This window comes from Papaver somniferum, chromosome 5 (assembly GCF_003573695.1).
Source record: "Papaver somniferum cultivar HN1 chromosome 5, ASM357369v1, whole genome shotgun sequence".
Lineage (NCBI taxonomy): Eukaryota > Viridiplantae > Streptophyta > Magnoliopsida > Ranunculales > Papaveraceae > Papaver > Papaver somniferum.
The window spans coordinates 115,355,117-115,427,205 of NC_039362.1; the positions used below are offsets into that span (position 1 = coordinate 115,355,117).

The following is a 72,089-nucleotide window of genomic DNA, read 5'->3' on the forward strand; positions in this document are numbered from 1 at the left end:
GTCAACTTCGAAACTTTTTTCTGAAGAAGTTACAGAATGATCATCGCTCACCGCTTCCATGACAAGCTACAAAGAAGAAGAAGTTGTGAGCACACAAAAAAAAACGTGTATATCATCATCAGATCAGATAAGTGCGGAGCAGTACCTGGGATATACGACTAAGAGATGAGAGGAACCCTTGGAATTTATATCTCGCAAGTCAGCAGAATCCCATGAGAAAAGGGGTCTTTACTTGCCACCTATAAAGGCTACTGATTCGGGATAGTGATCAACGATGCTTATCGGATATATCTGGGAAAAGCTACCGTGCAACAGAGGGGAGTACACCCAGCTCAATAAGCAGGCCAAGCTCCGTCAGGACTTCCCGGGGAGCACGATATCCATCTACGCGGTAAATATGTACTCACTCGGTCATTTCTGTATACCAATTTATCACCATCTCATGCCTACCCCACAATAGTATAACCATTATGTGCTAGGAAAGGGACTTAAGTTGATGGTGGATTTTCATTTTAAGGCTAAAACTATGAAAGCCCAAATTATGCGCTAACATCCTGCAAAGGATAAAGCCACTGATAAAATGGTGAATACTTCCTCACTGTAAACTTATAGCATTATCAATTAATGCATGACCAGCCTTGTATTTCCTGTACTGCTCCACTCTCATTATTGGTGCGGAATGACGACTGAGTGTTGCTCTCAGCAGAGCAACACGAATATCCAAGCGTTAATAATGAAGCACATACAAAATACCCGTACAGGCTGCAATTCTCGGAGTGTTATACTAACCCGATCGAGCATCTGGACTGTCTACGACAGTCTTGGAAATAATCACGACCACGCAAGTCGGCCACAAAGGTGCAAAGTCACGCCTGACAAAATAATCACCAAACGCCAGCCCAGAATGGATATCCAGACTGGTGTGGAGCATCTTGGAAAATCTTGTGTGCACATCTCAAATTCACCACGACCATCCAACTTCACCAGCATGGTTGGACGGCGTAGATTATTCCATAACCGGTTAGGCAAAGCTTGTCCTGTACGCCGGCGGACCTTCTTTCTACCTGCATGACCGACTCTTCCCTAATCTGACCAGATTGTAATATACGATTGTCCGAAGTTGGGTCAGCATGGAGAATTGGGGGTCGCAGAAAAGTCCACTAAAAACCTAAATTGATCACGACCATCCAACTTTACCAGCATGGTTGGATGGCTTAGATTAACCCTGAGGTGGTCGGACACATATCACCGCACTCAGCACCGGCCTAGTAAGTGCCCAACACAATCGGCCTCTCCAGATGAGGTATATAACACGTATTTTCGGTTAGCCAAACTAGCTAACACGCGGCTGGCCAAAAACTCTAATTAGGGTTTGTGTCGCAAATCGATCACGAGCGTCCATTTTCTCCTGCTCGAATGAAGGGTCCAGGAATAGACTAAGCAAATCCGGTGAGTATCAACACGATCACTGTGGGCCCACCTATCTCCACACCCGATCGTCCAAGGCATACCATGACCGGTTGCCTCAATTCGCACTCCCAAACTAGGCGTGGTCACATTTCCCAATTGCAAACCAATCTCGACCACTCAACTTCGTCGGACAAATTGAGTGGCTTATATCACGTTTTTATGGGACAATAAGGTGCAGACGTGTACACCAGCCCGCCGTTTGCACGCCTGACTGATCGTCCAAGACCGACCAGGCTTGGTCGTCTCGAAACACGCGCCCGAAGTAGGTATGACGCGCGGCCTTTGCGGCATGAGATTTCTGTCGCAAATCAATCTCAGCCATTCCTCTTTGCCTGACAAATTCAGTGGTTTAGATTGCACCTTCATGAGACAGTGAGGTATAGGCGCCGACTCCAGCATGTCGTCTACACACATGCCCAATCGGCGCTGCCAAATATGTCTCCCACGCTTGGATTCGACCAAGCTAAAGGTTGGTGTTTGAGCACCTCCTAAACCCTAATCCAACAGTCGCAGATGTGGGTCGCAATCCATCTTGTCCATACAACTTCACCAGCTTGGACGGACAACCTAAGACTGGATCTAGGTGACCAGTGAGGCATCACCACAATCACCGTCCACCACTCTTCCACACAAAGTGATCGGCCAAGTCAGGACTTACCTGTACAGCCTCCAAACGATCACTCGAATCTGGCTAGAATACAACGATGCTTACTCCGTTAATCGTGACTTACTCCGTTAAACCTTAAAACAGCGATGCTTCACACATGATGATTACATTCGATGCATTACCTGCATAGAATACACACGATATTTCACAAATATTGACTTCCAAAATAACTTAGTTATTTAATCGAGCATCACATGCTACCTTTTGTGGGTCCCACGATCCACACACTCGAGACATTAATCATGTCACAAACTGGGGGATACATACTGGGGTATTTGTCTGGCGATTTACAGCGTGCAGCGTACAACGCGCCATCACAAGAATGTGTCAGGAAGACATGGACGGTTAGTGATGATGGGAGAAGTGGGCAAGACTTATCGTGTGACACTAACACGCGCAACTCCACTACTCCATCACTCCACTTTCTCCACTTCCCATGAGAGACGTGGGTAAGGCTCAATGACTTGTATAAATAGGTTCTCCTCCCTATTTCAAAACAACACAAGACAGAAACCAAGTGTTGATACAACCGTATCCAAACACCAGAACTGATAGCTTACATTCAGCAAGCCAGTTCAGCTTTCTGATACAAGTCATACATAGCCAACACCTTCACAATCTCAACACCTTCTTCGCTTCCCTCCCTAAGATCAACCCCATCTCCTTAACTTTGTGACCGAAGCAAGTCTGGAACGACCATTTCTTGGTTTAGGCCAGAGTTGTACAGATTGATTTCTCGAATCATAAGCACTCCCGTGCAGTGCATTTGTTTAGGGTTTAGATTCATTTCTCATCCACACACCCCAAATTACAAAAACCGGCAGAAATAGTTTTCACACATAAACACCCGTGACGAAAGTCATGATGACGTTTCAATTTCGAAAATAGCTTTGATGACGATAGTCGATTCTTTATGTCTAATGATTATTATAACATTATAGAAGAATGTTTCAATGATTGAAATGTAGAGTTGAGATTACGTAACCAACTATGGATATAAGCATATATAGTGTGTTCGCACGTTAGTGTATAAATCCATGTGTCGGAAACCAAGTGTGTGCATATGTGTGCATGCGGTATTGTTGAAGGAGACAGGTTAGGTACGCGTACCCGTACACGTACTGGCAAAAGTTTTCATACCGAAAATTTCTGTTGTAGTTTGTAAAGTTTGCAAACTGAAAACCAGTCACCCAGGTATGCGTACCCGTACGCGTACCCACGGATGTTTTCAAACCGAAAATTTCTGCTGAGATGGTTATATTTCTCAAAGATGGTTATATTTCTCAAATTGGTAGTTTCATGAACTTAAATAATAAATCACTAAGGAATGCAATCTTTGCAAACCGTGGCTATATTGTTCGTGAACTAATTCAAGTGATTCAAACCGATTTTGTTTCAATTGTGTCTATGTATAAAGATCTAAGCAATTGAACAACTCTTGAACTAGTTCTTATGAGTCATTTGAACTAGTTATGAGAAAGATGAATACGGTTAATATGAAAGTGCTCATATGGCTAACAGTTGGTTAACTATTTGTGAACCAACTAAGTGTACATGTTTAGGTACGATCACTCAAACCTAAATGAATACATTTCATTTGTGTGTATGACAAGCTAAGTTTCGATCTAACGGTTGAAAGATATTAGCTTGGATAAATCAGGTTTTCATCTAACGGTGAATATTGAATGCTTTGTTACCAAGGTAACTTGGATTGCAAACCCTGATTTGAAAACTATATAAGGGAGACGTCTAGGAACTGGAAAAACTAATCCCCACACCTCTTGTGTGATACTAGTTGGTTTTACTAGAGTCGATTCTCCTTTAACCATAGGTTTCTTCTCGAGACCTTGTCGGTTAACGACTTAAAGACTCTATTGGGATTGTGAAGCCAGACGAAACTACTTTTATTGTAGTTGAGCGATATGATCTTTCCATTTTCTATCGTACGAGTTCAATTGTAAGATTGGCTTGAGATTATATCTCCGATAGGGCAAGATAAAAAATAATCACAAACATCTTCGTCTCATCGTTTGTGATTCCGCGATATCTAGTTTCGCTACCATACGATTTAGATTATTGTGAGGTGATTGATAATTCTAGGATGTTCTTCGGGAATATAAGTTCGGGTTATCGATTGGTTCCTGTTCACCTTGATTTTATCAAAAGACGGAACAAAACTTGTAGGTTTATCTGTGGGAGACAGATTTATCTATTAACGTAGACTTTTATGTGTGGTACAGATTTGTTTATTAAAGTCTTCGACTTTGGGTCGTAGAAACTCTTGGTTGTGGGTGAGATCAGCTAAGGGAATCAAGTGCGTAGTATCCTGCTGGGATCGGAGACGTAAGGAGCGCAACTGTACCTTGAATCAGTGTAATATTGATTAGGGTTCAACTACAGTCCAGACCGAAGTTAGTTTGTAGTAGGCTAGTGTATGTAGCGGCTTAATACAGTGTGGTGTTCAATATGGACTAGGCCCTGGGGTTTTTCTGCATTTTCGGTTTCCTCGTTAACAAAATTTCTGGTGTCTGTGTTATTTCTATTCCGCATTATATTTTGTTATATAATTGAAATATCACAGGTTCTGCATTTGTATCGATCAATTGTGAAATCCAACCTTTGGTTGTTGTTTGGAAACTGATTGATCCTTGGATATTGGTCTTTGGTACCATCCAAGTTTATTATCCTTGTATTTGATAAAGACTCGCAGATTTCTATTTGCTTGAGTAAAAATCAAATCAAGAGAGAGATATTAAATCCTCGATATACTTTTCTCTAGATTGAGTCTGACTGTCTAGTTGATTCTCTAGAAAGTATATTGGAGTTAGTCCATACAGATTGCTAATCGAAAATATTGGGTGTGGTTGTTAGACCCCCGTTTTTTCACCTATCATCTTAGGTCGTCATTTCCTTGCAACTGCGAATGCTTTGATTAATTGTCGAAACCGTATAATGAACCTTTCGTTTGGTAATATGACTGTTGAATTAAACATCTTTGATGCATGTAAATACCCAAGTGGTGATGATGATATTAATGAGGTTAGCATGATTGAAACAATTGTGCAGGAAAAGTTATCTCATCTAGAAGCTAGGGATACATTAGAAGCCAGTCTTCTTAACCTTTAGGATTTCAATGAGGATGGATCCATTGAAGAAGTCAATTCCTTACCGGATTCATCCCCATTACTGGATACAGATAAGTGGCGGTCTAGATTTGAATCACTTCCAATCAGTGAGACCAAGCCACTACCCTCATCCATAGAACTCCCAAAGCTTGACCTTAAGCCACTTCCTAGTGACCAGAAATATGCTTTTTTAGGTCAAAATGAAACATTTCCGGTAATTATATCCGCTGAACTTAGTGAAGAGCAGGAAGTGATGTTTTTGGATGTTCTTAGGAAGAACAAAAATGCCTTAGGATGGACTATTGCGGACCTAAAAGGAATTGACCCCAGTATTTGTACACATAAGATCAATTTGGAAGAGAATGCAAGACCTTGTCGACAAGGTCAGCGTAGGTTGAATCCTCACATGAAAGATGTTGTTAAAGTTGAAATTATTAAGCTACTGGATGTAGGCATGATTTATCCTATTTCTGATAGTGAATGGGTCAGTCCAACCCAAGTAGTTCCTAAGAAATCTGGTATTAAAGTTGTTGAGAATGAAAATAATGAACTGATTTCAACTAGGAAGGTCACTGGTTGGCGTGTTTGCATTGATTATTGAAACTTTTATTTTGTTGGTAGGAAAGATCATTTTCCTTTGTCGTTTATTGATTAAATTCTTGAGTGACTTGCAGGTCATAAGTTCTATTGCTTTCTCGACGGATACTCAGGCCATAATCAAGTGGAGATTGTTTGAGAAGATCAGCAAAAACCGTTCAAGCGGTTTCTTTACCGTTAGATCATGCTAAAACCCAAATCTAACAGCCTTGAACCCTTTAGGGGAAATGTTGGGTCGTATCCTGAAAGTGGTGGGTCCTTTCCTGAAAGTGATGGGTCCTTTCCTGAATGTGAATCATCGAGCTATCAAGATAAACGATGATTGGACCTGGCTTCACGAATCCCTATGAAGTCTTTTTAGTCGTTAAACCCTAAAAGTGTTTTAGGAAAAGGACTCTATTTTACAACTAGGACACAAAAAAGTAGTGTCGGTATTTTGGAGGAAAAAAAGAGTCAAGCGCTGAATGGTGCAGTGTCCCCTGTAACGCTGAATGGAACAGCGTCGAGAGGAGCGCTGAATTGTTCAGCGTTGATACCCTGGAATATTCGCATAATGCTGAACCGTTCAGCGTTTGGAGATCGAAGTTTCGACGGGGATCTTTAGAACTTTTTTAGATCTAAAGACGTCTTGTGATAATCCATTGTTAACAGACTCCGTTATGTGTGTGATTGATCACAAGAGATTCAAGTTGATTGTGTGCAGGTGTTTGATCTAAGAAGATTTGAAGACGAAGAAGATTTCTGATTTGGGTTCATAATGTTTTTGCAACTTTTGTATAAATTAGTGCATGAAAAACTCCAACTTGTGGTTAGATTAGAGTCACATAGTATACATGTCGCTAAGATTACATCGAAATTCTCACAAGAGTGACTGAACTTAAAGATGGCAGAGAACGTGACAAGTGGCGACGATTTGGTGTGACTGGGTAAACGGGGAGACTTACGGCTTGGAAACCCCACCGTATGTAACCCGAGGGAGGCTTACGGTTTGGAGTTCCCCACCGTTGCCTTTTTACAGTTTTTTTTTCTACATCATAGTTGTTTTTTTCACACATCCCCAGCTCAAACAAGTGCTTGAAACAGCTTGGGAATAACAACAAGATATTGAACCTACCCTTGATCTTCAACTGAAACTCATAACAACCGGACAAAATCTCTTGGAATAGAACAAATAAACTTTTGGCCACAAGTTTTTGTATATCAAGATTGTTTTCAAACTTAGTAGATCAAAACTATATCTTGATTTATAGTCTTCTAGAGTCAGTCTCGGACTTGGAATAAAGCATGGTAGTCGAGTGTCAATAAGAGGATGGTTCAAAAGAATACACAGGAGTATAGGTGACAGCTTAGTTTCATAGTAGGCTTTTTATCATTAACTCATAGTCCTCTAAAATTAAAGAATTAATAGATGTCACCTGGAACGCTAAAACTGTTTACGCTTTCCTGCTACATAAACTTATGTTGCACAATGTGGGTTTGAAACGAAAAATCACAATTTGAATTAAGAAATAATCTGTGCACAAGCTGGCTTCCACAAAACTTTCCTTGCCATATGATAACTTTCATATCAACCATATTCTTCTTCACCATAACTAGTTCAAGTGACTCAAATGAACTAGTTAGAGAGTTGTTCAATTGCAAGGAAATCTTTAATTCATGATCTAAATCTGGATGTAATCGTTTTGGTTTTCTAAGAATTTTGAGATTACCTAATCCATCTTACAAATTTTTTTGGGAGAGTCAGTGGCTGACCATGAATGTACGAGAAATGTCTTGAACAAAAGACATCAACAATTTGTCTTATGCAGATCAAGATCACACGGGTTCAAGTTCAAGGAACATGCCATCCTGGGCACAAGATGTAATCAAGGACCTAGGTTAAAGGAGAATCGACTCTAGTTTAAACTCCTCGAAAGTTTCGTTATCATCCATATTGAGATGTTCCCATTCAGATGATGCTTGAGAGTTCGACCGAGCAATTCTCTAACAATCTCCCCCTTTGTCATTATTTGTTCTGCTACAGTTGTTTGTCTCACCATCTTGTCCGAGCAGTGATTTTCTTAAAATTCCTACATCAACTAAACCTCATGGTAAGAGTTACGACTTTTACATGCCCGTATGGAACCTTTGCCTACAGACGTATGCCATTTGGCTTATGCAATGCACCAGCGACGTTCCAACATCTCATGCTAAGTATTTTTTTCTGATATGGTCGTAAGAATTTGGAAGTGTTCATGGATGATTTTTCAATCTTTGGTGATAGTTTTACTGATTGTTTGCATCACTTAGAATTAGCTCTAATTCGTTGCACTGAAACAAATTTTGTTCTCAATTGGGAAAAGTGTAACTTTATGGTTTCTAGAGGAAATGTCTTAGGTCATGTTGTTTCATCTCAGGGAATTGAGGTAGATAAAGCTAAAACTAATTTGATTTCACATTTGGCAGACCCAAAGAATGTTAAGGAAATAAGGTATTTTCTTGGACATGCGGGATTTTTCCGAATGTTTGTTAAGGACTTTAGTAAAATCTCCGGGCCCCTGTGCAATCTTTTATCAAAGGACAAAGACTTTGTGTTTGATGAAGAGTGCAAAATAGCTTTTGAAAAGCTAAAGACCTTATTGACTACAGCTCCGATCATTCAACCCCCTAATTGTTTGTTACCATTTGATATAATGTGTGATGCTAGCGACTTTGCGATTGGAGCTGTTTTAGGACAGAGAGTTCAAAAGTTACTATGTGTTATTTATTATGCAAGCCGCACTTTAAATGATGCACAATGTAACTATTCCACTACGGAAAAAGAGTTTTTGTCTGTTGTGTTTCCTTTGGATAAATTCAGGTCATATCTAGTCGGATCTAAAGTTATTGTATACACCGACCATGCTTTCCTTAAGCATCTTTTGTCAAAGAAAAATGCAAAACCTAGACTGATTAGGTGGGTTCTTCTTTTGCAAGAGTTCAACCTATAAATCATAGATAAGAAAGGATTTGAGAATATGGTGGTTGATCATCTAATTAGGATAGTACTTGATTCGTCTTTTCAAAGTGATGTGGTTGAAACCTTCCCTGATGAACAATTTCTTAGTGTATCACTAACACCTTGTGTTAAGATTGTTGATATACTTCTTTGATTCATTGTGATTTCCGGATACATTGAATGCTTAGGAATCCCTGTAACACATCTTAATTGGTTTTGTATGTTCTTAGAATCAGGCTAGGAAATAATGTCAGTTTAGTTACTACAGGTACATTATTTATATTTTCCGGGTAGAGCAGATTATTATCTGTCTCTATTTGAGTTATCTTTGATCATAACGGTATTTGAACCCATTAGGTGGAACCTTAAGGTCTTGGTAGATACAACAGTTATTCATTTCTTTACAAATATTATTCTCTATTTTCTCAATTACAAATCAACTTTACATTATTGCTTGGCTTAATAATTCACTTGAACACCTGCAATCTCTGTGGTTCGAACTCGTTCCGACTATATTACACTTCTTTTACTTTGATACTCTGAATAGAGTGATCAAGATATCCTTGCGTCTTATTTTAAGAGCAAATAAAGGAATGAACATGTGAAACGGATGGTTGATTTTGACCTTAGAGTGATCGTAGCCGTCAGTTAGACTGGCGAGCAAAATTTGGTCACCCAATAGTTCTCAAAAAACATTCCCAATAAATTTCTATGTGAACAACAACGAACCCTGGCCGCTGGAAATTAGCAACATCTGTAAAATTTGTTAATTTATGGTGACTTTAGTGAAAAAGCGGGTGTCTAACAACCACACCCAATATTTTGTTCGGCAATCTGAATAGACAAACTCCAATACACTTTCAAGAGAATCAACAAGACAGTCAGACTCAATCTATAGAAAAGTATATCAAAGAGTTTATATCTCAATTTCTCAATTCAATCTGCAATCAGCTAATAGGAATTTGCGATCCCGATTGAATGAGAGAAATAACTTGAACGGTACCAAAGACCAATTTTCAAGTGTCAATCAATTTATATCAACAACCAAAGGTTGGATTATCTAATTGATTGATCTTAACGCACAACCTGTGATATTTCTATTATATAACAATATATAATGCGGAAAAGAAATAACACAGACACCAGAATTTTGTTAACGAGGAAAACCGCAAATGTAGAAGAACCCCGGGACCTAGTCCAGCTTTGAACACCACACTGTATTAAGCCGCTACAGACACTATCCTACTACCAATGAACTTCAGACTAGAATGTAGTTGAGCCCTAATCAATCTCACACTGATCAAGGTATAGTTGCGCTCCTTACGTCTATGAACCCCAGCAGGATTTTACGCACTTGATTCCCTTAGATGATCTCACCCACAACCAAGAGTTGCTACGACCCAAAGACCAAGACTTGATGAACAAATATGTCTCACACAGAAAAGTCTATTGGAATAGATAAATCTGTCTCCCACGGAAATACCTACGAGTTTTGTTTTGTCTTTTGATAAATCAAGGTGCACAGGAACCAATTGATAAACCGGACTTATATTCCCGAAGAACATCCTAGTATTATAAATCACCTCACGATAATCATAATCGTATAGAAGTGAAACAAGATATTGTGGAATCATAAACGATGAGATGAAGATGTTTGTGACTACTTTTAATCATACCTATCAGAGATAAACCTCAAGCAAATCTTAGCAAAAATAATACTCAATCGCGTTAGTATAAGTAAGATCAGAACACGCAACTACGGAGAAAATAATTGGTCTGGCTTCACAATCCCAATGAAGTCTTTAAGTCTTTAACCTACAGGTTTTCGTGAAAAACTTAAGGTTAAAGGAGAATCGACTCTAGTCGCAACTAATATCACACAGGGGGTGTGGGGATTAGGTTTCCCAGTTGGTAGAGTTCTCCCTTATATAGTTTTCAAATCAGGGTTTGCAATCTTAGTTACCTTGGTAACAAAGCATTCAATATTCACTGTTAGATGAAAACCTGATTAGATTCAAGTTAATATCTTCCAACCATTAAATCAAACTTAGCTTGTTATATACAAATGAAATGTACCTTTATTTAGGTTTGAGTAACCGTACCTAAACGTGTACACTACGTTGGCTCAACAGTAGTTAACCAAAGTTAGCTATATGAACACTCGCATATTAACCTGTTGATGGTGGTTTTTCGAATAGGGCTAAAATTGTAAAACCCTGTATTTAATTTCTAAGATTCTAGTATCGCATACAAAGATTCACGGTGAATCTCTAAATAGACATATACATATACGGGTTACATATTAACAAATTTAGATATATGTTATTAGTATTATAGATAAATATGAATACTGAAGAATACATAACATAATTAGCGTTCAGATCAGTGATTGGGCACTTTATTAGGTGGACATGGATCTTGAATTCACATCTCGTTCTCTCGCTCAGGTCATAATGTCTCCAAAAAAATTATTTTTAACAAAAATTACTTGAAAAGTACAAACTTAGACTTGTTTAAGGTATGAATTAGTGTGAATCTCACGAGTCAAAATATGAATCGTAAAATTCATATTCGCGGTTGTTGATACATGAAAATAACCAATCCTAAAATAGATATCCCCTTAACCTATTAAGGGTCCCTTTTAGGATAGAGAGACTAGGGAACTAGGCCTCACCCACATGGTTGGGATAGTCCTAGCCCCTGAAAGAGGATATTAAACTAGTTGGGCTTTAGCCCAAGAAAGAAAGAGAAACCTTTTAGGGTTTGTTAATAACTTGCAGAAGAGGGGAAATAGTAGTTTAGTAATATATTAACCTTATGGGCACTTATCCATAAGAGGGGAGAATAGAATTATTATAAATGGGGAAAGAAAGTATGCTTAGAGGACACAATTAATACAACATTATTTCTCATAAACCTCTCTACACCTTGGGAGTACTTTCTGTGATTAGGGCTAGTTCCACCTTCCCACGTTTTACCCTATCAACATTGCGACCGCAGTGGGAGGTTCTTAGCCTCTTTTCCATCATGATACTCCCAACTGCGAGCCAGGAAGTACCAGTGGGTGGAGCACCCCGAGCTTGGATAATGTTTCTATAGAAGACGTGCATGGAGAAAGTGATGAGGAGATACAGTTCCGAGCAGTGCTTACCACACCTATTGTGCAAGGAGCAGGAGCATCTCAGGACGCGGGAACATCCCAAAAGAAAGGAGAAACTCTCAAAGGAAAGACTACAGCCGAGACAAGCGAGCAAGAGATGTCCAAGATGCAAGAGAAGTTAGACGCGTCTATCAAGAGGCAGCAGGAACTACGTGGGCTTCTGAAGCGAGCAAGGGAGAAAAACATGACAACTTCCAGAGTGGTCAGTGCAAAGAAAATTGTTCAGGGAATGACAGAAGACGCGGTCGCAAAGTATATGGAGACTAATTACCGAGTGACAAAGCACGACGCCTATGAATCGCTAGAACCACCATACTCCGTGGAAGTTTCCGACTACTTATACCCTGAGGATTATACATGTCCAAAATTTAAAACATACGGAGGAAAGGGGAATGCACGAGAGCATGTGAGCCGCTTTATATCAGCAATGAATGCATATGCTCAGGATGAAAGCCTTTGTATGCGAGAATTCGCAAAATCACTGACGGACAATGCATTTACCTGGTATAACAACTTAAAACCCGGAAGTATCAGCTCATGGCCCGCCATGGTGCAACTGTTCTTGAAGAAATTCTATTCTTCTCAAAGAAGGGTTTCAGCGATAGATTTGGAAAGGTGTACCCATAGGGTAGGAGAAGAGATTGGGAAATATATTACTCGTTTCCGAGATTTCATATTATAATTCCATGATGATATCCCGGAGGAAATCCTAGTAGAAATTTGCATTAGAGGAATGGACGTTGTTTTCCGGTTATATTTGACAAAATTCAAGTTTCAAACCTTTATGGAAGTAGAAGAAGTTGCAGCCCAGATATCAGATTGTGCAGACACTATGCACTCAGGAGGAGGCGGTCATATATGGTAGCAACACTCTGTCAACACTGCATCCGCACCTGCTTTTAATGATCAAACAAATTAAAGAGGAAAGAGCGGGGATGCTTTTGGTTCTTACCTTGGGCAGTCTGGAAGAAGAGGAGGAAGAACGGACGGAGGAAGGTTTAATCCGCCACCACCTTTACCATGCAATAAAGAACAGATAGTAGGAATTCTGGAACAATGGGTAGCGAACAAAGAAGGGATTTTACCGCCGGTATCTGCATGACCCACTACAGCGGACAAGATGCATGAACGATATTTTCATTACCATAGAAGAGTACATCATCCAACTGTGGAGTGTTATTCCCTTCGTTATATCGTGCAAAGAAAGCGAGTTAGAGGCGAATTGGAGATAGGGGACCAGAGCATTAACAACGATTCACTTCCTCAGCACCAAGTCATGATGATTTCACACGACCCTACCAATGAAGAAACTTGGAGGCCTTGGGAAGATGCATAAAAAGAAGAAGCGTGTGAGGCTTCCGAGACAAGGTCTTCCCGGATACAAACGGAGTCGCCAGTAAGTTTGCTCAAACTATTTTGGCTCAACAATTCTTCGACTCTCTAGGTTTTAGTGAAAACCAAATTCGTGCAGCATCCAAAGCTATAACCGCAATTGCATCTGGGAAAGCATACGATCCGATGCCTAAAGAAGCCATCACTTTTACGGACGAAGATATATGCTACCTGGGAGAGCACCTTCTCCCCTTGTACCTGAAAACCCTCATTAATAAACAACACCTCAAGCGAGCTTTCATAGACGGTGGAACTTCACTTAATCTAATTTCATTACATACGCTGGAGTCTCTGGGAGTCTCGCGAACAACAATTAAGATGCGTGCAAAGAATGTGAGAGGATTTGGAGGATAAAGTCAGGCAGCAATTGGGATAGTACACTTGATGATGAAGATCGTACCTATCAGAGCGCTCACCTCCTTTTATGCTCTTGAGGACGACACCACATTCCACGTGCTGCTCGGAAGAGGATGGCTCCTGGACCACAAAGTAGTAGCATCAACATATCATCCGTATGTCAAAACTAATATTGGAGGAAAGCAGTTACGGATCCCAGCCACGACCAATCCATTCGGAGCAGAAGAGGCTTACATGGCCGATGCGGTTTTCTACACACAGCCTGTCCTAAACCAAGAAGAACAGCTGTAGCATCTAATACCACTCCCCAAATGGGAAGAATTCCAACCATGAGAACAAGTGAAAGGAAAAGCTAAGTCAGTATTCAACCCGTCACGTATGGGACCTGCTATTGGAAGGAAAAGAGCAATAATTGAGACTAAAAATATTCGGTTCAAATGCTTCTCGCGGCCGTAAGGAGGACAAGTTTATCGCTTATATCAATCAGCCAGGGAAATCTCTTAGCACCAACATCGTTGTGTTATATCATCAGTAGATGAAGAAATAGCGGAGACGACCCCAATAGCGGAGGAATCACAAGAAGAAGTAGAAATCCCAATTTCAAAAGAAGAAGTAATGAAAAATTAACCGAGGATACGGTAAAAGTCGACCCAACACTTGATGGGTTAGAAGAAATAAACCTTGGCTCAGAGAACAACCCCCGTTGTGTACGCATCAGTAAACACTTGCAAGAAGAAGAAACAGAGCATATGATTAAGTTGCTCCGTGAATACCATGATGTGTTCGCATTTACGTATGGTGAAATGCCTGGCTTGGATAGTAGTTTAATCGCACATAACCTCAGTATCTCGCCCGAGTACGAGCCAGTCAAACAACGGGGTTGCAATTTCCCGGAAAACTCTCCATCAAGGAAGAAGTGGAGAAGCTACTTAAAGACAAATTTATCAAGCCAATCCAACACCTCGTGTGGTTAGCTAATATCGTACCAGTAGCTAAGAAGAATGGAAAGGTCTGGTGCTGCGTTGATTACCGAGATTTAAATCGAGCATTGCCCCAAAGATGATTTCCCGGTACCAAACATAAATGTAATGGTAAATAATACATGCGGGAATGATATGTTTTCCTTTATGGATGGGTTCAGCAGATATAACCAAGTGAGGATGGCAGCGGAGGATGCTCATAAAACAGCCTTCCAGATGCCATACGAAAATTTTTACTATGTTGTGATGCCTTTCAGGCTGAAGAATGCAGGCGCGACTAATCACCGGGAAATGGTGGCTATTTTTCACGATATGATGCATCAGATAATGGAGGTATACATAGATGATATCGGGGTAAAATCAAGGCGCGAGAAGACCACCTAGACCACTTGAAACACGTCTTTGACAGATGCAGGAAATATCACCTAAAGATGAACCCTCTCAAATGCGCTTTTGGCGTTACTTTCAGAAAGTTTCTGGGATTCGTTGTCACAAACAAGGGAAACAGATTGACCCGATCAAGGTAGAGGCGATAACCACTATGACACCACCCACAAACGTGAAGGAACTACAAACTTTCATAGGAATAATATCTTACATCCGGAGGTTCATCCCGGGATCGGCTCAATTGTTATCCGTTTTCTCGCCACTACTGAAGAAGAACAAGCCATATGAGTGGGGAGATGATCAAGAGCGATCCTTTAAAAAGATTAAATAATGCCTAACCAGTGCACGAGTTTTACGACCACCAATTAAAGGTGAACCTCTCTATTTGTACACACAGCTTTTACCGACATGGCAGTCGGAGCATTGTTATCCCAAGACCTCGGCAATGACCAGCTATGTACAATTCATTATATCAGTAGAGGCTTTGGAGATGCAGAATTTAGATACTCGATAGTGGAACAAACATGTTTGGCGCTCATATATGCCACGCAGAAACTACATTCGTATTTGATCGCTCATGAGACCATAGTGGTAGCAACTGCCAACCCGATGGCTTATCTATCCACAAAGCCAGTCTTATCCGGAATAACAGCTCGATGGTTACTACAGCTATCCGAGTTTGAATTAAAGTATCAGCGGTCCAAACGCGTACGTGGGCAGGCATTTACGGATATGTTAGCCGCGTTTCCAAGAACAGATATGATGGAAATAAGTGACGAAATACCCGGAAAAATCGCGGAAGTTGAGGAAGAAGAACGATGGGAAATGTTCTTCGACGGATCATAATATGGTTCTTATGGAGGATCCGGCATAGTTTTCGAAATGCCCAAGCGAGATTTGTTGTCGTTCGCCTTCAATTTAGGTTTCGAGTGCGGCAATAACGTAGCGGAATACGAAGCATTAATCCTGGGGATGTGTATGGCGGAAGAACTTAATTTGGGAGCGGTAGACATAAAGGGAGATTCAAAGATGGTTACAAACCAAATATCAGGAGACTTCCAGGTGAAGGAGGCGCATTTAGCTCCCTATCGAGCGGAGGTCCAAGAGTTGATAGCAAAGAGATGGAGTATTATCATTGAGCATACCGAAATATCCACTAATCGCCACGCTGATGCATTAGCCACTCTAGCAGCAAAAATGCAATTGAATGAAGCGGATGAAGGGACGGTGGTAGTAAAGAAAAGGATGTTACCAAGTACTTGGAAAGAAGACGCGGCGTTTGAACAAAAGGACGACTGGGGAACAGCTTATATTGAGGACTTAACTAGAGAGGCGGACGAACAACTATTTCCCACTAAAGTGTTAAAGTAATTCGTCATAGTATGAGGAGCACTATATTATCGAACACCCGGGGGAGCTCTATAACGCTGTGTAGGAAAAATAGAGGCGCAAGAGATATTAAGTCGTGTTCACGCAGAATCCTGCGGACAGACAGGAGGAATTCCACTATATCGCCGCTTACAAGGGATGGGTGTATATTGGCCGAGTATAGCAGTTCAAGCACCAATAGTACAAGATAAGTGTGAAGACTTCCAAGCACCTCCACATCAAACAGAGGTATGCAGCGCGGAAATAGTAGATTGGAGGTAGCCGTATATAGACTTTATCCAGCATGAACGTTTGCTGCAAAATAGACAAGATGCTCTCAAGATTCAGCGGAAGGCTGGTCGATTCTTTATGAATGAAGGAATCCTCTATAGGAAAAGCTATGGGGATAAGATACTGCGATGGTTATCACAAGAGGAGGCGAATGAAGTGATGACCACATCTCATAACGCGGAGCATCAGGGAATGAGGAAACTTTTCTTACAATTGTACGAAGGAGGATTCTACTGGCCCACGATGAAGTTCGATACAGCTGAGCATGTGAAGAAATGCCAGCAGTGTCAAAGCCATGGACCACTGATCCATGCCCCACACACGTCTCTACACAGTGTCGTTACTCCCTGGCCCTTCCATAGCTGAGGACTCGATATCATTGGGCCGATTAGTCCAAACTCGTCCGGACGACATAAATATATCATCACCACAATAGAGTATTCTTTAAAATGGGTAGAAGTTATTCCGTTCTGTGATTACTCCGGAGCCACCAATGCAGCATTTATTAAAGAGTATAGCATATGTCGATTCGGCGCACCAATGATCATCCACTCGGACAACGGTACCTCCTTCGTCAACCAAACTGTCAAGGAACTGCTGGATCAATACGGCATTAAATTCTATACTTCGACTGTCTATTACCCCCAAGGGAATGGGCAGGCGGAAGCTACCAACAAAATATTATTAAGGATATTAAGCCGGATGGTATATAATTATCACAGAAGCTGGCATGAACAGCTACCGCTCGCATTTTGGGCATACCGCATTTCTAAAAGGAGTTCAACCGGGGCCTTACCTTATTCCTTGGTATACGGGGAGGACGCAATACTACCAGCAGAGATCGTCATTCCTTCAGCACGAGTAGCCATGGCCAGTCTCACCACTCCGGAAGAAGTTAGTCGATTTGCCCATCTTGATACTTTGGAGGAGCGAAGAGCTAAAGCCGAACGGTTTGCGGATAAATACAGGCAAAGGACCGCAAGATACTATAACCAAAATGTGGAGATACGAACCTTCTCATAAAATGATATAGTCATGAAAATTGCCCCGCACGTTCAGCGAGATGCAAAGGCCGGAAAGTTTGCGGCGAACTGGTAAGCCCCTTATATGATTAGCGAAGGTGCGGAAAGTGGATATTATTACCTCAAGCGGATGAGTGGATCCCGGATTAACACCCCTATCAACGTTAAATGGCTAAAAGCTTATTATGCATAATAACTAAATGTACGTCGGATGGTTGATTATCAATAGCATAAGTATTCTTATCTTAACTATGTGTCACAATAAATAGCCCCGAGTCTGGCTAGATTTCGTGCACGACCAATGAAGTGCACCAATAGCCCCGAGTCTGGCTAGGTTCCGCGCATGACCAATGAAGTGCACCAATGGCCCCGAGTCTGGCTAGGTTTCGTGCACAACCAATGAAGTGCACCAATAGCCCCGAGTCTGGATAGGTTCCGTGCACGACCAATAAAGTGCACCAATAGACCCAAGTCTGGATAGGTCCCGTGCATGACCAGTGAAGTGCACTCGTTGCCTCGAATACGGCTAGGCTATGAGCACTACCTGACTGTGATTAGACTTTGCGCAATGAAATGCGTGATAGCCCCAAGTATGGCTAGAATGAATAAAGCATCAAGTATGAGTATAGTTAGGTTTAATAAAAGCCCCGAGTGTAAAGTTTTGTGAAATGATACTGCATTGTAAGAACTAAGAGTCAGTCCGGAGCAATAAGATAGTGTTTATGGGCAAAACCGTTTCTGCTGATTTTGGTAATTTCGGTGAGTGGGTGAGAAACAAATCTAAACCCTAAACAAATGTACTGCGCGGGAGTACTTTAGATTCAAGAGATCAATCTATACAAATCTGGCCTAAACCAAGAAATGGTCGTTCCAGATTTGCTTCGGTCACAAAGAGGAGGAGAAGGGATGGTTTAGGGAGGGAAGCGAAGAGAGTGTTGAGACCAGAGCAGTTCTGGAAGAGTAGTACTTGACTTGTATCAGAAGATGAAAGCTTTGAGAAATCTAGCAAGAGTTGCCTTTCTGAGTGTTATATTTCTCCCTGACCAAAAACTTGTGTTTTGGTGGAAATAGGTAAAACCTATTTATACAAGTCTAAGTGAAACGTACTCTGGCCTCGTAAGAAAAGAAACGTATGAGTTAAATGGGAAGAGGTGGTAACGCCTGGTATTGATGGAATTTGATGGAATTGATGTTCCATAATGAAAGAGTGTTTCACCATTACTTCCTGCATTTACTAACCATTTTATTCTTATTACACCTTCTTGAAACAGGCATTTGTGTATGCCGCACGCTGTACACCGCCAAACCAAAACCCTAGTGAGCATCCCCCAGTTTGTGACATACATTTTTGATGTCTCGAGTGTTTTCGTGGAATACATGTAGCATATCGCTGGTGTTTGATAAGTTGAGCTTGAGAGACGTGTCGGCTCAGTGGCAACCTTCGACGGTCGAGATTTTTCATCTTAAGAGGGATCGTGGCCTTTGATGTAGGCGCGGCATGCCAAAGTGCAAGGGTTGCACGGCATGTGCTAATGGCATGTGTGGAATGCCTTGGTCGTAGGTTGCACATCAGGTGCAAGTGGGAATGCCAAAGTGCAAGTGTTGCACGGTATGTGCCAATGGCATGTGTGGAATGCCTTGGTCGTAGGTTGCACATCGGGTGCAAGTGGCAATGCCAAAGTGCAAGTGTTGCAAGGCATGTGCCAATGGCGCGTGTGGAGGCTTTGGCCTTGGGTTTGCACGGCTTGGCATGCCAGGTTGCAAGAGTTGCTTGGCATGTGCCAATGGCGCGTGTGGCGGCTTTGGCCTTGGTTTGCACGGCTTGGCATGCCAGGTTGCAAGGGTTGCTTGGCATGTGCCAATGGAGCGTGTGGCGGCTTTGGTCTTGGTTTGCACGGCTTGGCATGCCAGGTTGAAGGGTTGCTTGGCATGTGCCAATGGCGCGTGTGGCGGCTTTGGCCTTGGTTTGCACGGCTTGGCATGCCAGGTTGCAAGAGTTGCTTGGCATGTGCCAATGGCGCTTGTGGCGACTTTGGCCTTGGTTTGCACGTCTTGGCATGCCAGGTTGCAATAGTTGCTTGGCATGTGCCAATGGCGCGTGTGGCGGCTTTGGCCTTGGTTTGCACGGCTTGGCATGCCAGGTTGCAAGGGTTGCTTGGCATGTGCCAATGGCGCGTGTGGCGGCTTTGGCCTTGGTTTGCACGGCTTGGCATGCCAGGTTGCAAGAGTTGCTTGGAATGTTCCAATGGCGCGTGTGGCGGGCATTGGCCCTAGGTTATATGGTGTGTGCAAGGGTTGCACGGCATGTGCCAATGGCGCGTGTGGCGGGCATTGGCCCTAGGTTATATGGCGTGTGCAAGGGTTGCACGGCATGTGCCAATGGTGCGTGTGGCGGGCATTGGCCCTAGGTTGCACGGCGTGTGCAAGTGGCAATGCCAAAGTGCAAGTGTTGCACGGCATGTGCCAATGGCATGTGTGGCATGCCTTGGCGCATAGGAGGTGTGGAATGTGCGTTTGGCACATGTGGCATGATTGGCATGCTTTGGCGCGTAGGAAGCATGGAATGTGCGTTTGGCACATGTGGCATGATTGGCATGCCTTGGCGCGCAAGGAGTGCGCGGTGTGTGCGTTAGGGACATGTGGCATGGTTGGCATGCCTTGGCGCGCAGAGAGTGTGTGGTATGTGTGTTTGGCACATGTGGCATGATTTGTATGCCTTGGCGCGCAGAGAGTGCGCAGAATGTGCGTTTGGCACATGCGGCATGGTTGGCATGCCTTGGCACGATGGAGCGGCTGGCATGATTGGCATGCTGCTGGCACGGTGGTGCGGCTGGCATGTTTGGCATGCTGCTGGCACAGTGGTGCGGCTGGCATGTTTGGCATGCTGCTGGCACAGTGGTGCGGCTGGCATGTTTTGCATGCTGCTGTGCACAGTGGTACGGGAATTAGGGTTTGGTGTATCGAAACCCTAATTTAGCGTTAAAAAGGTACCCCGATAATTTTTGCGTAAGCGCGTTAAATGATTTACTAAATGCGCTAGCGGCGTTAGTGACGTCATGTTAGGTTTTACGGTTTTACCCCTTTTCCTAAAACCACCATCAACATTAAGTCCCCTGCTTAGCTTGGAATAGGGGCCTTGTTGCGAGGTAAGCATAAGATGGTGACAGACGAGGACAGAACTGAGACAGTAAGCCATGAAAGAGGGCCGAGGAGATTTGTCTAACCTTTTTTGAGAGGTAAGTAGCATCCACAATCCTTTCATCTGGTAGCTTTGCGCAAATCCCGGTATGATTGGGTGTCTTCGGGGATAGGCTTTGGAAGCGGGGCGGAGCTGCTAGCATAGACTTGGCATGAAAGGGAACCATTAGCACTGACGGGATTGGAATGGGCGTGGGCCGCTCGATAAAGCGCTTGGCAAGGAATGGCGTTGGCAAGGAAAGCGCGGCAAGGAAAAGCGCGGACTGTTGGCAAGGCGCTGGCGCGGTAGAAGCGCTGACTGTTTGGCATGGTACTGGAATAGGAAAGCGCAGACTTCTTGGCATAGTGCTGGTGCAGAGGAAACCGCAGACTGCTTGGCGGAGTGATGGCGCAGAAGAAAAGTGCAGACTGTTGGGCAGAGGAAAAGCGCAGACTGCTTGGCACGGTGCTGGTGCAGAGGAAAAGCGCAGACTTCTTGGCACGGTGCTGGCTTGTCTTCGCGGGCCCGATTGCCTCTCCTCCTTACTTAGCCAAAATAGGGAATCCTTTCCTTATTCAAATTCCGAGAGTATTACGCTTTCTGCGTTCCTCACAAAACCCTAATCATCTTGTATGGACAGATATGAAACATTCCTTGTATCTTATTGCCCTTCTTCCTATCTAGGTGAGATACAGGTGTGTGTTCAGACCCTCTTGGCTTCGGTGAATATGGAGGAAGAGCGGGAAGATGACAAAGTATCCCGGTGCATTGAGAGGTTTCAGTGTAATAAAACTTCTTTTACGACCAGTTGTTAGGGCGGAATAGTCCGCCTCTCGGTTGAAACCGGTTGAAAACGGCAGCAAAATGAGTTTGTTCAACTTGTAGGAGAAGGCTATTGTAACTTCCCTGTCCAGGATGGTGTCATAGTTCTTGATTCTGTGAATGAATCAGAGAATCCTTTTTGAGAGGTTGTTGAGGAGATTTTAGAGGAAGATGGCGTTGCGGTTGACGATGAAATTGAAACAGCTTACGGAGCGGACAACGAAACTGTTGGTTGTGACGCTGGGGAAGTCATAGTGGTCTATGCTGGGTCGTCTGTTGAAGCGGATGTCGGGAAGGAAGCGGATATTGTTGCCGCTGAGGCGGTTTCAGTGGGATGTTGAGGCGTCGACTACTGCTGATACTGCTTTCGGATGGAACCTTTGTTTCCCGAGAGATTGTTGGGGAAAGTGCTTGAAGAATCTCTGACAGAGGCGTTGGCAACTCGTATATTTGCTTTCGATGACCAGTTTTCCTTTTTGTTGTTTCTCTCTGTTGCAGAGACATCTTGATGCTTTTGCGGACTTATTTTTATCTTCTTCGTATTCATGGAGAAGTTAGGGTTTCGCCAATTAGCATCCCGCTTGCGGTTTTACATCTTTGAAAAACTTCTTATTTGAAAGACCTCAATCTTCCATTAGATTAGGTTGTTCGACCTTCCAATCCCTTCAGAGCTCTTGAATAATGGAATAAGGCATTTCCTGTATATTTTTGGCTTTTTCTGGTCATGATTTGATGGTTGATCGTGTCTTCTGAGCTTCGACAATGAAGGGCTCCCGTGTATATTCCCAGTCCCCAAGTGTAGTTTGCATGTTTCCATCTTGTGTGGTCAGTGGGTTGACCATGATAAGGATACCACCATCGTGTACTCATACTTGTGATTTTGTTACTTTTTCCACGCGTAACTAAAATATGAAGGAGTACGGGTTACCGTTACAGTGATTATTTCCATGGTGAAACTCTGGATAATATCGACAAATGGGCGGCGACAGTTCTTGGCAGCAGATGTAATCAGAAGAGACTGTCCATGGAAGTAAACGGATTATCTGGATGCGTAAGTGAGCAAATTTGGAAGGAAGGAGTGGTGATTACAGCACGACCCTCGGCAAGGAAGAGCAGCGGCCATGACAAAATCCTTAGAAAGAAAGAGCAGCGGCTACGACACGATCCTTGGCAGGAAGGAGGCGTTGAAGTGGCTTCGGTTCTCGGAGAGGACGTTGAAACTCATGGAGTAAAAACGCTGGAGTTTCGTCTTCGGATCCTAGAGCAGCTTATGGAAAGAACGCTGAAGCGGAGCGGCTGTTGGAGCGAATGTTAAAGCGGAGCGGCTGCTGAAGCGAACATTGAAGCGGAGCCGCTGGAAAGGCTGCGTCAATCAGTCTGCTGTAAGGCTGGACACCCTTCAAGCGGACAGTGTTTAGGAGTCCCTAGTTCCATCTGTCAATCGTGCTCTCCAAGAGAGGTTTGGATTTGGGAACGATTTCTCTGGTTGGAAAAGGATGCTTCCCTGATGCGGTACGGTTGAGGGATGCAAATATGTCTTGACGTTTTTCCTTGGGGAAACATAGAATCTCATATAAATGTTTCATTATGGACTGCACAGTTTTGTGGTCGAAGTCCCCAGAAATCATGCGTCCCTTGACAGGAAGAGATTCTTCGTGAACTCAGGGGGTTTGATGATTTTATTTGCTTCGATTTTGGAGAAGTCGTTCCTGATATTTACGTGTGATGAAATTGGATTGTTGATTCCCTACGGGGCGTTCAAGTGCAACGCTAGAAGGATGCAAGCTGCTAGCCCTGGGAAGATGCAAGCTGTTGTAAAGATGCAAGATGTTGTAAAATGTTGTTGTAAAGATGCAAGTTGCTGTAAAGATGCAAGCTGTTGTAAAGATCCAAGATGTTGTAAAGATGCAAGATGGAAGTGCAAGTGTGACGCTGGAAGGACGCAAGCTGTCAGTGCTGGAAAAGATGCAAGTTGTCGGCGCTGGAAAGATGTAATTGCCGGTGTCGGAAGGACGCAAGCGGTCAGCGCTGGAAGACGCAAGTTGCCGGTGCTGGAAGGACGCAAGCTGTCAGCGCTGGAAAAGATGCAAGCTGCTGGCCCTGGAAAGATGCAAGTTGTTAGCGCTGCATCTTGTTGGAACGAGCGCTGGCTTGACATGGACGCTGGCTTGGCAAGGCGCTGGATTGGCATGACGCTGGTTCCGGCGTGGGCGCTGGTTCCGGCGTGGGCGCTGTCTTGGCGTGGCGCCGTAGAAATAAAGTGGGCCAGCATATTCCAGGTATGTACTCCAGCGTTTCTTGTGTTGGTGCAAACCCCAACCATAGGTATGCCTCCCATAAATCTGTAGAAATATTGTTCTTCTCTTCGAATATTACCGTGGTAGCGTCAGCTACCTCATGAATAGTGATTGGTAATCGTTATGATGCAAAGTAGGTACACATGGGCATGCAACTGATTCCACGAAGACTGGGCGTTAAGGTTTCTCTGAGATCCAAGGTTGCAGGCGAAGGTGACCCAAGGTCCTTCTGCGGACGTGGTCAAATAACTAGAGACGGAGGTTGGAAGGTTGTCCAAAGGATTGGAGCTGAAACAGACGGTCCTCCAAATGATGAAGGACGTCTTCTTCGAGAAGGGCAAACCACTGTTGAATGGCTTCCTTTGGATGCACTTCTGTCTTCTGAAATTCTTATGTTTTTTTTTTTTTTGAAAGGAAAATGAAACACCTGGCTTATGGTTTTGATTTTCTGGATTTCTGGGTTGATAGAAAAGTGTTACCTATGAGGGTTTTGGGTTATTATTCGGGATGAACCGTTTTAGGATGATGCCTTTTTTTGGTTATGATTGTAAGTGATACGAACATCCCAGTGAAGATATGGAACCGTGAACATTGCGTGTTGGTAGATGACATGGGATGAAACGTAACATGGCTATGGGTTTTATCATTCCCGTGAAAACTTGAAATTGTAAACCATATATTCTGTCTAAGCAAGACTTACTCGGTTTCCCGGATCTCCTGATGAAAAAGGGATCCTCCATGTGTAAGATCGAGTCTCGTGGGAAGCACCGCCGCGATTGTGGAAAGTCCCCGGTCATTTTAAGTCACTTGATGATTGGATTTTTTGCTTTCGGTTTCTGTGAAGTCCCCAGCCGTCTCTTGCGGTTTGCGACTGGTAACCAGGTTGTCTGGTAGTCGAGTTGTGGATCCCTGAACAGATCGCTTGCTTCTGCGGTCCTGATGTCTAGATCGAAGTATGAGATCGAGGATTGAAAACTGACATTGTAACCGAAAGATCAATCTCCCACTGTGGTCGCCAATTGTTTATGAGCAAAAACCGTTTCTGCTGATTTTGGTATATTCGGTGAGTGGGTGAGAAACAAATATAAACCCTAAAAAAATATACTTCACGGGAGTACTTTAGATTCGAGAGATCAATCTATACAAATCTGGCCTAAACCAAGAAATGGCCGTTCCGTATTTGCTTCGGTCACAAAGAGGAGGAGAAGGGCTGGTTTAGGGAGGGAAGCGAAGAGAATGTTGAGACCAGAGCTGTTCTGGAAGAGTAGTACTTGACTTGTATCAGAAGATGAAAGCTTTGAGAAAGCTAGCAAGAGTTGCCTTTCTGAGTGTTGTATTTCTCCCTGACCAAAAACTTGTGTTTTGGTGGAAATAGGTAAAACCTATTTATACAAGACTAAGTGAAACGTACTCTGGCCTCGTACGAAAAGAAAGGGATGAGTTAAATGGGAAGAGGTGGTAATGCCTGGTATTGATGAAATTGATGTTCCATAATGAAAGATCGTTTCACCATTACTTCATGCATTTACTAAGCGTTTTATTCTTATTACACGTTGTAGACCGCCAAACCAAAACCCTGATGAGCATCCCCCAGTTTGTGACATACGTTTTTGATGTCTCGAGTGTTTCGTGGAAAACATGTAGCATTTCGCTGGTGTTTGATAAGTTGATCTTGAGATACGTGTCGGCTCAGTGGCGACCTTCGACGGTCGAGATTTTGCATCTTAAGAGGGATCGTGGCCTCTGATGTAGGCGCGGCATGCCAAACTGCAAGGGTTGCACGGCATGTGCCAATGGCATGTGTAGAATGCCTTAGTTGTAGGTTGCACATCGGGTGAAAGTGGTAATGCCAAAGTGCAATTGTTGCACGGTATGTGCCAATGGAATGTGTGGAATGCCTTGGTCGTAGGTTGCACATCGGGTGCAAGTGGCAATGCCAAAGTGCAAGTGTTGCACGGCATGTTCCAATGGCGCGTGTTGCGTCTTTGGCCTTGGTTTTGCACGGCTTGGCATGCCAGGTTGCAATAGTTGCTTGGCATGTGCCAATGGCGCGTTTGGCGGCTTTGGCCTTGGTTTGCACGGCTTGGCATGCCAGGTGGTAAGGGTTGCTTGTCATGTGCCAATGACGCGTGTGGCGGCTTTGGCCTTGGTTTGCACGGCTTGGCATTCCAGGTTGCAAGAGTTGCTTGGCATGTGCCAATGGCGCGTGTGGCGGCTTTGGCCTTGGTTTGCACGGCTTGGCATGCCAGGTTGCAAGAGTTGCTTGGCATGTGCCAATAGCGCTTTTGGCGGCTTTGGCATTGGTTTGCACGGCTTGGCATGTCAGGTTGCAAGGGTTGCTTGGCATGTGCCAATGGCGCATGTGGCGGCTTTGGCCTTGGTTTGCACATCTTGGCATGCCAGGTTGCAAGAGTTGCTTGGCATGTGCCAATGGAGCGTGTGGCGAGCATTGGCCCTAGGTTATATGGCGTGTGCAAGGGTTGCACGGCATGTGCCCATGGCGCATGTGGCGGGCATTAGCCCTAGGTTATATGGCGTGTGCAAGGGTTGCACGGCATGTGCCAATGGCATGTGTGGCGGGCATTGGCCCTAGGTTGCACGGCGTGTGCAAGTGGCAATGCCAAAGTGCAAGTGTTGCACGGCATGTGCCAATGGCATGTGTGGCATGCTTTGGCACATAGGAGGCGCGGAATGTGCGTTTGGCACATGTGGCATGATTGGCATGCTTTGGCGCGTAGGAAGCCCGGAATGTGTGTTTGGCACATGTGGCATGATTGGCATGCCTTGGCGCATAGGAAGCGTGGAATGTACGTTTGGCACATGTGGCATGGTTGGCATGCCTTGGCGCGCAAGGAGTGCGTGGTATGTGCGTTTGGCATATGTGGCATGGTTGGCATGCCTTGGCGCGCAGAGAGTGCGCGGTATGTGTGTTTGGCACATGTGGCATGATTGGCATGCCTTGGCGCGCATAGAGTGCGCGGAATGTGCAGTTGGCACATGCGGCATGGTTGGCATGCCTTGGCACGATGGAGCGGTTGGCATGATTGGCATGTTGCTGGCACGGTGGTGCGGCTGGCATGTTTAGCATGCTGCTGGCACAGTGGTGCGGCTGGCATGTTTGGCATGCTGCTGGCACAGTGGTGCGGGAATTAGGGTTTGGTGTATGAAACCCGAATTTAGCATTAAAAAAGGTACCCTGGTAATTTTTGCGTAAGCGCGTTAAATGATTTACTAAATGCGCTAGCGGCGTTAGTGACATCATGTTAGGTGTACGGTTTTACCCCTTGTCCTAAAACCACCATCAACAGATAGATATATTCATTATCATATAAGTGAACACACTCGGGATAATACATGTAAAGAAAAAACAAAGTATTACATAGATAAAAGCTTAATCAGATACTTATAGCTTGAAGAAACGAGGCCAATACTGAACGTGCGCGTCTTAACCGTCCGCACGCAATAGATAACTCATCTTCTCGGCACGCCATCCGGGGACGAGCATCAAAAAATATTTCAGATGCCTCAGCAGAGGACATAGCCTTCTCTACTGAAGGTTCAACCTGATAAGCACTCAGCCTATCCACATATAAATCCATTGCGTAAAAATATTGTGTCTGACTCGCCTCAAACATACCCTCACAATCGTGTACAAGTCGAGCACTCCCAGCAACGGTGGCTTGCAACAATTCCATTTTCTGGTTTCTAAGGATTAAAGATAATGCATCAACTGATTCTTCCATGATTTTGAGTTATTCCCCTTTGATAATTACAAAGCAGCATATATATACTAAAAAAAAACAGGATAGTGTGCGGAGCGCCCCGTGAGCTTCAGCAAGAGCCACTTCAACATATTTGACAGTATAATCCGCCTCAATACACTGAAAATGAGTAATCAGACGTTGTTCGCGATAATAACCACGATATTCAAGCAAAGTCATGTCAGGCAGTCCGCCTTCACTCTGGATTTTCATCACACGATGGTCTGTAACCGTTAACCGTTCATGCCAGCAAGAGTTCTCGATATTAAACATATCATGCGCAATACACATCACTTCTAAAAGGTGATTTAGATACCTTACATCCAAAACTAATCTCACACGATTAGCCATCAAACAAGGAACAAACACTTAAGAATTATTTACTTTGATAAAACAAAATGATTCTTATATATAACCAAAATGATTCTTATGGGAGACAATGCGCGATGTCTTGATCCAAATCCTGCATCATTAAAAGCACTTCACCATATTGAGTAGTAGAGGTGGTATAAGAACCTCGCACCTCTTCAAGCACTTGATGAACCTGGCGCATAACATCATTGGAAGCAGAGGCTTCCCGCGCCATATCAAGCGTTTCCTTATGTTCCTCATAAGCTTTGCGCGCCTTATCCAGAGTGATTAATCGATGAGTTTGTAACATCCCCACTTCATGCTTCAGCACTAAAAACGAGCTAATTCCGCCTTTTTATCGGTAGGATGAACAAGGGAGGATACAGCACATAAAGTCAAAACACACCCACGCAAATTAGGGCCCGCTTGCTGAGTAATAAACAAACGGCAGTCAGCTATTGCTTGATCAATATCAGTCATCATAATTAGTGAATCTTGGATAGTCGCTCAACCTTATTCCGAGCGGAAATAGTATTGTCCAACACACGCTGCACCTCTAGAGTCACTCGTCCGGAAGCTCGCATTTTCTGAGCCATTGAGTATGTCTCATATTGTTCATCAAATTACGCATGAGTAGCTGCTCTATTCACTATCCTGAATTCTCTGAGCATTTCTACTTCAGCCTTTACCAACAACAAACGAGTCAATTCATAATCCTTCTCAAAAGGAATGACTAACGTTGGCACAGGAGACAACGCCAACACATAACCATGTAATTGACGAACCATCTGCAAAAATCACAACTCATGATAGAAGATACTGAAGAAAATATGAAAGATACTAACTGAAGCACCTTGACTACCCCTATTTATAGGAATGGAATACCACATTAATTATTTCCTAACCATAATAATAAATACAAATAACTAAATAATAGAATATCTCACAAACGAGTAAAATAAAACCAAACAATCAAAGTTTCCTGTCCAAACCAAACCGAAAACAAAAGAAAGAAGAAAGCATTGTTCAAACACCACTCACAAAACAACTAAAATTAGTTAATATCCAAAGCGGCTAACTCCGCTCTCTTATTGACAAGGCGTGCATTAACCTCTTCAGCAGCCGTCCGGGAAGCCCTTAGCTCCGTAGTAGCTCGTCCAACGTCCGCCATCAGCCGATCGTATGCTTCCTTCTTGATAGTTTCAACATTGAGCAGACGCCTGTATTCCTGATCTAGCTCTTCTATCTCGCGAGGCAGCACATGACGTGCATTATGACTCGTCCTCGCCACGTCCGGCAAAAATTTTCAACCACTAAATGGGAAATTGAAGAAGCAGATACGTTTGAATAAGGTTGTCCCACCTCCTTAGCATAGCCAGATCGATAGGAGTCTCCTCCGCATGAGCCAGGCCATCCGTTATATCCAACAAATCCTCATTAGTCACGATCAAAGCACTAGCAAGCATCCCTTCATGAACGCACATGTGGCCAAATTTCTCCACTATGTGTCGGTAATTGGCATCCTTATCAGAAAAAACCCATAATACGTGCACCAGCACGAAGCGATCGTCAACACCAGCGTCCTCCGCCTTAATGACACGAGGGTATTGGAATTAAGGATCTTCAGGAGTAGCCAATAGTTCAGCTTCAGCATCTACACTATGTGAGACTTTAGGAACTCCCTTGGAAGATTTTTTCCGCTTTTCGCTAGCACTTCCGGACTCGCTACCCTTGGCCTGCAAGTTTGAACCGCTCCCTTTACTATGAACATTCTCTCACTTTCCCATGTTCTAGAAAAGGGGAGAAGGAATAAAAAAACGTTCTAAAAATGACAATGAAATAAATAATGATAAACAACGCGCATACATACCAGATCCGAAGTAGAAGGAAGATTAGCAGGAGAGTGCACCGATCGATGTGAAGAAGAAGAATAAGAACTCGACGCAGTTGACTCCGGATGACCTAATAGGAAACAAGAGGAAGAAAGAAAGGAGAAAGTAAAATAATGTATCAGAAAGAAATAAGGAATGGGGACGTATATATAGATCACAAGGCGCATTTAATAATTATAACAGAATATTTTGACCAGCACGTGTCAATGCCAAGTCCAACAAAGGGTGGTATGGAATACTCACGAGATTTGGAAGAAGAAGAAGAGCTCTGATTCTCAGCGCCACCTTTAGCCTCACTTCCACCCCGAGAATAGTCTTGAACTGAACAGTCTGATCCAGACTCGCTTGCCGAACCTAGCATATCGGAAGGTGTGTGAAGAGGATGATCGAGATCCCGAACCTTCTTCACATTTAGAGGATGGGTGGAATGCAAAGTCATGCGAGGAGAAATCACTTCAAGACCACTTTTACTAATTGATCGGCCTAGATGACGTTCAAAACGATCAATAAAACGAACTAGAGGAAGGCGACCCCATTTTTGGAGCCTGCGGAGAAAACGTAGGGGAAGTATTAGCGGAGCGAGTGGAAGGTAACCGAGGAATAGGTAACACGCCAGCGTCTCGTTTTATCGATCGGCCCTCCACTCGTGATGGGGTAGATTAATATGTTCTTTGATAAAAAGGCCCCTAGGCTTCCAGCCAATAGGTAGGGAGCTCTAAAATAACATGACACAAACCAATATAAAATAGACTAAGGCAAAAAAACTTAATCAAAAGAAAAAAGAAGAAAGAATACCTTTGCGGGTGGAGACTTAGCAAGAGGGACCTCCAATGGTTTTATCGCCGGAGAACGCCTTCTCTTCTTAGAACCGGACAATGAGGGTGAAGAGCCACCTTTTTGTCCTTCTGAGGAGACTCATCGCCCGGAAGAGGATCCCAGCTTGTGACAAGCGGCTGGAGGGGGAGCCCCTTGTTACTTGAGGAAAGATTATATTGCTTGGCGACTTCGTCGCTCAACTTCACACGACCTGATGCATGCAGCTCCTTGAAATCTTCTTTAGTTAGATCCGGAGGAGCATATGGATCTTTGAAGAGAAGGTTTAACACATTCATGTTGACGCTGTCACGATACACAAGCCATTCACTGGTAACACCCACCTTCCGCTGAGACAAAGGTTGAAGAAATCAAAGTAATATTTTTGATCACTCATCTGAAGACCATCTTTAAAAACGAAACGATTAAAGCTCTTTCGGACCTCCATATCATCAGATAAAGAAGGAGTGAGAGGATTATAAGGAACCCCTTGATCGAAGCCGAGCTGGCGAGCAACGCGGATGGTGTTATATGCTTCAGAAGAAAATTTCCCACTGTGAAACCCAAGAAGGAAACCCGGCAAGGTGGATACAATAATGTCGAAATCCCCAGATGAAGGCACATCCGTGGAGGACATCCTTTGCTGAGACTTTATAACAAAACTATAATGTAGAGAGCCAGTACGACCATATTGATAAGAAACGGGGTTGAACTCGCCACCCTTATCCATGAAATCTTTGATCTTAGCCTTAGCCTTAGCCGGAAAACCCTTTTTGTGATAAAGAGCCATCCGATGGTGAGACTGGGGTACTTTCACTAGTCGTTTGGAACCATCTTCCTGAGTGACTTCTTGTTGCCATAAGAGCGCAAGGGGATTCAGTAGAGGAGGTTTGTATAAAGGAAAGTGTTCCCAAGCCCACTCCTAGATAAAGTTGGTGGGCAAGAAAGTTTCTACTTCATGAGACCCATCCACACGCCGAATGTCATGCGCCAATAAATCCAAATGATGATATAAACCGTCCAGAAACATGGGAGCAAGCGGAAATGATACGCCGTGAGACATCAACACTGCCATAGGAATGAGTTCGTTCTTAATAGTGTCCCGGGGACTGTACTCGAATACATCATGGCATAACCATAAGAGAATAAAGGCTGCTAGTTCCGATCGATCTGATTCCCCTTCGCGGGGAGAAACGCCAGCTCGATCGCCGGAAAGTAAATGAGCCCAATACTTGATCCAGCAGGAGAAAGAGGCGCGGCATTGCCCAGGCTTGGATTTCTGGTTACTCTTCGCTGCTTCCACTTTCTTCACACCGTTAGACTCCTCGACCATAGCTGACTTTGAATAGGCCCTAATAGCGGATGCCATAGGCTTCGGAGAAGATGAAGCATTAACTAAAGGACTATGCGTAGCAGACGCAACGGCTTTGCCTTTCCTTCTGCCCCCTAAATCTTCTTCTTCATCCGGAACCTCAGTTTTGATTTCCTCCGGTAGTTGGACTGTTATAGAGTTCGCTTTGGCCGTAATCAAATGATCACGAATAACCTTTTTGCTTGGATTTAAAGCTTTAAAAATGCAACAATCGTCGAAGCATGTATCACCATGGATGGGTAGGCCGGCAAGCGCCACCACGTATTCCAAGATCGGGGTTGCTTCGCCAAAAGAGAATAAAAATGTGTGAGGATCAATTCATCGGCGCGCGCATAAGCAGACCAAGCTATCATGATCCCGCCGGACACACCTAAACCTTGAAGCGTCTATAGCAGCTTTTATACCTAAGGACTGAATAACCCTCTTATGATCAGTATTGGAATAAATGTACTTCACCCATGGATCCCAAGCGGCAGGAGATTCAGCGGACGAGCATAGAATGATTGAAGGAAAACTGTAGTCTCCCATGTGAACTGTTAGGCGAGGCATCTCTTCTGAAGCGGCTATCGGAGGGACCTCCGCTTGAGGGCGGATAAGCCAAGTCTCATACGAAGATAAAAGAAACGGGTGAGGTTTAGCATGCGCGAGATCCAATTGTCATCAGTAGGAAATAAATTTGAACCATCATCCGCAGCAGGCGGCCGCAAGAAAGGTGAGTAAGAAGAATAGAGAAGACAGATAAAAGATGTGGTAAGAAAGTGAAGAATAAAAGGCGAGATCCTCTCTATTTATAGGAGGGTAAAAGGAGGAGCGCTTACCAGATAAGTTAGTAACTGCAACATCTCAAGAGTCGTGGGTCTAAACCGTTCAAACCCACTAGCCACAACCATCAAATTGTCGTAACAACGTGTGACTGTTGACATGGTCTTTGACCAGTCAAACAGTGACTAATATTGATACATGAAAATAACCAATCCTAAAATAGATAGCCCTTTAACCTATTAAGGGTCCCTTTTAGGATAGAGAGACAAGGGGACTAGGCCTAACCCACAAGGTTGGGATAGTCCTAGCCCATGAAAGAGGATATTAAACTGGTTGGGCTTTAACCCAAGAAAGAAAGAGAAACCTCTTAGGGTTTGTTAATAACTTGAAGGAGGGGGGAAATGATAGTTTAGTAATATGTTAATCTTATAGGCACTTATCCATAAAAGGGGAGAAGAGAATTATTATAAAAGGGGAAAGAAAGTATGCTTAGAGGACACAATTAATACACCACTATTTCTCATAAACCTCTCTACACCTTGGGAGTACTTTCTGTGATTAGGACTAGTTCCTCCTTCCCATGTTTTACCCTATCAACAGGGCATGGATTGCTAAGGAAAAGTTTGTAGCGAATCGTAAGAGCCGAATATTGATGGTAAGGGTATTACCATATCCATATAAAATATATTTTATTTTATTTATTTATTAAGACAAAATGTTTATCACTACTCGACTAATGCACCTTTAAGAAAATCGGCACCTTATAACCGGTGTTTGTTTATTTGGCATCGGTAACAATAAAGAAAGATTATCGATCTTAGGCTGAGCATTTGGCCCAAAATACGTAGACTCGTTCTGGACCAACCGTATATTTACGGGAGGGTGTTCGGATCACTCGCTAATAGATTGGATGTAGATGAGATTTTTGAAAACCAATAGATTACAAATTAGACTCGGGTCCAACCTTGAATATCCAGACCCGTTAAATTATAAAATCGGATTTTTAAGGAGACATATGAAGTAGCTTTTAGATATGTATAGTCTTAGCATATTAGCATGCTTTGACTTCAGGAAGACATGAACACACAAATTCTCTTAATTATGTCAATAGGACATGTTTTTCCTCGGAGAACTTTCTCATGATGGTCCTGTTTGAGTGATAGTTTGTGTTTGTGACAAAACAATAACATGGTGTTATGGGTTTAAGCATGTATTGGCTAATACTCCATTTTGAAATAATTTAGGTGTTTTTGTTTTACAGGTATGAATAGATGAAGCATGTTTGTTACCATTATTTTTCGATTATTAATTTTAATTCTCGATTATTAATTTTAATTGAATTAAAAACAATGTTGGATTATTCGCAGCTGCAGATGCCAAATTGAATTGGATTGGAAACGGTCAAAACCGGCCATGCTCACCCCCGTTTCAGTTTTATCACACGGCCGGTGTTAAGTCTGCGACGTTGGGACTAACGTCTGGGCTTGGCTTCTTATGCCTAATAATATGTTGGGCTTACTTTTAAATAAAACGGATATCTTGACTAGTGTGATCATTGTGATGACCGACAGTGCTGGAAATCATGTGATGAGCTCAAATTTCAAGCTGTTGAGGATGATAATTACGAGAAAAAGTACAAAAAGATAAACTTATGTAAAAAAAACTGATGGCTGATAAGTTATGATTCTTGGTAAAACAAGAAAAACAGCAGCATGCACCAACCCACAGCATATCAAAAAAGTGGCAGTAGATTCCTTCCACCAGACTTGTTCCTCATGCAAACCTCCACCTCTACACCTTCACTAACATCTGTCTTCACCATTTCTCCACGTGTCTTTACCTCTCCTTTCTTTATATTCATCCACATCTCCTCTCTATCTCGTTCATCATTCACTCTTACTCTCTCTCTCTGTCTGTCTCTCGAAAATCACATTTCACACCTTAGCTTTCAGTAGTTTCCTCACATTATCATCAACCATGGCTGAACACCAAACACACCACCAGATGCAACAACATGGAATGCAACATGGCCAGCATCAACCAGGAGGCGCGATGAAGAGTTTGCTTCCAGAGAAAGGTCCAACAACTTCACAAGTGGTTGCAGTTGTCACTTTGTTTCCAGTTGGTGGAATACTACTTACTCTTGCTGGTTTGATCCTCACTGGTACTATCATAGGTTTGGCTGTTGCAACACCACTCTTTGTTATTTTTAGTCCTGTTTTGGTACCTGCTGCTATTACCATTGGTTTAGCTGTTATGGGTTTTCTTACCTCTGGTGCATTTGGGCTTACTGCACTATCATCCCTATCTTGGATTATCAATTACATTCGTGGAGCTCGTGTACCTGAAACCTTGGATCAAGCTAGACGTCGCATGCAGGAATCAGCAGGACAAATGACTCAGCAAGTGGGACAGAAGGCTAAGGATGTAGGGCAAACCATCCAGCAGAAAGCCTGAAACGGAGCTGTTGCTAAGGGAGTGGTAGCAAAAGAAAGGAGTGTTGTTGATCGTACCGATGCTTTATGGCCTCCAATGGGGTTTAAACAGTCGAGGGGAAAATGGATCATGTTTCTGTTTGTTTGTGTTTAGTTTTTGCAAGTGTTTGTGTGTGTTTGTTTGTTTGTTGGGTCTTGGGGTTAAGAAGTTGGTGGTTACATTAGGGTTGCAGTGGTGAGGTCTGTGGTGGTGTTATCTATCTCTCCATCTAGTAGTTGATATAATAAAACCTAGTACTAATAGGCAGTTGAGTGATGAGTTCTATTGCATGTAGAGGATGCTTTACTGTTTTCAGTGCTTTGTAGAGAGATTCTAATTTAACGTTTAAATGGTTTGTTTTCATTGCATCTCTCTCGTTCCGAAGGTTTGTTTTTTAAGTAAATAATTTGCATGCTCTACGGAGAAACGACCCTCATTACATAATTCCCTAAATTTAATCCAAGGATAGAGATTGAAATTCCCTAAATTTAACGAGTGTGCACGAAGTCGCACTCCAAAGAAACCTGATGTTACTACAAAAAATAAGAGAATCTTTCGGAGAATCCTAGTCAGCTCTCGAGTTGGTTTTTACTTTATACAAAAATTCTTGCGGAACCGTGATTTTAAACTACTTCAAATACTTCGCCTGAACTGTGAACAGCTTAATGTGAGTTTTCTTTTCTACCTAAAACTGAAAACGGGAACTTTCTCTTTATAGAGACAAGAGGAGGGTGTAAATGTAAAAGCTTAAAAGTCTCTTTGAATAAAGATCAAGTAGAAGAAACGGTCGAAAAAGAATATCATACCCGACAGTCCAAACAAAACAAAAGAGTGAAGACGGAAGAACCAGAGCTTCTTCATTGCTAACTTGATCACTGTCTTTTGGTACACATACAGAAAAGCATTTAATGGAATCCTCAAGTCCTCTTGTTTTTCTTGTAAAAGAATCGTGTATTCTGCTGCTCAGTGTTGAAATCCTGTGCCGCCTTTTCATCTTGTGTCACCTTTTCAACCTGCAAGACAGTGGACGTATGATTAGATAAAATATCAAAGTTAACCCCAATTATTGAAGGATGTATAACTCGAAATCGTGTATGAGCAAGACTATATGGGATAATATATTCTAAGAAACCCCGGGTTGGAATTTGTAGCATTTGGAGCAACATATATCGTGAGATGAAACAGACGAATCAAATGAAACAGCTTCTTCCTTTACCCTCACCTTCTAATCATTTTCTAGGTTCCTTTTACCTTGTGCACAGGCAAAAACATGGGTAAAACAATGGCCGCTCAGAGTCTTATACTAGTTATTCACCTTCTTACAACATTCTTCCCGACAACTCTAGCTAGAACCTATGAAAAATCAACCTCAATATACCCATTTACTTGTCTTGACCACATAAAAGCGTGCAATTCATTCTTGTATCACAGCTACAGTGATCACTTCATTAACAACTCAAAGGAAGAGCTAGCCTTTTTTTAGTCTGTTAATACATCTCAAATCAAACCCAGTTTCGATGACTACCTAATTTCAGTCCCTTGTAGCTGCGTTAACAGCACATCTGGGTATTTTTACCAGACATCATATACTGTCAGACCTGGAGATTCATTTGTTAATGTTTCAGACAAAATATATAGTGGGCAAGCTTGGGAAGCTGATGGGGAAAAATCAATCTTTATTACAGGAAATGATGTTCCTATAAATCTTGTTTGTGGGTGTATTGGAGAAAGTTCTCAACTAGTTGCAACTTACACTGTTCAAGACAAAGATACATTGTCCATTATAGCTGATTTATTTTCCACTGATATAGGAGAGATAGAAAAACTGAATCCTCAAATGACGCAAAAGAAGGGTTTCCTAGATATTGGATGGGTTTTATTTGTTCCCATAGACAAAAATGGAATTCCTGCGTGCGCAAGGTAAATGGAACCCTAACGCTTTGATACCTGTCAATCTCTATCTCGTAATTCAACATCTCATTTTCATGAACTCTATACCACGTGTTAGAACACATAAAGAAATTCATTTGATCCACCACCAAGCAAGTCTCAGGAACAGGTTCTATTTTGATATTCAACAGAATTTTAACGCTCTCTGCTGCTCAGGAAGAAGAAGAAACAAATGGAAGCTGATCATCGCAATATTGTCAGTTGCAATGCTACTTTCTGCCGCTGCATTTCTAATGATCCTTTTAAAGAGAAGGACAAACCAACAGCCCGATGAGGAAGATCCTAAAGCTGTTTCGAAAAGACTGGGTCCGCAAAAAACTGCTTCTTTGAGAAAGAAGTACGACATAGAAGGTTGATTAGCATCAATTGGGCAAAACTGATAAACAACTGCAGTTTCTATTTGTTGCCTTTTACCGACTTAGATAAAGTCTTCATTTCATCAGTCTATTCTAATAAAAAAATTATGTTACAGATGTGACAGCTTTTGAGTCTGAAAGACCTGTTGTATATAGTCTAGATGAAATAGAAGATGCTACAATGAGCTTCGATGAAACAAGGAAAATTGGAGAGGCTGGATATGGTTGCGTCTACCATGGTGTCCATGGAGAACAGGTATATTTTGGTGTAACTATCTGGAGACTTAGTAGTTCAGAATCTTCAGATAGTATACTATGTGTATTATTCATGACATTTGATCTACAGGAAGTTGCAATAAAGAAAATGAAGTCTAACAAATCCAAGGAGTTCTTTGCAGAGCTTAAGGTTTTGTGCAAGATACATCACATAAATGTGGTAAGTTGTAGTCCTAGACTCATGATTTGCAGTGAAGCTTTTTTGCTTGCAAGCAAATTTCTTTCTAATATCTTGTGCGTGTTGTTTCTTAGGTGGAGCTGCTTGGATACGCAAGTGGAGATGATCACCTCTATTTGGTGTACGAGTATGTTAAGAATGGATCGCTCGCTGAGCACCTTCACGATCCATTACTAAAAGGTAATCAGACTGCCTAGTGAGAAGGTCACCATAATACTACCGAAAACTATCTCAATAATCTTGTCAGGAACAAACAAAAAAAAAATACCAAAAAAGCAAATGGTGTTTTCAGCTTTCAAAGTGAACTATCCAGCACAAATGCTCAGATTTGTAAGTAACTCGCAACAACAAAACGAGTAAACATGAAGCCCAAGAAAACTGTAGAATTCAAAATATTAAAATAGCAATTACTTCATATATATCATAACTACCTTCAGGTAACTGTTTAAGAAAGCAGTTCATGCTGGCCAACTGAAAGATCTTAGGACGTGACAATTGTGGACTTTACAGATACAAGGGATATGATTGAGACGTTTTTGCCTAAGTTTACCTTAATTTGACATAACAAGATTACACCGTGTAGGACATAAATGTAGAGTTATACTCTATTTGGAATGGCTGCCTAGCTAATATCAGAATATTCTTACCCTCGTTGGAACGAATCAGGCCATCAGCCTCTCTCGTGGACAGCAAGAGCTCAGATAGCAGTTGATGCTGCCAGGGGTATCAAATACATTCATGACTACACAAAGGCACGTCATGTTCATCGTGACATAAAGACAAGCAACATTTTACTCGACAAAGGACTCAGAGCAAAGGTATTGCCTTCACCGTTTGAAGCAGAACTACAGCATCTTCATATTTCCTATGTATCTTCTTAGCGATTAAAACCTTAGAAGTTCTATATGTTAACTATTATAGGAAAAAAAATATAATAAAATGAGCACGTGATGATTCTAATATATTATTCTTATGGTAACATGTGCATTCTTTTGCATAAATTATGTTAACTTCTACAGGTTGCAGACTTTGGGTTGGTTAAACTAGTTGAGCGCGCCGGGGAAGGAGATATCCAAGCAACACGCTTGGTTGGAACACCTGGTTACCTTCCTCCCGAGTAAGTAACAAGTTCCAGCCTTTATTCTATGGCTTCTAATCAACCCTTGCAAGAACTAATATGCTTTACTAGCTATTAATAAGAGCCTTATAAGAGTCACTATTCACAAACTCTTTCTCTTGCTGTTGAAATTGATTGAATTTCAAACAGGTCTGTGTTTGAGCTGCAAACAACCTCCAAATCGGATGTTTTCGCATTTGGGGTAGTTGTAGCAGAGCTAATAACAGGACAGCGTGCTCTCATTCGGAACAACCAGGAACCTCAGAAGATGAAATCACTGATCTCAGTAGTAAGTCCTCTTTCCAAAGACCAGAGCAAACTTCGCTAGATTAAAGTGAAGGACCAAATTTTATTGAGCATGAAGAGCCACTAGGAGATACAACCACAAATAAACACCTAAGATACAACCACAAATAAACACCTAAGGAGGATCATTCTGAAAAATATTTCTAAGATATAGCGGGCAACTAAGACTTCTAGTAAAAAGACTCAACCTGATTCAAGCTTTTTGTTCCATTTATTTTTTCCTCTGTACTGCTACAAACAGCAAATCTTTGATATTCATTTTCTAGCTCCCATCTTATTGTTTTGTGCAACTTGCTTAACAATGCACAAAACAATAGCGGGCAACTAAGACTTCTAGTAAAAAGACTCAACCTGATTCAAGCTTTTTGTTCCATTTATTTTTCCTCTGTACTGCTACAAACAGCAAATCTTTGATATTCATTTTCTAGCTCCCATCTTATTTCGGGATAAAGACTCCAAGATTGCTTTGGAAGCAATTATAGATGGTAATCTTAGGAGCTGTTTTCCTATGGAGGAAGTATATCAGGTTTGACGCTTACCTATATACCTAGTAGCATACTATTTCGGTGTGTTCTTGTCATAATGTGCAAACTTCAGCGAATACGAATACTAATTTACATAATTCATTGCTATGTATATCCACATATATCTTTTGTGTATGTTATACTTTTTATGATATGTGTCCTTGGTTCAGATGGCGGAAATTGCGGAATGGTGTTTGGAAACAGACCGACCTGAGATGCAAGAGATTGTCGTGATCTTATCTAAGATTCAGATGGCATCAGTAAAGTGGGAAGCCACACTTGGAGGAAACAGCACGGTTTTCAGTGGGCTATTTGAGGGAAGATGATGCAGTTAGCTCTTTATGTACACATTTAAGTATGATTGTTGTAGCATGTTCTTAGGACGCAGAAACATAGCAACTGATAGAGTATTATTATTAATAATCTGAATTGAGAAATAAGTTATAACAAAGGAACACAGCTAAAGTTGTTGTATATTTGGTTAAGAATAGCTTGATGGGGGCTAATCATTGCGGAAGGAAAGGTCATAACAGGAAACTTGCAGCAGATTCAGGCATGACAAGAGGGCTTAATGGGGACTGCTTTTTTAAACTACCAACATGCCAGATAAAGCAGAAGATGAATACCATGATAAAGCAGAGCTACATCTAGTTTCATATTCCCGCATCAGGTCCTGTGTTGCCCGAGTTTAGAGAAGACTTTGTGTTGTCAGGAATCCAAAACGTTAGAACCGAGGAAGCAGCTACAAACATGGCTCTACGAGGCGCCCACTTCAAGCAAGTAGCTACACCTATGTGGCTATTCCAGCATGCCACCTATCAAAAAATGAAGTTGCGTTGTCACTTTTTCTCAATCAAACTATCCCAAGTTGCATATAGCATTTGTATGTATATTTAATGCATTGGAAGGGAAAACAAAATTCTACCTCATTTCGCATGTTGATGCTCCATGCATGTAAAGTACCATCTCCAGAGCCTGCAACAATGTGTAGATGCTAAACTTAGTTCCCAAAGACCCCAAATCCAAACAAATAAAAAGAAAGAAACAAAAGGGAAAATCCAATATATAATAGATTCCAAAGTGAATTTGTCATCCTCGGAACAAAAACTCTCTTTGTTTCTTGAACACTCATGCTAAGGGTAACTATAAGAAATATATTTAAAAATGAAGCCGATGCATATTTAATCAAATGACAAAATTGTGCCCAAAAATAGGACTTGGCGAATACCATCTAGTCAATATAACAACAAATGCACAGAGAATCTGCCAAAAATACTATTGAACCTGTACACAACAATCTCTCTATGATCAAGCATCGCCTATTACCGAAACAGTATGTACCTTTTAAGACATCAATCATCAGTGCAATCAATAGTCTAAGGAAAGGTGGTGTCTATGATGGACAAAGGACGAATAGGATTATCTCTAGGCGGCTGGACGGCTGAGATCATGCCTCGGCCCATTATAACTAGCTCTTCCCTACTAACCACTTATCTTGGCTCGACCAAACCTAATTCCAAGCTAACCACGGCAATGTATGCCCCAATCCAGCCAAACCCTATCTATAGTTCACCCATGTATATTTTTCCTCTAATCCAGCTTTGCCTCCTTTCCTTTCTTATTTCTTATCATTGTTTTCTTTTGGTCCCTTAGCCCTCAAATTTTGTAAAGACACCGAATGAATAAATTATGAGCCTTTCAGTTATCTAGAAAAAAAAAAAAACATTACAATCGAGAAAAAGGAATAGGCTTTGAAAAACAATCTGTGAACCTATTCCATGGTGTGTACATGGAATAGTGTACACGGCCTACAACTAGCTAGGAACACCAGAACAATTAGTAATTATATAATGAGGTTCTTCGTGATTCCACTATGTATGTTTATCTCATTATTTCTCTAAATATTACTACTTGCCCAGCCATTAGAACGATCTTTATTTCCGTTCCTGATCGTATTAATCCAGGAGGAGCAAGTGTCTCAGCTGATTACTCAGTAAGAAACCAATTCCCGGATCCATTCCATATATTGGAACATACACCTTTCGGTGTATCCAAATATGATGACATCGATGTATCTCCTGCAAGGGTCGATCGGAAAGAGACTTCTGATTCTCACTTTATCATGCTTGACATCCCAGGTATAGTATGTGCATGATTTACGTCACCAAATATTAAAACTGCTAATAATTCAGTAGAAAATTTTAAACAATTCCTTATAAAATAACTAGGTATCACGGGATCAACCTTTTCGTGATTAGTCCGTTTTTAAGGATAGAATATCAGATATATTTGGGCCAAGACATAAAAGATAGTTACCACAAATGAAGTTGTTTTTGTAAACACTCTCAAGAAACATGAAGAAACTCATATAATATGTTGGAATGAGGAAGCAGAAATGGAAAAATATACTTAAAGAGTGTTCTTTCTCTAAAGCCGTATGGTCATTTACACCTGTAGTAAATAGGTGCTTGAGAACATTTGATCATACAGTGGATAATAGATGGATTGCAATTACCTCTTCTGCGACAATTAGATCATTGAAATGTGTCTGCAGCTTGGAAATTAGGAAACAAAGTAAAGTCTTTAATAAAACAAAATCAAACCTTTGACTGATGAGTCAAAAATGTTTCAAAAAACTGTAGAAAATGTATTCGCTATTAAAACCATATACACCCTAATAGCGATAGGGTTAATAGATGCTCACCAGTCAACTCCATCTGCACCTAAATTTCCATTATATACACTGCTAGAATCAACTGGTTGGTACCATCTTTCTTACAATCTGTCTATATCCAAATTTATAATCTTACTTCGGGGTATCAGAATCTAGAAGCTGTATTGAAGTATTACTGATGCAAATATGAAACAATTGGATGCAGCCAATGAATTTACAATTGAATCACTCGAAAGAGTATTAAGAATGCATCAGGATAAATGGTCTGAACAAAGGAAAACTTTTTGATTCAGACAAAAAAAATTAACAACAGTACACATCTTTCATCCAACGACATACACGTATACAGATGTGGCAAGTGTTTTGGACTCAAATATCATGTACGACTCAACAAAATTTAACTCGATAAAAGAAGCAAATATTTTATTTTTTAACTTACCTTGTGCATATCTCTGTTCCTTTTATAGATTGACAACTTCTTTTGATTATCAAAATCAAACATTTCATGTTTTTCTAAATCTACGACAAAAAAACGTCATGTTTCTTTTTCATTCGTTCTTTAGCATATGCAGTACACTGACGTATTGTATTTCTTGATTACACTTTAATAATATAGACTAAATCTCTAAATACAGGGCACCACAAAAAGGTTGAGCCCCGGCCGTAGGCCGGGGTGATACCTGGTTTTGTTCTATGATTAACTCAACGTTCGACAAGGCAACAAAGTATACAAACAAAGGTTCGGACTTCAGGCGCTTAGTGGTTTCTATTTTCTGAAACTAATATTACTAGAGTAATGGATTTGATTTGTGTCGATTAAGGCGGTTGATTTAGTGATAACTAGCAAGTAGGTTACAATTTTAAGAAAGTTTAACTGGGCATGGTATGAACTAGAATACATGGTAATAGGATAAGTATCAAGATGAATGATTACCGGATACAACATATTGCCCATCAGGTGTGAAAGTTGCCTCTATGGCTACATTGGGAGATGGTTCCAAACTGAAGCCGCATCGCTGCATAACATAATTATAGCTTACATAATGAAGCATCCGCACCTCCCAGTTACAAAATTTTAGTAATACAGAACAAAACAAAACTTAGAAAGGAACTGATGTACAATTTACTCGATACAAGTTAACTCACCTTCTCTCCACCATATGCATCAAGAACATAAATGTTGTTGTGAGTCGTTGTCAAAAGCATAGACTTGCCATCATTGCTAAACTTGATATCAGATACCTCAGCTGTATCACCGCCCACAAAGAAAGTGTCGAAAGGACCCTGCATTGTGAAGGGGTAAAAATCAAGATCACCCAACAATGGTATGAAAACAAAGTTAAATGTTGTGAAGTTAGAACCTTATCATAGGAACGTGAATCAAACAATTTGATAGCACCCCCTTCCATTGCAACTGCAAACACAAGACCTTGTTGATCGTATGCCACAGTAGGCCTACCACGTAAGCGTAGGATTCCCTGAAAACTACAGCAGTAAGCATAAATCACTATCACAAAGTTGAACCATAAAACTAAAAGCTGGCAATTAACCAAAAATCCTAGTCACTCTTGGGCTATTAATTAGATTTAGAAATTCAGACAATCAAGTCGCCCTAGCATAGTAGGTACACAAACAGTGAATCGGTGAAGGATCCGCCAACTGATGAGTTTTACCATGGAGAACTCCAATCCATAACAAAACAACTAACAGTGTTTTTGGCTAATCTGTTGAATTCAATTATTGGTGAAAATCCACAGGAGTAAACAAAAAATAGTTGATGATTCCTGTATGATACCCATAAAATGGTATATGAGGTGCTTGATATTCCAAATATATTTTCATAGGTTAAAAAACATTACCATTATCCGCCGACCATCTAAGTAGCTTACATTTTAGAAATGGGTTTTTCACTCTAAGATATGTAAAGAGTTGTGGGAGGAAAAAAAAACCTAACCTGGCAAGAGTTTACACGGAGATCCCAAATCCTAACACTGTGATCTAGTGAGCCAGACATGAAGCTGTCGTTTATTGGAGACATGCAGAGAGAAACAACTCTGGGGACAAAGAGAAAGGGCATACATTAGAAAGCAGAGTACATATAAAATCTCTCTTAATTAGTCAAACAGTACTAGAAATGTTTGTACACACTTCTCCTTGTGCCCTTTGAAGTAGCGGAGGCATCGATTGTCAAACATTGAAAGATAGCGCAGCGATTCTGGCAAAGGAAACTGTTACTCCAACAGCCAATTTCATTTCAAAAACCTCAATAAAATCAAATCCAAGACTCCAAGCGCAAAGTTGGGTTACAAACCATCCAAATTGTGCGTCGAAGAGCAGATAACAGAGCTTGGATGATGTGTAAAACATATCCTGTCAGCACCGTGCTTCTTATGGTGTGTAGTCTTCAACAATCTGTATATAGGGAACAGAAAGTCCATATACCAGTCAGCGCTTTGTCACTCATGTAACCAGAAATAAAACACTACCGATTTAGCATACTTACGTAGCAGTTGCAATGTTGTAAAACCGCACGGAGTCATCCTCGCTAGCAGTAACCAATAGATCCTCGGTACGATGAAAATCAACCGAATTGATCTTACCGCCCTGAAAACCCACCAAAATTATAGTAAACAAGATGATTCAAATTTTAAACACATCAAAATACCATTATACGCACCCATATAACCCCTCATCTACACATATTGCACTCTTCATCAATTAAATAAGAGATTAAACACAATGATACAAAGCTCACAAATTTGGTGGAGGCGGTGCCTTCTTCACCATAGATGCCAGGCATTAACCCGACGCATTGCCATCCAACGGTGAACAAGGCATCCACATGTCCAGCGTGCATCGTAGCAAGATTTGAGATTAAAGTATGCAAAACAGATTCCTATAGGAGCAATGCAAAAACTAGAAAACCCCAATCACTTCGTGGAGTTCTCTAAACAAAGTCTAAGTTCTTGAGATTGCTAAAGTGGTAGCAATTTTAGATCAAATTCCTATATCAAAACTAAAATAAGCACAGAAAATAGAAAAATAAATAAGCGGAATTTTTAAAAACTTACGAAGTCTGAGAAAACAGCTGCAATGGACATATTACGAACAATCTGATCATCGAGCTCTGTTAATGCCGTCATTGTTTACTTAAACCACAATGTTTAAGAACCGTAAAAGATATTTCAGTATTAACTATTTAGCGAAACTAGTAAGCTCGTGATGGTTTTTAGGGTTCTGAAATTAAACCTAATCTATACGGTATCAATTTGAGCTAGGGTTTTGTAATGACCGGAATAGAGTGTTAAATTCTGAGAGGTGTATGTTTATAGGGTTTTCCCTCTTTCGCTGCTGTGACTAGGGATGGCGCAAAAGCAGCGCGAAATCAGTTTACACTTTTGAGCTTGCACTAGACTAGTCTACACTAGAGACATTTTTAAGATACAATACTCCTGTACATCGCGCAATCGATCACGATTCGGGTATTATCATAGCGAGGGTTGAACGAATAAACGGCCGTCAATGGCAAGGGACCTTTTCCTCGGACACTCTCTCTCTTTTCTCTCACTTCTCAAGACCTAGAGAAAAACTCATCACCTTCTTCCTCCTCCTTTGTAAAAACTATTTGAGCGAAGTTTTTTTGTTTCCGGTAAAATTAGATATCTTGCGACTTTTGTCTTCGCTATCAAGGCGATTTTTATAGTATTTCTTTCTAACGATTTATTTGTGTTTGGTTTTCTTGATAAATTTACATTTGGGCGAAGCCTAAGTTCTTCTTCATCAGAAAAATTGATCTAGCGTTTCGGTTACTTGATTGGGCAAGTGATAGGGTCCTGAATATGGTAGTACTATGTTGGATGTGTACGAATGGTTAAGTGTCTGTTTAGGTAGTTTGGGTAGTTATAGGTCGTACGGTTGTGTATTCGGCAGCCTATATATATGTGTGTGTCTGTAGCATTATGATTATGGAATGAATGTTAATGGAAATGGTCTCTTGTTTGTAGTCTTCCATCTGTTTCTAATGTATTCATCATTTCTATTTTCTGATTTCGTCTCTTCTTTGTCTGTGTATTCTTCTCATTTCACCATTGATCATTGATTGATAAGTCTTGAGCTTATCAATTGGTATCAGAGTCGTTCGATTCTTTTGGACGGTTTATACCTATGGATTCAAATATGTTAGCACAATTGGCAAGCATTTTATCAAGACTTTCAGCATTAATCGAAGAAGGAGAACATTTGGAAGTAATCGAAGAAAAAGATTGTGCTTATTTGGAAGATTCATTCGACATTTTTGCTGAAAAGGTTGAAAATGTGCGTACAAAGTTTCGAAATTCTGAAACTTTCGAAATTGGATATTTTTTCTCAATATTCAGCGAAGAATTTCAAGATGAAGTGCATGTTCATACACCACAAAATGATGAACCTACATATTATGCTTTGCTTCTATTGGAGAAACAGAAGTTTACTTCTACTTTGCATTTAAACACAACACGTATGCCGAAAAAGTTCGTGGGCGCATCATAATCTTCATTGTCATTTGCCTTATTGTATCTTCTGTAGTGCATGCTCTGAATGAATTGATTTTCATTATGCACAACCTTGAGGACAAGGTTGTTTTGAAGGGAGTGGGAATGATAGGGTCCTGAATATGGTAGTACTATGTTGGATCTGTACGAATGGTTAAGTGTTTGTTTAGGTAGTTTGGGTAGTTGTAGGTCGTACGGTTGTGTATTCGGCAGCCTATATATATGTGTGTGTCTGTAGCATTATGATTATGGAATGAATTTTAATGGAAATGGTCTCTTGTATGTAGTCTTCCATTTGTTTCTAATGTATTCGTCCTTTCTATTTTTTGATTTCTTCTCTTCTTTGTCTGTGTATTCTTCTTATTTCACCATTGATCATTGATTGATAAGTCTTGGGCTCATCAATTGATGAGCCCAAGACTTATCAATCAATGATTAGGGAGAAACTAGAGAGAAATACAGATGAGAAGAGACGAAATGGCAGAGGAGAACAAGACGAATTCGTTAGAATCAGGGAGGAGACAATACAGATACCGGGATATCACTTCATTCATCATAATTCATTAACAGATACACAACCACCTATATATATCAACACCCACAGAGTAACCACCTAAACTATCCTAACTACCCACAAGTTGTACGTACATATCATACATACTACAATCAGGGCCTATCATTTCCTACCCCTTATAAACAACCTTGCCCTCAAGGTTGAAACAGGCTAACCAGTAATGGTGGAAAGAAAAAATTACAAGGGAATAATAAAACGCATAATGTTTGGATCTTTTTCACTTGACTACAGGACATGTGACGATACCCAAAGAAATTACAACAATGCGCCCACGAATTCTGCCTCCATACTTGCTATGTTTAAATGCCATGAAGAAGAAGTAAACTTTTGTGTCTTTGATAGAAGCAAAGCATAGTATGTAGGGATCTTCACTTTGTGGCTTTTTAACGGGGACTTCAGTCTCTTTAGATTCTTCATTGAATATTGGACAAAAATCAACAATGTAGACATCAGAAGAACCTACTTCATTTTCAGAAAATACGATACAATCTTCTTCTTCAATTGCCACAGAAATTTTCAACGAGATGCGTGAAACAATGGTCTTAATTTCATCCATTGTTTCTTTTATTTCTTTGTTAAGAACTTCGATTTCACGGTTGAGAGTTGCCCGGTCTTCATGTTGCTCTAAAAGAATCAAAACGATAGTTTTGGTATTTTCCATAACATCGTTACGCCAGTCCATTTGTATATTGCAGGAACCGTCCGACAAGATCGAACGGTGACGAGGTGTCAAACTCAGAAAAAATATATTCCTTACTCTTCTTATACTAACAAGTAGCACAAGGATAAGCAGGTTCGTTCCTGAGGGAGAGTTGAGTCAAAGTTGTCTTTTAAATTTCTGAAAGTATGAGTAATGCAAAAACTACGAAACAAATAATTAATGCAAACAATGGGGATGAGAATGATTAGGGGGTCTTTCTCCACTAGTGAACATGAATCTTCTTCAAAATACGTTTATTAACAATCCTAGACAAGTTATAAGTTCAACAAGTCCATTAAACTCCAAGGTCACTTTGTAGAATAAGTTCTCTACTCGTGCTAGTCAATCAAGCCACTTTGAATAAGCTAACTAACCGGTATGTTCTATGAGTCGGATTGATCCTAACCACATGCTTGTAAGTTCGACATGTTAACTTAGGGTTGTCAAATACGCATCAAAATCCACAACATCCCATTGCAACGTTGATGTTTTGCTACTTATGATTAAATCACCATAACAATTACGGAGTACGGCTCAATAATCTAGCATTGGTATTGCAAACAAATTATCTAATTGGCCTTTTAAATAACTCGCAAACAATCCATGGTCAAAAGCACCGTATGAGACAAACAATAAAACGATATTTGGAAGAAAGATTGACTTGAATAAATCAACGAAAACTCATGTCACATAGCTTTAAAATATCCCTAACCAAACAAGAATTAGCTACTGGAGTTCATGGCAGTAGAATGGAAGTAATGGAAAAATTGTAAACAAAACCAACTATGCAAACCCAATAACTGCAGGTGAGGTAAGTGAAGCGAATGGTGTATGGAATGGACTGCCGGTGATGTTGTGCTGCTACCGGTGTGGATGTTCAGGCCTGGTAAAGCGAATGGTGTATGGAATTGATGTGGTTGGTGTTCAAGCTCAAGGTGGACTGAATGCAAGGAGATGCAGGTGGTGCAAAATATGATGATGTGGTGGTGTAATATGCAGGTGGAGGAATGCAGTGGAATGCAGTGGAATGCTTGTGGTGATATGCAAGTATGCAGTATGGAGGTGGTATGCAGATGGTGGAGGATATGATGGTGAACTGGTGTAGGGTTCTGGAGAGGAGCAAAGCTCCTCTCTGATGGAGATGCGAACAGTCGTGAAGGGGTATGAGATGTCCCTCTTGTTGTTACCTTTAGTCCTTTTATAGCTTCAATTCTTGTAGAATTCAATGCCGACTAAAACCCGCTTTCCTATATCATCTCGACTTCTAAAAACAGGTCTCAATCTCCTCCGTAAATCCATAGTAATCAACGACAGAAGCAACAAAACTTGGAACTGAATTCTCGACAACAAAACAAGTCAGAGTCCCACCAAACTCTTACCAATTGTGTTGTGTCTCTCCTGGCCTCTGAATCATGGCAGCAACTCTTCTTCTTCCCTAGTTTCTCGTTTCAAAATAAACTCAAAACTCTGTACCTCCAACTCCATGATGTTCTCGGCTTCTAAAATGTGCTCTGACCTGAGGACAAGACCCTTTGGTCCCATGGCTAACTGACTACCTGAATTATGTGCAGCAGCTAAGCAATTTGAGCTTGAAATTGTTAAGAACAGGTAGTTCAGGCTTTTAAACAAACACATTGGGTGCAGCTTTGAGCTGTTGATGGAGATGTGAATTTGTTGTTGATTTTAAGCTCATAATATCTCCTTCCCTGCACAGAATTATCATTCAAACAATAACCCACAATCATTCAAACACACTTCGAGTCGTGGCTATTCGATTTCAGACTTAGCGGCAGCAAATCAATGTCTTCTTCACTGACTTTTCTTGACAGCAAAACTCACACAAATCATCCTCAAACTCGAATCTACATCAAACCCATCCTTCATATTCAATTCAAAGCTCAAATGCCTTCTTTAATCTCTCCATTCATCGTCTATTTTAAATGACAGGACTTGTTATCTTCCTCCATGTATTCTCAGTATTCTCAGCTTGAGTGAACCCAGAACTTTTAGCATATTCGTACCCAAGCTGTCTTCTAACTATCGTGACTGGCCACAGGGACCCAAGCTTCGCTGGTGTGAACTCTTTGCATCCGTGAGAGAAAGAAATAGGTGCAGAGGCAAGCTACAGGCGTGATGATATTCTTGTCCTGTGTAGTGTAGATATCTCGACCTGGCTTTAGGCTAATGAATAGGGTGGCCCTGATAAATAGCTTGTCTGCCGCCAACAGTTATCAATAGTACAATTCTTTGGCAGCCAATTGTAACTGTTGTTTATGATAAAAAAGAACCTTTGCATCTTTCTATATTTCAAGTCCGTCAATTCCAAGGTCGCCTTGCAATGAATTAAGCTCATATTTTCTTTGCTTCTCGCCGCATGATTCCAAAATACTTACAAAATGCAAAACAAGCATAATACCCGAAAATACAAGAGAAAATAGTAAAGAAAAGTATACGACATTGATATTCAAATGATGTATTTTAAGCTCCTATCAAACGGCTCTGATACCAATTGATAAGCCCAAGACTTATCAATCAACGATCAATGGTGAAATGAGAAGAATACACATATAAAGAAGAGATGAAATCAGAAAATAGAAAGGAAGAATACATTAGAAACAGATGGAAGACTACGTACAAGAGACCATTTCCAATGACATTCATTCCATAATCATAATTCTACAGACGCACACATATATATAGGTTGTTGAATACACAACCGTACGACCTATAGCTACCCAAACTACCTAAACAGACACTTAACCATTCGTACACATCCAACATAGTACTACCATATTCAGGACCCTATCATTCCCACTCCCTTCAAAACAACCTTGTCCTCAAGGTTGTGCATAATGAAAATCAATTCATTCAGAGCATGTACTACAGAAGATACAGTAAGGCAAATGACAATGAAGATTATGATGCGCCCACGAACTTTTCCGGCATACTTGCTATGTTTAAATGCAATGTAGATGTAAACTTTTGTTTCTCCAATAGAAGCAAAGCATAGTATGTAGGGTTCATCATTTTTTGGTGTATCAACAGGCACTTCATCTTGAAATTCTTCGCTGAATATTGGGGAAAAATCTCCAATTTCGAAAGTTTCAGAATTTCGAAACTTTGTACGCACATTTTCAACTTTTTCAGCAAAAATGTCGAATGAATATTCCAAATAAGCACAATCTTTGTATTTGATTACTGCCAAAAGTTTTCCTTCTTCGATTAATGCCGAAAGTCTCGATGAAATATCTTTCAACTGTGCTAAAATATTGGAACTGTCCTTCTTGAATTCCCGTCGATTTTCTTCGATGAGTGCCAAGAAATTCGAAATCAGGCCTTTGAGATGATCATTATGCGAATCCATTTGGGTAGGGTACAAACCGTCCGACAATGATCGAACGGCTCTGATACCATTTGATAAGCACAATTGGTATCAAAGCTTCAATGAGATGCGTGAAACAATGGTCTTAATTTCATTTATTGTTTCTTTTATTTCTTTGTTAAGAACTTCAATTTCACGGTTGAGAGTTGCCCGGTCTTCATGTTGCTTTAAAAGAATCAAAACGATAGTTTTGGTATTTTCCATAACATTGTTATGCCAGTCCATTTGCATACTGCAGGAACCGTCCGACAAGATCGAACGGCTCTGATACCAATTGATAAGCCCAAGACTTATCAATCAATGATCAATGGTGAAATGAGAAGAATACACAGACAAAGAAGAGACAAAATCAGAAAATAAAAGGACGAATACATTAGAAACAGATGGAAGACTACAGACAAGAGACCATTTCCATTAACATTCATTCCATAATCATAATGCTACAGACATACACATATATATAGGCTGCCGAATACACAACCGTACGACCTATAACTACCCAAACTACCTAAACAGACACTTAACCATTCGTACACATCCAACATAGTACTACCATATTCATGACCCTATCAGCAAGTCACTCCTCTGTCATAGGAGCGTATCTTTCCAAGAAGAAAATTTATCAAAATTGTCATAGGATTTTAATATAGTGCCACACTTTCAATTTCATATTTAAGAAAGTGTCATCGTGTTTTTCTTTGGAATTTATTATGCCACATTGTTGACCTTTACTGTTATGTTTTTTTTGTTGTTGAGAAAATAGCTAACGAAAGTCAAGTATGCGTGGCAATAATTCATCCTTGGTGAAAGATAGTTAAGCCCTCAAATTACCTGGATCATACCTAATTAAATCGGTATTCGGTAGCGAGTTGATTGGGACCTAATTGAAGATTGCTCATTTTTTTTCCCAATTCCATGAAACAACCATCCATTACATTGAATCGAGCAGCATGTCTTTCCGGATGAATCTCATTGACAGCAACCAAAACTCTTGAAATCAATGGAAATCACCAAAATGAACAATAACAGCTTCTCCATGGAAGCAACACTCGATATCTCCTTCCATCTCAGGTTCATTAGCGCATCAAACATCATTTCTTTTAAAACCAAGGGAACAACAAGAAAACTATATCCCTACCATCTCAATGAACAAGTTAAGCAAAACCCTAAATCGAAAACCTAAACTTATAAACAGGTGAACCCCAAATAATCACATATATGCAGAGAATGGAATCTAAATCATTACCCATCACTCTAATTTCTTAACAAAACTCAAAACCTCAATTGCGTCAGAATAAAATCTTTCCAATACCACTTGATTTCTTTCCATCACAACCACCAGCATAATCAAAATAGTCATTTTTCTTCTTTATGATTCACGGATAAAATAATTAGCAACCATAATTAACTTAAGTACAAAACTAAGCATATGAGATTGAAAAAATAAAGTGAAAATCAAATAAAACCATATTCTTAAAAACACCTCAATTGCGTGAATTAAACCTAATTTTGTAAACCCTAAAATTTTCCACCAATCTCAGAAATTAAGAAATCATGACTAACAAAAAACACTTGATTGACGAGAAGAACGAGAGAAGATAAAGATGTTTAATGGTGGTGATGCACGAGAAGATAAAATAGTTGTAGTTGTGTTGATTCAATCGAAGAAGAATGTTGTTGCAGCATCCCTGGCTCATTGTTTTAGTAGTTTTAATGCGGTAAATAAGAGTTCGTTGCTCGGACTTGTAAAGATTTAAAAATAAAGATATATACAGAAAATATGTCACAAGATCAAGAGGAACCAGGACTCAGGATTCCAATGTGTTTCATATTCAAGTGGCTCAGAAAATAATCCTAGGCGGTTATAGCTCAAAATAAAACAAATATTAACTCTATCTTTGCCAAATTAGATTCCAGAAAATATTACTTGTATATTATAAGCATGGAACATCAAGAATCCCTAGGACTAAGCATGTTCCATCAAACAAAATCACAAGTAATTAATTGAAATCATAAATCAATTAAAATCGGTGCAAAAAGTGAATTAAGAATTATTTAAATAACCACATGGCTGAAAAACAACTTCCTCTATCATCCCAGTATTGGGGTTTAGCTACTCATAATAATCATGTCCTCAAAATACATACTTGATGCTCAAAATACGATTAAAAGAGTGAAAAATATAAAACAGTGAAACTACGACCCTCTATAAGCTTCCAGAGAAGAACGATACCAGGGAACTGCGGTAAAGTAACGATACTCCGCTGCTGCTGTTGATGCTGCGGAAAATAAGACTGCTCTGTGCAGTCTGTTCTTCGTGATCTTCAAGGTCCTCTAATGGCAGCAGCAGTAGCAGAAGGGAATTGATGTTAATCCTTCTTCTTCGCTCCTCTGCGTCCCAAACCTTCCCCAAACTCTTGATAAAGCTTCTCTGAACTGCCACAGGACTTTTTATACTCGACAGGCCCAAAAATCCCTTGGTTTAATCCCGAATATCTTCTATTATTCTTCACGGCCTCGTCCGTTATTTCTTTCCCTGTGGACTCTGATTTCTCGTTAATAGCAGATATTTGGTTTTTAATAACTTTCCAAACTTTGTTAAGATAGGATAAAAGCAAATCTTATGATATCTTCTGCTGATTAATCACCATATCTTCGAAATATGTTCACGATCCTGTTGTTGACATTGTCTTCCTCCAACAGATTATCCAGCCCATTTTGATTAGTTAAACTGCCCAAACTAACTTTGTTTGATCAATACAAGTCCAGCCCAATCATTTACAGCGATTGAATCTCGTTAAAACAGCCCGAGAATTCAACTCCAAAATCTGCAGCGTCTGCATTAAGTATTCCCGCCAAAACCAAATTCAAACAAAAAAGATGACCTCCCCCTATCCAGTTCAGGGGTGCGAATAGCAAGTTATCACCCCTTATCAAGTGGGTGCCCCTTATCCAAAGCAGAGAGTCTGAATAACAAATGTCCTCCGGGGATGCTCCGCATAGTTTTTCGAGCCGATTTTTCCAAAATTATTTATTTCCAAAAAAATACCTAGAAACACACAAAACACCATAATAAGGACGAAAACGAGTACTAAGAAAATACACAAAAGAGATGAAAATAGACACATAAATGCGTCTATCACTCATCTCTGTTTATTTCAGTTTCGACTCAATTTGAGGTGGAGAAAGGTCATAAACTACTATTAGTGATTGTGAGGATAGTCAAGTAATTGCGTCGTGAAAAATTGACCAGGTCAGCGTTAAATGACCAAACATGTGGGTCCAGACGGGTACGCTAACGGCAGTGGAATTTAATAAATTATGAAAAAAATGGTGACACTTTCTTATATCGGAAAACCAAAGTGTGGCAGTTTGTTAAAATTCCCATTATATTTCGAATATAATTTATTCTTTAATCTCAAAAAACAAGATATGGGTACTACCATGGTAGATCGCGCTTTCTCTTCGCGATTTATTTTCGTTTTATACCTTTTTTTGCATTTGCTTCATCTTTCTTTAAAAGATGTTCCTCATTTTTTTTTATTACAGCCGTTATAAACGTGTAAATACAATACCAGAACGTTTGGCACGCGTTTACGCGTGCTAGAACCGTTGATTTTCATATGTAATTAAATATCGAAAGCATTTTGTCTGAGAAAATGATTTACCTATCCCCTCAACTTAACCTAATCTAGAATGACCCCGGGTTAATGTGACTAAGCCTTTTACGTCATCTTATTCACAGTTCATACTACCTATGCTGCTCCACAGCATTTACCACCGTTAACAATTCTTCCATCACCTGTATTTTGACTAATTCTTTTGGATCACAATAAACCCATCTGGAATATTCTCAATGCCGGACGGTTTCGTCTTAATCTTTATTATTTTCAATCGATGTTAAATCTTTCACCAACTTTTATTTCTCCTTCACCAAAAACCTCGTCTTAAAATAACAGAGATAAAACCCATTTATTTTTCCGCTTTGTAAATAATTTAGTAGTGCAAACTCATATTGTGTTCTTGCTTTGCCAATTTTGAACATGTGTTGTTGAGTGTATGTATGTTATGATTTGGAGAATAAAGAGAGAAATTTTATTTGTATAATGTATGCATGTTAGTATTTGAAGCATAAAGAGAAGTTTCAGAAAGAACAAAGGTTTAAAAAGGTGGATGTGGGAAAAACTTATGTTCGCTAATAATTGATTTGCTTTTGTTTTAAGTTTTCTTTTCTCCTGATTCATAGAAGAAAAGGCATGGCTCGAAAGAGTCTTGGGAAATGGTATTGGGGTAATAGTAAAAGGGTAGACAAAGGCTCTGAATGATTTTAGGATGTTATTTAGTAAAGAAAGTAGACCATCAAATTTATGTATAAAGTAAGTTACTATTATACCCTCAATAATTTATAGAAGTGTCCACGTATGTTTTAGCAATATGGGTAAAACGGGTATGGAAGTTTGCAGCTTCAACTAACTATAATTTGTTATATATGTTAGAGCATAGCTCGGTTGAACCCACCAAGCGTTGGTATGTCAAGTTTGGTTGTCATATTTTAGTGAATAAAAACTCATGTTAAAAGTCGCTTGATTATATACTAGAGTCAACTTCGTATAGGTTAGCTTGAAAGTATTAGGATTTGAGACTTTACAAGTATTGTGAAGACTTGAAGATGTGAAGAAGCAAGGAGCTACAACGACAACAATCATCCTTCTACTTGAGGTTAGTGATATTTGACTTAAACTGTTTCATTCCATAACGTATCTTTCAAGTCGTGCATATTGAAAACAAAAATACGAAGCATATTTGAACTCTAGATAGACATAGTATTAAGGAATACAATACGAGATTTATTGCTTAACCATTAAACTTTGTAGATAAGACACCGCCATAATTATTTGAATGCTATTGTGATTATGTATGGGTATGAGGTGAGGATTTCATCCTAGGGAACAATGTTTTACATGTGTTCTAAGGAAGTAAGTTCATAAACTTGTTTGTGAATCGAAAAGGAAATCGCCAGGCGTTATTGCTTTTGTTATTCATTGCATATCTTATGAACAACCAATATGTGTGATTGAGTATAACCGTTCACGACTTGTTTGTGTTCTTGGTAGAACTATTCACAAAGGCCTGACTTATGTATTGGTATGACTTTTATTGGTGAGACTGATCTTAAGTAATCACCTAAGATGGTATGATCGGGTTTGTGATTTTATGTCTGATCAAATATGGGAAAGGGGAACCGATCCTAGTAAGAGGTGCAGTACATCACAAAGGGGAGCCGATACTTGTATGAGGTGCATCAAGGTTTATAGCAGAAAGGGGAACCGATCCTATAAACATGTGCAACACGTTTTTAGGAAAAGGGGAACCAATCCTATGGACATGTGAAACACATATAAGTTAGATACCATATATATGTGGGGAACCGATCCTAGTACCTAGTCAATCGAATTTTGGAAAGCTAGTGTGACTATGCACAGTACTCACATGGAAGGTAGAACCGAAACTTGTTTTGGTAGAACTGTTAAACCCATGATTTGTGATTGAATGTTATTTGATCAATCGCATCTTGAAAGTCAGATGAACCAATTCTAAACTTGTTTAGAAGTGTGGAAAATCGGTTTCAAGGTTGTAAGTGTGAAAGAGAACTTACAAAGTTAAGATGTCGACATACTTTGAACACGTACTATGAATGTTTATTATTTAATTGTTCAAAGTTATTCCTTAATAGCTAAGGGAATAGAATCCGAGGATCGAAACATAAATAAGTTAAGAATCTTTTAATTAAGGTATTTAACTTCATTTTTAGGAAAATAAGAATTAGTAATGTGCATTTACTAATTAGAGTTTTTCTGAGAGATTTCGATCATTATCTTTGGACATAGCATTTCCAGGAATTATGGAAACCGAATTTGTGCTTTAATGAATATCTTGAGAATATTTTCGGTTTTGGAAATTCCTTGGTGTCCAAACTTCCTTGTTTATAAATACTTGAAGTTTTCCTTTCTAGCAAACTAATCCTTCGCAACAACAAATTTTCTCTTTGTTGTGTAGTTACTGGTGTAGCCGCCTATTCGGATAGGAGAGTAACCTAATTAGGCGAAATCTCTTACGGCCGCTCAGTTTAAAGTCTTCTTTGGGATTGAGAAGCTCTACGAGTACCGTTGGTGGGAAACTAGATAATTGCGGTTTATATTTTGTTTTCATTGATTTGATTGACTAACGGTGGTTGAACTTTGATTGCACCTAGTTTGTTTATGCTTGAGAATCTTCTCTTATGATATAAGATTCACTCAAACTAGTTCAGAGTTTCGACAGGGATCTTTAGACTGTTGTTAGTTCTAAAGAAAATCTTGTGATAATCCATTGTTAACAGACTCCGTTCTGTGCGTGATTGATCACAAGAGATTCAAGTGATTGTGTGCAGATTTTTATTGAAGATCTAAGAAGATTTGAAGACGAAGAAGATATTGTAGATTTCTGATTTGTGGGTTCATAATCTTTGGTGTGCACAATACTTTTTCGGTAAATTAAAGATGATCCAATTAATAATCGGTTTATCCTTGTGATAGATTGGATTGATTAATTGAGTAGATCGGCATCAACACAATTCTTTGGATTAATAGCGTTGCTGGCTTAATCTTAAACGATTACTTCGGTAATTGAACATAAAATAGATCTAAGGACCTGACGAAGGAGTTTATGTTAAGATAAACAGAAGAGCCTTTGTCCGACTCATATCACTTGGTTGAATAGAGTTGATACCAAACAGATTTGTTGTTCCTTTACTGTTTGGAATACGAACCAAAGGAATTGTCCCAAGTACGTGACTTATTCATAGGTCGGAGGCGTGGGAATACAAACGGAACTAGGTGAACTATAGGTTTAGTTGCTTGGTCTCAACTATACGAAGTGTAATTTTGTGTAGCAGCTTAATCCTGAGAGTATTCAATTCCGGACAAGGTCCCGGGGTTTTTCTGAATTTGCGGTTTCCTCGTTAACAAAATCTTGTTGTGTCATTTACTTTATATTTCCGCATTATAATTTTTTTATTATGATTAAAGTAAATCACACAAACGTTAATTCCTATGTACTTGATAAGTGAATCCTATTGTGTTTTGGTTAAGTCCAAACCTTTTTATCAAGTAACACACTTCGTTGTTGTATTGTCTCGATCTCGTATCCATAGACGATCACACGAATGGTGAACCGATTAGTTGTATTGTCTCGACTCAGTCCATAGACAATCACTTTCGGAGAAAGGACTTATAGGTAGGAAAAGTTTTAGCTTGAGGTATATTTGGGTACCCTCGCCTTTTCAATTGGTATCAGAGCAGGCAAACATGAAAAGATCCAACAATCTGTGTTTGGTGCGATCCAGCCTATAAGAATTGAATCTAATGAATATTTCAGTTAATGTAAAGCAAGACATCAAGAGTTTTGAATTAACACTTGATGATGGCATCTACGATTCAATATCTGAAGAAATCATCTCTAGAGATTCTACGAGACAAGTTAATCTTGTTAATAATGTAGAAACCAATGACAACTGGAAAATACGTCTACAAGAAAGGTAAGATAAAATTTCCGATGATGATGACTCAGATTTTGAACAAGAAGTAGAAGAGGATATCTCAGAATACTCTAAATTGTTGGATCCTTTGAAAAATGAAAAACTGAGAACTTCGGATTTTCTTGGTTTTATGACTCCTCTTTGTCGTGAGAACAAGAAACTGAGGAAGGTTTTTCAAGGATATTATATTGGTTATTAAACCAGTGATTTTCTTTTTAAAGAGCGTACAGACGAGCTAAATTCTAAGAAATTAGAATGTGAAAATCTTCGAAGAGATCTCTTTTTTTCGAAAAAGAAACTTGTTGAATCTGAAGCAAGGGTTAATTCTCAACCAAAGAGTTTTGAAGAGAAAGAAGGTATATATCTCTCACGAGAAAAACATCTTAAGGCTGATCTAACTGGTGCTCTTGAAAAAATCAAGACATTGGAAGAAGAAATTTTGGACCTTAAAAGGTTCAATGTTAGCTCAAACAATTTAACCTCAATGTTAGAAGCAAGTAGAAATCATCGTGATACACGAGGATTGGGCTATAAGGAAATAAATGCTTCAAATATTAACAAAGAGGTAAAATTTGTTAAAGCTACTAATTCCTCTCAACCAGAGGCTTCCACTGATGACAAAGATGCTCATATTTCTTGTAAATAAGAAAAGTCTGTCAAGCCTAAGAATAGTGTTCAACCAGCATTAATCAAAGAAGGCACTTCTTCTAATGTCAAGAAAGCAACAACGTTGAACAAGGATAAGAAAAAGAAGACTCGTCGAGCTCCAATGCAAGAGGATCCACAAAAAGGTAACATTAAAACTCATACTTCGTATATTTATACTAAACATTGTTATTATTGTGGTAATAAAGGACACTTGCAATGGGGATGCAAAGTTCGTAAGATACAAGATGCACTTTCTATTGTATCAAACGAATTGGCTAAGATCGGTATTGTCCTAAGTTTAGGCAAAAGAATTATTACAATGATAATTCAAATTTTGCATATCACTCGACAAGGTCATTTCATAAAAGACCCAATTATAGAAAGAGAGATGACTTTTTAAATGCAAAAACAAGATCTGATGTTCCAAATTGGAGAAAAGGTGTTTCGCAAAATATTCAAAAGGATAATGATCCTAATGGTATGAAGGAGAAAGATGCTCGTGTGAAACCCAACTCTAAGTGTCCCTAAGTCATCCATAGCCAAGAAGGGACCAAAAGTTAGTCACAAAAATGACTCTCAGCTGTTAATTGTTGGTGACAATAATTATAAGAGTCTTCTTGAAAGACTAAAGAAAGACATCACGTTTGAAGTCTCTTGTACTAGTAAAGGTTGTGATAATGACACTCTTCATCACAAGTCAAAGAAGAACAATAAGAGATGGAACAATAGAAAACAAACCAAGCAAGAGGTCAAGAATGATGATTCGGTCTTAGTCACTCGTGACAAACAAGACAAGGATCAACTCAACACAACCTAGTTGTGTTGGAATGTGCATGCTTACCCTTGTGCTCAAATTTATTGTAAAGACCCTCAAGCTCGTCAACGTTATTAGACCAGTCATGAGACGACTAAGCTGCTATTGACTCGATTAATTAGAGACGAACGTTAAATGATAGAAATTAATCTAACAATGATCTAGTTATAAAATTAGTATTACTAGATAGGTCTCGAAAAGTTATGCGAGATGGACTACTCGAGCGCGTCAATCGAATGTCGGACGAAGAAGATTTTATCAGTGTAGTTAGAAGGGAAAAATCGTCATTTTTGCATCTTAACCGCTTGGATGCCTGTATCATTTATATGGGTGGATTTATCAAATTGGTCAGCCTTATCCCCTTTACCCATCGAGGCTCGAGCAGATAAACTCATATCTTTCATTCTTCTTCATTTTTCCTCTTTCTTCTCTTCTTTTTCTTCTTCTTCTTCTTCTTCTTTTCTGGCTGTTCTGAGACGAGTCCGAGAGGTTTAATCAGTGACTTGAGACCGAGGGAAGATGATTCAGATTGATTAACAACTAGTACTGGTGGTTTTGAAGTTGTTTAAGCTCTGGAGAGATGAATAATTGTTAATATTTATTAACAACAATCGATTCAAAGGATGAATTGGTGGATCGTGGATCTCGAGGTAGGCATGGCTTGTCATCAATTAAGGTGGGAACCTTATAACCTTCTTGTAATCATTAAGTTTCTTGACGAGCATGAAGTGATTTTCTATATGTATGAGTGAATATTGTAATTGCATTGAACGATGTCTAAATTGAATGTAATTGTATGTGTGTGATATGTGTTATGTGGTTTCCCTCGCGAGGAGTGTATGTGTCTCCCCACATCTCCTTGCTAAGTTAATCAGGGCGGTATGTCATCCGTCGAAAATAGTATTAGTAGGGCGGTACGCCATCCGTCGGCAATAGTATTATATTTTCTGCTTATTAAGATAGTAGGGCGGTATGTCATCCTTCGGCAATAGTATTAGTAGGGCGGTACGCCATCCATCAGAATATTATATATACTATTTTATTTAAGGGAAATCACTCGTGTGCATATTGTTCTTGTTTGAATAACTTTTGTTTCTTGATGCGTGAATTGTTGAATGTTTCCTTTCACCATTGTCTCTTTTAAATTACTGTTTTATCTTTAGAACTGTGAAGCATGTTACTGATTACTTGAGAGTTATTTGTTTCCATTGGGCACCCCTTGGGATGATGTGCTCACTTGTTCCCACATCAGTTTTTCAGTAGTCTGAAGGAATGGAGCGCTCAAAGATATCCGTTTTGTAGCTTTGAGCTTTATTGAATCTAGTGTTGATGTGCATCTTTTACTATATGTATTCTTTCTTATTCTGTAAACAACACATTTATATATTATTAGAACTCGAAAGACTTTCATTTATATGATATCAGAGAGTTTGGGTTGTTATTTAACACTTTCTATAGTTATGATTCTTAAGATCGGTAATCTAGTTTTGATGCTTCAATTAGGTTGTAATCCTATCAGATAAGCAGGTTTAGTATTTGGGGCGTCACAAGTTGGTATCAGAGCTCACTATTAGATCTTACATGGGAAACAAAAGATAATAGCCATTGCTAGATAGATTGTTAGACTAGTTTAGAAGTTCGTTGGGTCTGTGAGATAAATCTCAATCACTAAAAACAATCAATAACTAAAAGATTTTTTATTTGGTTGATTTGAATAACATGTTTATTTGTTTGTTCTTTGTTTTGTGTATGTATCTTATTTTATAATATGAAGTAAAACTCATAGGTGGAAACCAAATTACATCATAGTTTAGAAATTTCAATATAAGCTTAGAGATTTATTAGTGTTAATTAAAGAACACTTAGTTAATTCAGCACTGGGAAATAGTGAGGTTTGTAATTCTGGTGTGTTTGTTTAGTGAACTGATAGATCCCAAATTTTACTTAGAAACTAATGGAGTATCTTCTCTCGTAATTAGAACCATTAATTTATTAAAGTAGAAAATTAGTATGACAAATATAAGACCTATTACGTTAAGATTTAAAAACGTGTGTATATTTTGCATAAAATCACAAGGACCAAATATCTTAGTAATCTTATACCCAAATTATTTTTAGTTCAATAATTGATTTGGTAAATCATTAGAAATTAAACAAATATTCGTGAAGAAACAATAATAGTATTTGAATGCTTAGTACAAAGATAGACTTGAAAGGAAATAAATTCGTATATTAATAAGATACTTTACATTAAAGACTATTAGAATACATTATAATTTTATGTATACTCAAACTGAAATAATATTAAGTTATCAACGCTAATATTTAATAAGACATATATAGTATACAAACTCGATATGATTAGGTAAAATCAACTATAGTAATATATACGTGAATGTAAAATCATACTTAGAGAATTAAGACGTAGTGTACCAACTGGACTATAAACAAACCTATAAAGATAATAATAAAGATATGGAGAATAGAAACACTGCTGATAGTAATATTTTAATAATTATGTTAATATCATATTTAAAGTAGATAATATTCGGATAATTTATATATTGTATAATAGTAAAGTAAAAATATCAGATAGATTTACGTAAAATCAAATTTATTTTAATTATATGGATAATGTATAACAAATGTGAAACTACATCATATAAATTATTAAATATTAGATTAAAAGTATTAGCATGGGGAAACTTAGACATACTTATCTGTTAAAAATCAAACTACCATAGTGAGCTTAGAGACAATCATTATGAAATAGAAAATTAGTCTATTGAACTTAGAGCTACAAATTATAGATTCTGGTTGTAGAAAACAATATAGGTTTGTATCTTTTCTTGTTGCTTCGAACTCATTTAAAATGAGTTAATTTTCGCGTGCTTGTAAGTATGAGCAATGCTTGCATTTAGTCGAGAGATAGTAATTCTCTATATGGTGGGGACTTTTTGAAGACTATATGGTGGATTGATTTTCGAGGAAGAAAATATATAAGGTGGGGAGAATGTAAAGACCCTCAAGCTCGTCAATGTTATTAGACCAGTCATGAGACTACTAAGTCGTTATTGACTCGATTAATTAGAGACGAACGTTAAATGATAGAAATTAATCTAACAATGATCTAGTTATCAAATTAGTATTACTAGATAGGTCTCGAAAAGTCATGCGAGATGGACTACTCGAGCGCGTCAATCGAATACCGGACGAAGAAGATTTTATCAGTGTAGTTAGAAGGGCAAAATCGTCATTTTTGCATCTTAACCGCTTGGATGCCTGTATCATTTCTATGGGTGGCTTTATCAAATTGGTCAGCCTTATCCCCTTTACCCATCGAGGCTCGAGCAGATAAACTCATATCTTTCATTTTTCTTCTTTCTTCTCTTCTTTTTCTTCTTCTTCTTCTCTCCTGGCTGTTCTGAGACGAGTCTGAGAGGTTTAATCAGTGAATTGAGACCGAGGGAAGATGATTCAGATCGATTAACAGCTAGTACTGGTTGTGTTTAAGTTGTTTAAGCTCCGGAGAGATGAATAATTGTTAATATTTATTAACAACAATCGATTCAAAGGATGAATTGGTGGATCGTGGATCTCGAGGTAGGCATGGCTTGTCATCAATTCAGGTGGGAACCTTATAACCTTCTTGTAATCATTAAGTTTCTTCGCGAGCATGAAGTGATTTGCTATATGTATGAGTGAATATTGTAATTGCATTGAACGATGTCTGAATTGAATGTAATTGTATGTGTGTGATATGCGTTATGTGGTTTCCCTCGCGAGGAGTGTATGTGTCTCCCCACATCTCCTTGATAAGTTAATTAGGGATGTATGCCATCCGTCGGAAATAGTATTAGTAGGGCGGTACGCCATCCGTCGGCAATAATATTATATTTTCTGCTTATTAAGATAGTATGGCGGTATGCCATCCGTCGGCAATAGTATTAGTAGGGCGGTACGCCATCCGTCAGAATATTATATATACTATTTTACTTAAGGGAAATCACTCGTGTGCATATTATGCTTGTTTGAATAACTTTTGTTTCTTGATGCGTGAATTGCTGAATGTTTCCTTTCACCATTGGAGCGCTCGAAAATATCCATTTTGTAGCTTAGAGCTTTATTGAATCTAATGTTGTTGTGCATCTTTTACTATATGTATTCTTTCTTATTCTATAAACAACAACTATATATTCTTAGAACTCGAAAGACTTTCATTTATATAATATCAGAGAGTTTGGGTTGTTATTTAGCACTTTCGATAGTTATGATTCTTAAGATCGGTAATCTAATTTTGATGCTTCAATTAGGTTGTAATCCTATCAGATAAGCAGGTTTAGTATTTGGGGCGTCACACTTATGAAGGGTGAGGAAATACGTAAAACTGAGCACATGATCTCTCGGTTATTATATGACTAATTAACATCATTAGGGAGATTTCTTGTCTTCTATTTTCATACCCTCTCTATCTATATCTGATCTTTTGATAGAAACGATGATTTTGAGTTTATGATGTTTATTTCTACTGATCATACATATGTAGCTCTTGTTTTTACGGTTAAAACGAGCCAAAAATCACTGAATTCGGACATCGTATGCAAAAGTTATGTCAAAAACAGTTTAGTGTTGTGATGCGTCACAAGTAACTCTTGGGGTACCGATCCTAGTGATAGGTGCAATGGCGGGAACCGATCCTAGTGAGAGGTCCCCATACGAAGAATTGTAAAAGTGTTTTGCCCATAACTTATTCGCCCGAACTCGGAATGACCTCATTCTTTTTGTGTCGGTTTCGCAATTTAATTCCCTACAAGATAAAGGTAATTGCAATACTTGATTTTATTTTGAATATTTATGGTGTATTGCAAATTGGTTTATGGGATGTTTCATTTCGGTTTTACTACCTTAATATTCGATCTTATAATGTTGTGAACCCTTGTGGTTTGGGTGACTTTTTGATTTAGCAGGATTAAGTTCTAGCCCATGTTGGTAGGATTTATCAAAGAATCATGAGGGGTTCTGGTAGAAACAATATGTGAAAAATTCACAATATGTTGAATCGGTCTTGGTTTAGCATAAAAGCATATGTGTTTCAACGGTTTTCAACTTTTGATTGCAATTGTTAAAACCGATTTTCAACCTTTCTCTGGTAAAGGTTGGTTGTTGTTATTATTTTGTTTTTACATAAGGATGAAAATATGATGATATTTCAATATCAACTCTCCCTGGAAGAAGATGCAATCATATTGGAGAAGTGGATGCGAAATTTGAGGTAACAATCTTGTTAGTTAATTGTTTTCCTGTTTTAGAAAAGCCTGAGTTTATTTCATATATATTTATTGCTTTTGCTTAACAAAATTTTGGTACAATTGTTGTTTATTCTATTATGTGTGTATGGATGTATGTGTGTTTCAATTGGTTCCGGTAAAGAAAAACTATTTTTATCTTGCTTTATTGTGTGGTATCAATTGTTTAGGATTACAAAATTTCGGTGCAATTGTGAGGGGAAACTGGTCAGCCTTACACCCACTATTCTCTTACTGCTATTTAACCGTCCGCTCTTTCCTGACACTTTCTTATAATGGACGCGTTGCACGCCGCACGCTGTAAACCGCCAGACCAATAACCTGATGAGTATCCCCCAGTTTTGTGATATGTTTGATGTCTCGAGTTTTTCATGGAAAAATGTGCAACAAGTTGCTGAGTGGGTCTAATGTAGAATATCGTGGGTAATCATAATATGGCGCGGGCGCCATTCTTTAGGATCTCCTGGGTCCCACATGGCTTGTGGCATATTGTGGGCCCAGAGTAGCATAATCGGGCCACAGCTAGAAAAATAGGGTTTCCCTTTGGTTTGACCAAAGCCATTGGCATATTGCTGCCGCGGCATGGCATGGCCTGCCAATTGGCATACTGGCACGATTTGGCAGGTTGGCTAGCCAATTGGCATTGCGCCTGTGATGATTACCATGCGCGGTTTGGGATGGCTTGTAGGCAATCTCAGTACTTTGGCGTGAATTGCAGCAACGGTGTTGGTATGCTGCTTGTGATGGTGTGGTGATGCCTATTTAGGCGTGTTAGTAGCGGCTAATCTTAATAAATCAAGTGGCCAAATCGTGCGGCAGTGATTTTTTGGAGACTGGCTTGGGCCGTCTAGATTAGGTTCCTAATGGAATTAGGCGCATCGACCAACCAACTTCCAACTTTATTAAAAGTGTGTGTGGCGGGTTTTGAGCGATCTGATTGGTCGATGGAAAAAAGATGGGGACCGACAAGCAACATGGGGCCGGCCTCATTCCAAGTGTGTGTGGCGTATTTAGAGTGACCTTATTGGTCGATGGGAAAGAGGGTCGGCAATCAATATGGGACCGGCCTCATTCTAAATGCGTGTGGCACATTTAGAACGACCTGATTGGTCGATGGGAAAGAGGGCCGGCAAGCAATGTGGGTCTGACCTCATTCTAAATGCGTGTGGCACATTTAGAGCGACTTGATTGGTGATGGAAAAGAGGGTCGGCAAACAATGTGGGGAAGGCCTCATTCTAAATGCACGTGGCACATTTAGAACGACCTGATTGGTCGATATAAAAAAAGGTTGACAAGGGAAACATGGAGCGTGGCTAGCGGCCACAGGCGGCGCCTGTTGGAGCGGACCGGATAGTTATGTGGAGTGGTCGCGCCTCTTTTGTTGATTTTGAAAACCGAACATTCTTTTTTTATCTGAAATCAAATCTCAGAGGAGCTTGATGAGAAATATTCTTAACTTCTTCCCAAACACCCACATTATAGACCCAGATGGCATAGATGGTGGTCTGGCAATTGCTTGTGTGGATGGTTTCCATTTTGAAGTGGTTCAATGGAACCTTAACATGATTAATATCATTGTTAAAAATAATTTTAGTGCAAAGGAGTGGCTCCTAACCATGCTTTTATGGTTCACCTAAACATGATACCAAGTTGGAAATTATGGGCTATCTAGAAGACATAGCACAAAGAGTTAACTTAAATACAATGCCTTGGCTTGTAATAGGTGATCTTAACATAATTTTCAATAGTGAAGAAAAACAAGGGGGTCTCCCTTTTGATAGGAAAAAAAGTAGAGCCAATACTAAACTTAGGCTTAGTTTGGTATTGTTGCGGCTTTTGTAAAAGCACTTTTCTGCTGTCCGTTGCTGTGTTGTGTTGTGAGAAAAAAGCAGTTAGACGTTTGGTAAAAAATTAATTAAAGTTAAAGCTGATTAAAAAAGCAGCCAAAGTGTGTTTGGTAAAATATCATATTCAACCATTATTATTGTAGCAAATGACAAAAACAGACATATCCTAAAATAGTTTTATTCAATTTTTTGGGGTTTAAATTTTTTTTTTACTATTAAATATAAATATGTATGATATTAAATTTAGTAATTGTCATTATTATCATGATTGTTAAAAAAAATTACTTAACCATTTTTTGATATATATACTTTTCGAACAAAAAATCGAACTATATATTATTTAATACTTATTTTTATTATTTGCAAATTAAATAAAAAGGTATATAAAATAGTTTGAAAATAAAAAATAATAATATTAAAAGAATAAAATATAATTAATGAAAAATTGATTGTAACAAATTTAAGGATAACTTTTGTCATTAATAAAATAAAATAGGGATAAAAAAGATAAATCAAGCATTAAATTTAGGTGGGACCACAACTTATGCTTTTGTAGCTTTTAAAAGCTCATCCTCCCCAGCTTTTAAAAGTTGAGGAATTTGGGAAGTGCTTTGGATAAAAAGCACTTTAATTTTTTTTTACCAAACATTAATTTCAAAAAATATTGACATATATAGGTTTTGAAAGTGTTTTTGGAAAAATAAAAGCATTACCAAACCCAGCCTTAATACAGAGAACAGGTTTAGAAGACTTAGGCTTCACTGGAAATATATTCACTTGGAGTAATAAAAGAGAAGGAACTGCAAATATTAAACAAAGGCTAGATAGGGCTATGGCTAATGCAGAATGGAACAATGAATTCCAACAAGCATCTTTACAAAATTTGGTAGCAATTGGCTCAAATCATGGGCCAATATGTCTCACTTTGAATCCTTCACACTCTATCCTAGTCTCAACTTTCAAGTTCTATGACACTTGGCTTAAGGATGCATCTTGTATAGAGGTTATTAAAAGGTCTGGATTTCAAACACAAACAGTCCTGTCATAGATCTAATTGAGAACATCTCAAATGCAGGTATTAACCTTAGCAAGTGGAAAAGGGATGTTTTTGGCAAACCAAATAAAAATATTAATGGCTTACTCAGGAACATAGAAACCTTAGAAGCTAGACCAAATACACAGCACACAAAACATCTAATTAACAAAAAGGTACTGGAACTAGAAGCCCTATACGAGACACATGAAGAAATTGCAAAGCAACAATCTAGGAACAATAGCTCTAGGAGAAAGGAATAAAAAAAAATTCACATTCAAACCTTGAAGAGGATAAAAAGAAATAACATAGACTGCATACAGGATAGAAATAATAAGGTAGTATCATCAAGAGAAGAAATTGAGGAAGTTCTAACATCTTATTTCTCTGAGCTGTTCACTTAATCCTCAGTTGACTCAGAAGAAACCATTTTCACACACATTAAGAGTACGATTTCATAAGAAGAAAATTCTTTTCTTACTGAAATCCCTTCTTCTGAAGAGATTTGGTCAGTAGTAAAAAAGCTGAAATCCAACAAAGCTCCAGGGCCAGATGGTTTCCCTGTAAGCTTTTTTTAAACACAATTGGGATATTGTGGGTCCTCAGCTAGTAGTAGTAGTCCAGGATTTCTTCAAAAACAAGAAGTTAGATGACAAGCTTAACAAGACTTTTTTGTTCCTCATCCCAAAAACAAAAAACCCAAAATCCCCTTCAGATTACAGACCTATAGGACAGTGCAACACTCCTTACAAAATAATAGCTAAACTAATGGCAAATAGATTCAAATTTTTTTTAGAAAACATAATATCACCTCTACAATCAGCTTTCCTTTCATCTAGGCAGATTTCAGACAACATTATTATTGCATATAAAATTATTCATTCTATGAAAAAAGCAAAAAGAAAATAGGTAACATAGGTCTAAAGATTGATATGTCCAAGGCCTTCGATAGGGTAAACTGGAAATTTCTCATAAAAACCTTAAGATCTTTTGGCTTATCTGAAGATTGGTGCACTTTACTCTATCAATGCATCTCAACATCCTCAATAGTTGTTTTACTAAATGGAAATCCTTGTGATGAGTTTAAACCCACTAAGGGCATAAAAAAAGGGACCCTTTATCCCCTTATATGTTCATTCTGTGTATGGAGGTTTTCTCTAGATTGTTTAGCCACTTAGAAACTCAAAAAAAGGGTAAATGGTATTAAACTAACTCCTAAAGCGACACCAATATCACATTTGTTCTTTGCTGATGACCTACTTTTGTTTACAAAAGCAGGCCTTATCAGTTGTAATAACTTACTGAAGTTATACAATTGTTTAGTAAAGCTTCAGGCCAAGTTATTAACTTCACAAAATCTGGACTTTTATTCAGTAAGAAAGTCCATAACACACACCAGGGCATAATTTGTAGGTTAATGAAAATAAAGAAGATCAATATGAAAGACACACACTTAGGAATCCCTCTGTTTATTGACAAATTAAAATTCAAGGCCTTCGATAACATAATAGAAAAAATGGAACAGAGAATAAAGATTTGGTTTAGGAAAAGTACTGTCACAGCCTAGTAAGATAGTTTTAAATAAATATGTGCTCTCTAGCATGCCCATTTTTAGCATGGGATGCTTTGTCTTACCAAAAAAGATAACTAAAAGGATCAATGATATTCAAATAGACTTTTTGATGAGTGCCAAATATTGTATATATTTATCCCTTTTTGTTGACATTTAACTCATATGTTGTGCATTAATTCTACATTTTATCCCATATTCTGTATTTTCATTGTTTTCAAGAATAAATATTTTTCTTAATTAATTTTGCATTTTTAGGTACCAAATAAAGTTTAGATGACTTGCGGAGCGGAAAAGAGCAGAAAAGTAGTGAAAAGCCGGAAGAAATTACGCAAGGAAGCCGCGAAGAATGGTGCGCATAAGCCCAAAAGACTAGAAATGGGCTCAAGAAGGAAGAATTGCTCTTAAAGAAGATATGGGCTTGGCATACCCAAGGCCCAAAACCCTTACCCAAACCCATTTTCTATAACCAAAACCGCCTCCATTCTCAGCCGTCAGATTGGATCCAACTCATCATCCTACGGTCGCTCATTCATAGAGCATCAAAATCTGAAGTCTCTGACAAACACCACAACGCTTAAATTCCAAGCCTTCAGATTAGATTGTATTTGAATCCAACGGTCGCTCTTATGCCTGTGCATCAAAATTAGATACTCCCGCTTTACACTACAGTACCTAACATCATCTAGCACCGTTGACTTTGTTGTATTTCACAATCCAACGGTCGAAGTGATTCATCTCTCATACCACCGTTAGATCTACCAACCATCTTCGTATCCAACGTCTTCCACACGCTGATCATCAGATTCTTCTGTCCCGCTACACACCATAGCGACCGAACCCTATGACCTAACCAAACATACCCTTCTTCCCAAAACAATCGACCTTCACCTTCTTCCTCTCCACCATACCCTGTGCAGAACCACCACCATCACCCTGCAACAGCCATCTCTACCACCTAACCGCCACCAAATTATCTAACCACCACAGCCCACTCTCACCACCTAACTCGTATGATGATTTTCAATCATCTTCATCAATTCCACACGCCACTGAGGTCGAGTGATTTTGATGAAAGTGATTGCATGTCTTCAAATAACGACAGCAAGGCTATGGAGAGGTAGAGGAGTACAAATGGAAGCATGGGTCGAGAAGAATTGGGAGTTATCACATCAAATTAGGTAAAATATCTAACCCTAATTTTGACTGATT

At 39.7% G+C, this 72,089-nt stretch overlaps 3 protein-coding genes across 3 annotated transcripts; 2 read left to right on the forward strand and 1 right to left on the reverse strand.

Moving 5' to 3' along the window:
- The first annotated feature begins 34,940 nt into the window (after positions 1-34,940).
- LOC113277723 (oleosin 5-like) lies at positions 34,941-35,884 on the forward strand. Its single transcript, XM_026526739.1, has one exon. The coding sequence runs from the start codon at positions 35,019-35,021 to the stop codon at positions 35,496-35,498; it is 480 nt and encodes a 159-aa protein (XP_026382524.1). The 5' UTR covers positions 34,941-35,018; the 3' UTR covers positions 35,499-35,884.
- Positions 35,885-36,786: 902 nt separating this feature from the next.
- On the forward strand, positions 36,787-40,549 carry LOC113279487 (lysM domain receptor-like kinase 3). The gene is made up of 11 exons (XM_026528180.1): positions 36,787-36,822; positions 37,096-37,436; positions 37,525-37,817; positions 37,939-38,078; positions 38,169-38,258; positions 38,351-38,456; positions 38,943-39,094; positions 39,296-39,393; positions 39,544-39,686; positions 40,128-40,225; positions 40,394-40,549. The coding sequence occupies exons 1-11, from the start codon at positions 36,787-36,789 to the stop codon at positions 40,547-40,549; spliced, it is 1,653 nt and encodes a 550-aa protein (XP_026383965.1).
- Positions 40,550-40,616: 67 nt separating this feature from the next.
- Positions 40,617-46,521, reverse strand: LOC113282470 (protein ANTHESIS POMOTING FACTOR 1). The gene is made up of 10 exons (XM_026531481.1): positions 45,969-46,521; positions 45,401-45,501; positions 45,209-45,309; positions 45,046-45,112; positions 44,852-44,951; positions 44,259-44,375; positions 44,044-44,181; positions 43,832-43,913; positions 41,149-41,198; positions 40,617-41,038 (listed from the first exon to the last, which is right to left on the reverse strand). Exons 1-10 carry the CDS (start codon positions 46,038-46,040, stop codon positions 40,877-40,879), a joined length of 990 nt encoding a protein of 329 aa, XP_026387266.1. The 5' UTR covers positions 46,041-46,521; the 3' UTR covers positions 40,617-40,876.
- Positions 46,522-72,089: the final 25,568 nt, after the last annotated feature.

Excerpts from the sequence above, each read along its gene's own strand:
- LOC113282470 (XM_026531481.1), bottom strand. The coding sequence starts at position 46,040 with ATGACGGCATTAACAGAGCTCGATGATCAGATTGTTCGTAATATGTCC. Across the intron at positions 44,376-44,851 it reads TCCGTGTAAACTCTTGCCAG|GGAATCCTACGCTTACGTGG; the intron begins GTTAGGTTTTTT and ends TGTAGTTTTCAG. Across the intron at positions 43,914-44,043 it reads ATGCATATGGTGGAGAGAAG|CGATGCGGCTTCAGTTTGGA; the intron begins GTGAGTTAACTT and ends TATGTTATGCAG.
- LOC113279487 (XM_026528180.1), top strand. The coding sequence starts at position 36,787 with ATGGGTAAAACAATGGCCGCTCAGAGTCTTATACTA. Across the intron at positions 36,823-37,095 it reads CCGCTCAGAGTCTTATACTA|ACATCATATACTGTCAGACC; the intron begins GTTATTCACCTT and ends TATTTTTACCAG. Across the intron at positions 39,687-40,127 it reads ATCACTGATCTCAGTAGTAA|CTCCCATCTTATTTCGGGAT; the intron begins GTCCTCTTTCCA and ends TTCATTTTCTAG.
- LOC113277723 (XM_026526739.1), top strand. The coding sequence starts at position 35,019 with ATGGCTGAACACCAAACACACCACCAGATGCAACAACATGGAATGCAA.